The 69,243-nt window shown below is 51.0% G+C and overlaps 2 protein-coding genes across 6 annotated transcripts in view; both read left to right on the forward strand.

Moving 5' to 3' along the window:
• The first annotated feature begins 7,894 nt into the window (after window positions 1-7,894).
• On the forward strand, window positions 7,895-44,124 carry Myt1 (myelin transcription factor 1). Of its 3 annotated transcripts, none has more exons than XM_058575312.1 (21): window positions 7,895-7,996; window positions 8,841-8,871; window positions 12,876-12,938; window positions 13,732-13,979; window positions 15,345-16,229; window positions 18,031-18,165; window positions 18,686-18,776; window positions 19,967-20,080; window positions 22,710-22,924; window positions 24,260-24,384; window positions 24,625-24,894; window positions 27,353-27,507; window positions 28,343-28,405; window positions 28,518-28,586; window positions 31,809-31,871; window positions 32,286-32,369; window positions 35,674-35,895; window positions 38,568-38,659; window positions 39,198-39,301; window positions 41,902-42,045; window positions 42,366-44,124. In XM_058575312.1, exons 1-21 carry the CDS (start codon window positions 7,942-7,944, stop codon window positions 42,504-42,506), a joined length of 3,369 nt encoding a protein of 1,122 aa, XP_058431295.1. In that variant the 5' UTR covers window positions 7,895-7,941; the 3' UTR covers window positions 42,507-44,124. The 3 variants fall into 3 exon arrangements, with proteins under 3 accessions (XP_058431295.1, XP_058431294.1, XP_058431293.1); XM_058575310.1 differs by having other exon boundaries at window positions 7,896-7,996; window positions 24,179-24,384; XM_058575311.1 differs by lacking the exon at window positions 28,518-28,586 and having other exon boundaries at window positions 24,179-24,384.
• Window positions 44,125-52,684: 8,560 nt separating this feature from the next.
• Window positions 52,685-69,243, forward strand: part of Pcmtd2 (protein-L-isoaspartate (D-aspartate) O-methyltransferase domain containing 2) — a 19,378-nt gene continuing 2,819 nt past the window's right edge. The window contains exons 1-5 of one of the 3 annotated variants that reach the window (XM_046432845.1): window positions 52,685-52,793; window positions 56,473-56,803; window positions 60,966-61,068; window positions 61,706-61,877; window positions 67,025-67,148. In XM_046432845.1, the coding sequence (XP_046288801.1) occupies window positions 56,497-56,803; window positions 60,966-61,068; window positions 61,706-61,877; window positions 67,025-67,148 (706 nt within the window). In that variant the 5' untranslated portion in view covers window positions 52,685-52,793; window positions 56,473-56,496. Of the gene's footprint in view, window positions 52,794-52,928; window positions 54,370-55,797; window positions 55,817-56,472; window positions 56,804-60,965; window positions 61,069-61,705; window positions 61,878-67,024; window positions 67,149-69,243 lie in introns of those variants that run through there. The other 2 variants (XM_046432844.2, XM_046432846.2) reach the window with 2 other exon arrangements.

Genomic DNA, 69,243 nt, shown 5'->3' on the forward strand with positions numbered 1-69,243 from the left:
CCACACCTAGGGTGACTTGGCCTGGTGGGGAGGCACACAGTAGGTGCACACAGTGAGTGCCAAGCATTAATCTTTTTGACAACCAAACCTGTTTTCACCTGTGTCCAGGGTCCTCAAGGAAACCCAAGCCCTTTAGTGGAACAGGGGTGTAATAGTGAAATTCTAGAGAAGAACGACATTTGGGAATACAGGTTGAAAATGTGGGGGAAGAAAGATACTGTCTATGACAAGAGTGTGCCTGATCTGTCTGCAGCAGAATCCAAACTCCCTTCCAAGAGGAAGGAGAGAGCAGAAAGCAGGAACATTCGTTTCCTGTTGTTATTGGTGATTGCTGATGACCTTCCTTTGAAGCTCCACGGTTGTGGAAAGCAGGTTGTCATGGAAACGGGGAGTGACGTGCAGGGAATGGTACCCGACACATCTCTTTGTCATGTCCAGCTGATGCACTCAGCTCTGCCTGAACATGTGGATTTATGTGAAGAATTAAATATTAACTGGAGTCATTGCCCTGGAGAGAGGCAGAACACAGGGAGAGAAAAGATGCTGAAAACAGGCCCAGTGGGCCAGGGCCCCTCATGGAGGCAGAGTGTTGTCGGAGCTGGTGGACTGTGGGGCAGCCCTCACCTTCTTTGACAGGTGAAGTCACGTGTTAATCTTTGTTTGCAGGTGGGTCTGGGAGCCACATTCTCTGGGGCAGCGAAGACTCTTGTACTGGAGTAATTGTTAGTTGATTTCCCAAGGCCAGGTCTTGCCGGGTGACTTGCCCCAATGCCTGTGTTTCTGTGGTTGGGAGACTGTGTTTGTGGATTTCCCTGAAGCTGACAGAGCTGGGGTGAGGGCAGAGCCTCTGGGAAGCTCCCAAAGCAGAGGTCAGTTTTCTCCTGTTCCTGGAATAGCTGTGGGGCCATGACATTGTCTGTCTTTCTGGTGGATTCCAGAAATGAGGGATTGTATAAATGCTGTGTGAAAAAGAAAGTGTCCAAAGTTTCTCTTTCTCCTCAGAGCCAGCCTGGCTGGCACTCATCAGGTTTTCCTTTTCTGACCCCATATCTTTTTAAACCCTCAGAAAATGAGTTCCAGGATGAACTGCTGACCCAGAGGTGGACACACAGGGACAAGGCCCACATCTGCAGGACCTCAAGACATCTCCTGGGCAGACACAGCAAGGTGAGGGCTTGGCCTCACGGGCTGCCCATGCCAACCTCCTCTCAGCTCCTAAGCATGATGCTTGGAGGGGATGGTCATCAACAGGATCCTGACTAGGCAGAGGGTAAATGCGGACTAGGACTATCTAGTCACTTTAAAATGAACTGAAGAAAAAATACTCAGTAGAGTAACAGACTCCCACCTTCCGGGCAGCTCTCTTGAGGTGTGTTTGCACCTGGGCTTCATGAGATGCCTCAGTAATCTGCTCTCCATTTCTCCTGCTTTGACCTTGTGTTATTTTCATCTTCCTAAGTGTGGCAGATGGTGCATGACCCTCCCATGCCTGCTAAGAAGGCTGGATGGTGGTGACCCAGACCCCGACCTCCCAGGGACACTATGGAGGACTGTGAGGTCATGAATTCTGTAACCCACTCGTCCCATCACCCTCTAGCTCCAGAACTTCCTGCTGTCCTGCTCTGTATAAGACCGGCTCCCCAGGGCCAGGTAACCCCAGAGCTGGGTGTTGAGGTGGGTAGCAAGTACACAGGAAGCCCTTCCCAGAGATCAGATGCTGACCTCTCACCTTGATGTGGTGATGATCTTCCAGCTGCTGAGATGTGGATGGTCTGGGTGTAGATGAGGGAGCTTTACTGCTTGGAGTGGGAACTTTATCTGAGGGCACTTGCATTTTACTGTCAAAGAGCAACATTTTTTTCTTCTTTGTAGTACTGGGGATTGAGCCCAGAGGTGCTGAATGAACCACTGAGCTAAATTCCAGCCCTGTTTATTTTTGATTTTGAGACAGGGTTTCACTATGTTGCCCAGGCTGGTCTCAGACCTGCAATCCTCCTGCCTCAAACTCCTGAGTTGCTGGGATGACAGGTGTGGCCACTGTGTCTGGATAACATTTTTCTTTTGAATCTGTGGTTGAGAATGTGCATTTTACTAGGTCTATTATGGCTACTTGCCAAGCACCCCCCTCATTTTGGTTCTTTTGGGATGTCAGTATTCTGCAGATCCATACTGGAGCCTCAGGCACAAGGAATACTGATTCTGTTTGGAATTGTGATATTGTGTTTATCCTGGATTTTTTTGCATTGTTGTTAATGTTTTAAAATATCACATTAAAATATTACTTTGCTGGGCTGGGGTGGTGGCTCAGTGGTTGAGCGCTGGCCTCGCATGTATGAAATCCTGGGTTTAATCCTCAGCACCGCATAAAAATAAATAAATAAAATAAACGTATTGTGTCCAACTACAACTAAAAAATAAATATTTTAAAAAAAATTACTTTGCTTTATCACTGAGGTTTTGGCCTCACTCCCCTTACCTCGTCCCACCTCTGAGGGTCCCCAAGCTGCACTGGCACAAGATCATGTGACTACAAAAGTGGCCTGACTTGTGATCAGGGTGCTAAGTAGTGTTTTGTGCAATTGTCCAACACCCTATTAGTTTTGGGTAGGAGATTTCATGGCCTAGGCTCAGAGGGACCATAGGGGACTGTCCAAACTGCAGCCTCCATGAACAGCCCGTGGCCCACACTCAGGTCCTCTGGCAGCAATGTTGGTCTCATGACTGCTCCGAGAGCCATTTTCCTCCATTCAGGTGAAAGGACCTGACTGTTCTTTGTTGATAATTAAGTTAGGCAAGGGCCAGAGGAAGAGGAAGAATGTGAAGGCTGGTTACCAGGACTGAGGGGTGGCACAGGTGGTATCCTATGACTAAGGAGGCCAAGAAGGGGCAGCACAGAGGACAGTGGCCTGAGGCAGGAGGTGGGTGAGAAGAACTGGTGTGCAAAGTAGTGGGGCAGCCGGGGCCTTCACCTCTGAGTTCAGCACCAGGTGTGTGGACAGCTCAGGGCAGGGAAAGGGCGGTCAGAAAGGGGGGAGATGGGGTGTTAGGGGGTTGTGCAGGCAGGGTGGTGGCTCTGTGAAACCCTTCTGGACGTGGAAGAATGTAATACCTGGGCCCCTAATCACGTAATAGTGGGTGCCTGGAGTTGTGGAGTTGACTGCACAGCCCCTTGGGATCCCGTGTCCTTGCTTGCAGGGGAGGGAAGTGCCACTGGTGTGTCCTTTCTGGCTACCTCACTGGATGCTGCTGTGTGCTGATATTTCTCTATGCCAGCGTTTTTAACAGGTGGATGCCGACATGGCCGCTTCATCAGGGTGTCTGTTCTGTAGCTACAATTTTTAACTGGGGATTGGAGTAAGCCAAGATCCTCTGCTTAGAACTTGTAGGAGACCCTCAGACACCTTGGATGATGCAGCAGGGTGTCGTTGCTCTACCAGAGAAGGAGGCTGTCTATTCAGCTGCAAGCAGTTGCACAATGGGTGGAAAGCCAGGAGGTTTCGGATGCACAGCTGGATGTCTCCCTAAGGGAAGCAGAGTGGCCACTGCGATTGCCAGGGTGGGTGGGTGGCTGCGATGTCTCCTGGTGGGGCACAGGGATGTGAGCACATAATTCTCCACTCTCTACTCTGCACCTGCGTCTCTCCTTCGCACGGCTCTTCTCAATCTGAAACGAGCTCACTCCTCTCAGACGTGAGTGAGGTCGATCACTATATGTCCTGCAGAGCTGTCCAGCACAGCTCATCTACAAAGGACAGATGGAGGGGTGGGGGAAAGGGATGGTCAGAACTGCCTCTGAGTCCTGGCACAGGAGGGTGAAGCGGCACCTTCAGAAGGACCTGGGCAGAGACAGCTGTGGCGGCCTCAACTGAGGGAGCTGGGCTCTTGAGATCCAGAGAATAGGAAGTAGGATACCTACGGCAGAGCCTGCACTACACAGATCCCTGTCACCTGCTGCCAGGGCTTCTTGGCAGTGGCCCCTGCTCAGCATTGGCTCCCCCTGGAGAGGAGGAAGCCATTGTACTTCCTTCTCTCCTTGGACCAGGGGGCTGCTGCTGAGGCGAACAGGGTGGGGGGTCACCTTTGCCACCTCTTCTGTACATGTCTCCCTCGTCCTGTTTCTTCTGGGCAGGAGCTGCCTGCATTCCCTGGGGGTCAGCAGGAACCTGCCCCCAATCTAGGTCTCTGGAGGACAGTGTTGCACAAAAGCCTGGAGGCCTCCTGCTGGTCACTGTGATCTACTCATCTATGGACTTAAAAAGTCCCCCTAGACCCACCCTGATTCTCCAGCTTTGCTGGCCTTGACAGCATGTTTAAAATAACACCAGTGTGCCTTCCTTCCACCCAGGGTGGTGAGTGGCCAGCCCCTTGGTGTCAAGAGCCCAGCTCCCTCAGTTGAGGCCGCCACAGCTGTCTCTGCCCAGGTCCTTCTGAAGGTGCCGCTTCACCCTCCTGTGCCAGGACTCAGAGGCAGTTCTGACCATCCCCACCCTTTCCCCCACCCCTCCATCTGTCCTTTGTAGATGAGCTGTGCTGGACAGCTCTGCAGGACATATAGTGATCGACCTCACTCACGTCTGAGAGGAGTGAGCTCGTTTCAGATTGAGAAGAGCCGTGCGAAGGAGAGACGCAGGTGCAGAGTAGAGAGTGGAGAAGTGGGTGGGAGGGCCAAGGCCTGGCCTTGAGACCCAAGGCAGCCGAGCCCCTGGGGTGCAGTACACTCCACCAGAGGTATTGCCCCTGGTGTCCTCAGGTCTCCCTGCTCAGCTCACCCTCTCACCCCTGCCAGTCTCTCCAGCCTTGTTAGCCCCTCATCTTGGTGCTTGCTCATGAGACCTGCTCCCACCTCCCTAGGGTGAAGCATGGACCAAGGGAAGGCCTAGGCTTGTGCCATCTGGGGCCAGGACACCTCCTGCTGGGGCCAAGTGAGGGATTCTTCAGAGAAAGGAAGGAGGGATGGGGAGGAGAGGCAGGGCGGTAGGGCAGTGGAGCTTGGGCTAGAAGGGGCAGGTGAAGGTGAAGGTCAGTGCCAGTATGCCAGGTGCAGGGAAGCGTGAGTCCCTTACAGTCTTGGCATGGATCACTTACGTCGGCTGTGTCCTTGTGGCCACACCTGCAGGCTTCACGTGCTGGTGCATTTGCTTTTTGGTACCTGAGTTGGTAAACATTCAGCTCAGGGGACTTGTTTTTGGCCAGGATACTGTGCAGAGTCTGAAAAGAGCTGGTCATTGTGAGAGCTGTGCCTGTCTGGAAAGAAGTTACACAATCGGTCCTGACTTTACTAAAAAGAAATATAAACCAGAACAAAGCAAAAACACTCTCTTAGGGAGACTGGTCTTGTGCAGAACCAAGAAAGCAGACTGAGTAGATGAACAAAGAGACATCTCTCTCTGGTTAAAGTGGCAGAATAAAATATGTTTGCATTTGTGGAGTGTTCTCTTCCCACAGTTTTCCACAGAAGGCGGGAGTGTTGGAATATTGGTCACAATTGCAAGGCCTGCTGAGTGGGGGCATAATGAAGTTGGTGTTAGAGAAGCAGAGTGGACGTTACCCTTGAGCAAGGTCACTGGCCCGGCAGTGGGAGTGGGGAGCTGGCCCTTTCCTTTCGCCCTCCAGGCGAAAGGGTTGTGCAAAAATAGACCCTGTTGGTTTGTGCTTGAAACAAGTTTTTTTAAAATCAATATTTATTTTTTAATTTTTGGTGGACACAACATCTTTATTTTATTTTTATGTGGTGTTGAGGATCGAACCCAGCGCCCCGTGCATACCAGGCGAGCGCGCTACCGCTTGAGCCACATCCCCAGCCCTGAAACAAGTTTTTAAAAACCAAATCTGTGAGAAATTAAGCACCTGTATCTTTGGCATCAGTGAACTGCCCTGGAGGGCAGGGTCTGTCCTTGTGTGGAAGTGGGGGAATGTGGTCAGGGGGTTGCCACCAAATCCAGAAATGGTGAGCTGGGGTGGTGCTGGGCACAGGGGTGCCCTGGGCATGGCCACCTTGTGGGGCAGGACCTCAAGGCAAGAGGACAGCAGACCCACCTCATAGCACTTTGAGTTCTGACAAGGAAGGCCATGTGGACCCAGTGGCTGGCTTCACCAGAGCTTTGCCAGTAGCCTCCAACCTGTCCACCATGGGTTCTCATTAGAAAGCAGGTCCTCGTTCCTGCTTGTGTCAAGGTCACAAATCACCCGGCTCCTACAGATCAATTCTCATATCAGAGAGCCTGGCTTTCCTCCTGTAGTCCAGCTTTCCCCCTTAGATTCAAAGCTTCACGCGCTGAAGAGAACTTCTCACTTTTTGACCATTTGATGCAGATAAATTGCAAATGGAAAGGTGCTCAGCAGAATGAATGCCACAGCTGTTAGCTTCATCAATGGCGCTCACAGTGTGCTAGTAGCGCCCATTACACATCCCTGCAGCCCTCTCTATTCTCTGCTCTTTGAATAATTTATCTGCAGGAAATCCAAATTGCCAAGGCACGCTTTAACCTAACAGAATGCTTGCCAATTTCCTTGGGAAAATGAACGGGGGAAAAAAAAGCTATAGATTGCATTTCAGCTGAATGCAGCGCCTGGCCATCAGATGCACGGCTCCATTGTGAGGCCTGTGTTGGGAGGCTGTGGGCCTGGGCTCTGAGCGGTCCACCTTTGAAGGCTCATAAATGTCATGAAGTCTCTTTGACACCTGCTCCTCTCCTCACTTTAAATGTGAGCCACTGGTCCATGGGGAGCCTTGGCTTCAAAAGTAGAAATCACAGTAATTGTCCTCTGTTTTATGGAGGGCTGTAATGAACATGTGGCTTGTAGCTCTGTGCTCCCCAGCCCAGAGCTGAGAGGTTTTATAAATTACCCAGGTTTGATTTTTCTTCCTTAACAAATCACATAGATCATTGTATGTTATGCTGCTGTGTGGGGAGATTCACTTTGCAAATTCCCTTTCACTAATTGGGAAATTTCCTTTTTCTTTCTTCCCAGGTGATAACTGTAGACATTTCTCTCTTGTTGGCTTTTAGGACCTAAAGCCCCACCTAAGACAGGGGCTCCTGCTTCTCCCCAGTCCTTTCTTCTATAACTTCTTCCCCACTCTCCTGCTTCCTCCTGGACAGCCTCATGCCTGTCGCCCTGGCCATCCTGGAGTGCCTGGTCTGGGATAGGTGTAGGTTTACTCCCTCTCTGACCAAGGGGACAGGTGGTGAAGGCCAAGCCTACCCTCTCCTTCTGGGGTGTGTACATGCCCCACCAGCCTGGCTCTGGTTGTTTTGCTCACTACAGAGTGTGCCAGGGTTTTATTTTCAGATTCATCATGGTGATGCAGGACAGCCTGTAGTACCCAGGGACCTCATCCCCAGGCATGTCCTATCTGTGACTGTCACCCTCCTGGGGCTCTTCTCTGATTTCCTAGCAAGACCATGTCGCAGGCAATATCCCCACAGGGGCTGGTCACAGGTACAGAGTACAGATAGGTATCTGGGTCACTGATGGGTTCAGGCAGGGCAGCCAGACCCTGAAGCTATAGCATGTGTGGGCAGGGGATGCCTTAGGCTGCTGGGATCCAATAGCCTGAAGCCAGTGTGTTAGAGGCATTGATGCCTCTGCTGGGTGGGAAGGAAGCATCTCTGTCTTTGGGAAGCCAAGCCTTGGGGCATTTGGGCTGCCCCACTTCATGGATGGTGGGCAGCTTGCCCTGGTGCCTCAGCACCTGCCTGGCCAGGTGAGCAGTGCTGCTTCTTGCCATGCCAGGATCCCCTGGTGTTCGGAAACACTGTGCTCATGAGGATTAAGGAGGGCAGGGCCCGCACTTGGGCTTTTGTGGGCAGGTACAGGGCCAGGACAGCAGGGGCCAGAGTTTGATCCAGAAAATGAACTGATGGCCCCACGATGATGATTCTGGAATGGGAGGAGCTGGCTGGAGCTTCTTAACGTGGCAGCTGTCTTTTCTTACAGATGAGCTTAGAGAATGAAGACAAGCGGGCCAGGACGCGATCCAAGGCCCTCCGAGGTGAGTGCCGTCTGGTCAGCTGGAGCCCCGGTCATGGCTGGCTCTCACTGCCACCTCCCCAGTGGTGTCCCTAGGAGAAGAAGCCCATAACATGGGCTCGAGTGAATGGTATGCCCCTTGCCAACACCAGGCCCTGGGGCTCAGGGACCCATCTGGAGGTATTGAGGCCTTTGGCCCAGGGTGGAGAGGTGGAGATATATGTGGCTCCACTGGCTTTCCATTGCCAGCCCTCTTCCTCCCTCAGAGGCTGGTTCTAGTGCTGTGGAGAGTGGGAGGTCAGGGGGTACAACTGTGGGTGGGAGGAGGGGGCTGAGGCTCTGCGCATCTTGCGAGGACTGAGCCCCGCCCCTTGGCCAGTCTCCCCTCCTGGGTCCTCTGAAGCTCCCTGTCATGGCCCACAGAGCGTCTCAGAGCTCTGAGCTTTCAGGAGTGCTGTCATGTTGGACCTCTGCATCTCTTTGTAGCCAGTGCACATCACTGCAGGGGTCAGCCACTTGTCCATCTGTCTTCTTCTCTGTCCAGCAGGATGGCTTATGCCTCCTGCTGGAAGCCAACATTTTTCTGCAATTAGAGAGAAATATCATCCTGGACCCTGAAGGCCCAGAGAGGATCAGATCCACTGTGCAAAACCTCCAGGGGAGGGTCTGAAGGCTGAGGCTCCACTGGCCTTGGAGCACGTTCTCAGAGGTCAGGAAAGGTGGCTGCCAGAAAAGCAGCTCCGTGCTGCCCTGGCTTCCCTTTCTGTAGACCCGTGGCCGCTTTACTTACAGGGCGCTCTTAGGACAAAGTGCCTTCCAAACTCCAAGTCTTACATGTGTTTCCCTATTTTCCCTTCTCTTTCCAGGACCCCCAGAGACTGCAGGCCCTGACCTCAGGTGAGGAAGTTTTTCTATTGGCCCCACACTTCCTGTGTGCCTCTGACCTGGAGATGTCCTGGGTGTTCCCCGAGAGACCCTGCTTTCCTTGTGTCCTGTCTGCTATGTATATCCCTACTTGGCTGGAACTTCCTTCCTCGGCTCTGTCCTGGCCCACCATGTGGGGCTCAGCTTCATGGCAGGGACCCAGTGCCAGTCACCCCCAAGACATGGAATGTTACCATGTCCCCAAACTAGTAATAAGGTGTTTCCTGGAGAATCCCGCAAATGCTTCAGTTTGGCCATAAATGAGAAAGGGACTTCCACATTCTGAGTCTCTGTGGACCTGAGATATACATGGGAGTCTAGTGCACTGAGACCTAGCAGTGGCTGGGTACAGCTGGCAGTTCTGGGATGCCTTCTTCAACGGCTTAAGGTAAAGATTCTTACTAAACTGTGAAAAATTGGGGCAGGTAGTGTCTTATTCTTCCGCACACACTGCTTGAGTGAATGGCTTCTGCCAATCAGGAGAATGCAAGGCCCCAAAGGTCACTCTGTAAGCTTTGGGCAGAGGTGAGCAGGGTGCCAGTATCCCCCCAGTGTTTGGGACTGTAAGCTGGTGATGGAGGAGAAGGGGTGGGAGGGCCGCTCTGGGCCCCAGGCTCTGGGGTGCTGTGGTTGCGGCATCAGGCTCAGGGCTTCTCCTGGAAGTGCTGCCTGGTGGTTTGTGAGGCACGTGAGCTCATCCTCCTCAGGATTAAACTGCATCCAGCCAGAACTAGACCAGTGTTCTACTGCTGGATGGCAGCCCTGGGTCCAGGACGGGAGGTGTGAGGGAGTTGCAGTCATACCAGGCACTGCTGATCTTCTGGCACCCCAGGGCTCAGGGGTGCCCACAACAGGCATTCACTGGAGCACTTGGCCAGCTCCTAGGAGGGGAGCCACCTCTAAGGGGCCAAGTCCAGGAGGAGGTGGTGTTCACCTGGGGACTCCTTCTGGACACAGGTGGGAGGAGAGGCCCAGGCAAGGAGGCTGAGGGAGGACACTCAGGCTTTGGTTGAACTTCCAAAGAACAGAAGGAAAAGTGGCTTGAAGTGGCTGTGCTTGTTGCTAGCCTTCCTGAATGGTCCGGCAGTGCACATGAGGCTGGTGAGCATCTGGACTTTGTCACTGCATTTGTCCTGTGCTCTCCACCTGGTTACGTGCTACTAATGATGCCCTTAAACTTTTCTGGGGAGACACCAGGGGTAAATGCCTTGCATCTAGAGTTCTAGCAAAAATTTCTTCTGCAATTCTTCATTTTTGAGAGGCGATGCTTACAGTAAAATGAAACTGAGTCTGTGCCAAGGAATCAGCACACTGTGCAGGGGCCTCCCCTTCCTGTGCATGCATGTGTTCACTGGTCACAAGTTGCAGGTGGTGACCATCTGCTATGTGTGTCAGACATGGTGGGAGCATCTGGGAGTTGGCCGGTGCTGCTCACCCCAGAACCTGTCCACCACGGGTTCCCATCAGAAAGCAGATGAGACTCTGTCCTGGTGGGGCTCATGTTGTTGTGCCAAAACAGAGAACTGAGCTGTGTCTGGGAGGAGAACATTATGGTCTGGGTGCAAATGGTGATGCAGGTGAGCTTACACAGAATCACCTGGGGGAGCTCTTGTGTGCAGAACTCAGGATCAGAGACTTAAGCCCTGTTACCTCAGGACTCCAAGCATGGACTCCCCAGAGCTCAGGCAGAGCTCTCAGGAAGATGCTGGCTCCTAGGTGGCAGCAGGGGCTTGCTATGGGGTGAGCAAGGGGTTTGGCTCCAAGCCAGCAGGACCCTGTAGTGCTCCTCTGGCTTCTGGAACTCCTGAATTTTCCTTGAGCCCTGAAATAAACAGTCTAGTTCTTGGGAGAAGAAAGGATGTTGATGGTTTTCTCTACACACTCGAGGGAGACCAGACAGTTTATATTCGGTTGGGCCTGGCAAAGTCACTCGCCACTGGAAAGACTCTCTTGTTATGGAGCATTAGGGTTAGTATCTTTGAGACATGCTATTGAGCCAGTCAGGGCTGTCTTCAAGGGCAAAGATCTGGTACCCAGGATCCCCTGCAGTTGACCCTTCCTCTTCTGAGGGACTTCCTCCTTAAACTACCAGTGGACCAGCTCCCCGCTGGAGCACAGGTGGTGTGGGGGCCTTCTGCTGCCACAGAGTGGGAGGGAAGACAGATCCTTTGAAGGGCAATAGCCAAGCGTGAGCTCCTAGCTGGGATTTGGCCTCTCTCCCAGCTTGGGTTTCTAATGCCTATAGTTCATTTTTGGGCCCTTCAAGGGTGTGGTCTGGGATGCCTGCTGAGAGGTGGCCACCAGCCAGGCTCTCTGCCACCACGCCAGAGTTACTTGCTTGACTCTGATGACTGATGCCAGCATCATGGCAAGGGCGCTGTGCTGGGGCCTTCAGGAGGCCTGTTGTTGGGTGCTGTGAGCACCCCTGGGCACCTCAAGTGGCTGGGGAGGGCCTGACGTGGCCTATCCCTTCCCACAGTGGGTGGAGGAGGCTCCGGGGGCCTTTGTAGCTGCTCACCGGCCCTGGCCCTGTGGCTGAGCACGCGGAGGCACCATGTAGCCCTGCTGGTGCTCACCCGTGTGCTCTCAGGGGTGAACCTGTGAGGCTGTGAGGCCCAAGGCTGATGTCTGCTCCCACTTCAGCCTCTGGAGGCATTGGCAGGTCCCGAGGGGGCTCTGCCCACTTCTTCCTCTACTTCTGTCCCGAAGTAACTTTGCCAGTTCCATGCATTTGGGCCCACAGCTGGGGCCCTCACCCTGGGTGGCAGGATGGGAAGATGCCAGTCCACCTGGCTGGGGACCAGGACTCTTCTGTACAGGGTGGCGGGTGGCTTGGAGCAGGTGACGTGTGTGGGGCAGTGCAGTGCCCCCCAGGCCTCCGCAGCAGCTGTCGCCTAATTGCCTGATTAACTCAGTGATTAATCGACTAATTGGGACCTCAGCTTCAAATCCTCAATAACAAGGAGCTTTTTGTGAAAAGTCTCAAAGCTATTTCTTGAGAGAGTGAGAGCAAGTGTGGGCCTCCAGGGGTAGCGGCCTCCCCTCTGTCTGGGAAGGAAACTAGCTGGGGTCCCTCCCCGCCCTCCCTCCCTCCCTCCCTTCCGCCAGCCTCTTCCTGGCTTCTCAGCACACCAAGCATCAGCCCTGGAGTGTGTGGTGGCCTATGGGGGAGGGGTGTGTTGCAGGCTTCGCTGGGAGACTGTGACTCTGTTACAGACAGTTCTGGCGACCCCTGACGTGGTTGGTGAATGTGGTCTGCAGGGCCATTTGGGCTCCAAGCTGCAGTTAGGCCATGGTCAGTCACACTAAAACCATTGGGGGTATCTGGACATAGGTGGGGTTGTGACCCCACCTGCCCCCCCTTTGCAGGCTTTGGGAAGAAGTGCCATGTTTTTGGAAAGCTGACCCCAGGCAGGACTCAGACTGCTTCAGCAATCTTGTGAACAATGGGGCCTCCAGGGTCTCCTGTGGGGGCTCAGGCTTGCCTCACCCCTCCCTCAGGGGATCTCTCTTGGGTTCCCTGGCTTGCTGGTCTGCAGTGCTTTGGGGTATGGGCAGCTCCTTGCAGCCCCCAGGAGTACCAGGTGTGGCAGACCCTGACCTCATGCTCCAAAATGCCCCTCTGTACTGCCCTTCCAGGAGGGCACCTCGAAGAATCACATCCCGGCTGCCAGTGCTCATGGGTTCCTATTGATCTGGTCATGCTGACAGACGGTCTGCAATGGGGAAAGATGTCCGTTCAGCAGATGCCTTGCTCTCATTCATACAGAACTTTAATTAACCACACTCATAACACTATAACAAGCCATTCATTTATTTAAATGGGGTGAGTTATTTCACTAATTTTTAGCAAACTGCCAGGGCCCATGCTGTGATGAGCTGTTGGGAGGCCATCCCCTCTCCCCAGAGTCAGGAGTGGGATACCCCTGAGCCCAGATCTTGTTGCCCGAGGTGACCTCTCCTGCTTGTCTCCTCAGCTGTCCCACCCCAGGATGCACAGGATCTGGACATGTCCGGGGCAAGTACTCCAGGCACCGCAGGTAACCAGTCTTCGTCTCACCAGGGGTGGCCCTTCCCCTGCCCTGGGACCGTCTATGAGCCAGAACCTTCCATTTCTATCTGCAGCCTGCTGAGACCAGGCTGACCCCCGCCCTTCTGAGCCATAGAGTCCCAAGTGGACCGTGTTCCCGGGGCCTTGAGGAGGCCAACTGGGCAGAGCTTGCCAGAGCAGTAGCTAGATGAACTATGCTCTCCACCTGGTTTTCCCACCGGGGGCTGCTGCAAGCACTGGATGTGCCTGTGCAGCAGAGTTTGGAACTGGCCTGGTGCACAGTGGGGATGGTGTAGGCTGCTGCTGGGTTGTCAGTGTGGTTGCCTCATGTGGTCAGCTTGGCCTGCAGTGCAAGTTCGCAGGGTGGGTGTGCATGCAGCAGTCTCAGGTGAGGGGAAGACTGGGGTGGAGTAGACGTCCAGGATCTGCTCGAGAGCATGAGGGATGTGGGTCAGGTCTCATGGGTCCCTAGGAGAGGAGGAGCCTGGGTCATCAGCCCTTGAGGGTCCAGGAGTCCTGCTCTAGGTGTGGATGTGGCTGCCAGTTGTAATGCAATTAGGGATTGGACCATGGCCCAGCTCATGCTGGGCAAGTGCTCTACGACTGAGCTACACCCCCAACCCCTAGGAACTTTTAAACATACATAATTAGATACAAAATTTCAAATACATCTGAGCTTGGGGCTTCCAGTCAGAGTGGCTGCAGAGGGGGCTGCTCACCAGGCCTCCGAAGCCTCCCCTGGCCCTGACCTGGCTCTACCCTCACCCTCCTCTCCCTTCCAGTTTACAGAGTTGCCCACTGGCCAAGAAGAGGAAGCTGGAGGGCACGGAGGCCGAGCACCTGGTGTCTAAGAGGAAGTCTCACCCCCTGAAGCTGGCTCTGGACGAGGGCTACAGTGTGGACAGTGATGGCAGCGAGGAGGCCGAGGTGAAGGAAGCCTCTGTTTCGGATGAATCAGAAGGAACTCTGGAGGAGGCTGAGGCCGAGATGCTGGGACAGGAGGAGATTCATCGTCCTGAGCCAGCTGAAGGTGCTTTGTTGCTCTTTCTCCTGCGAATAAAGGGCGCTTAGTGTGGCCTGGAGAATGCAGCCTATGAGCGGGAGGGAGCTCACGCCGAGCGAGGGAGTCTTCCTGAGAACAAGGACTGTCTTGTCCTGACCTGTGCTCATTCCCTGGGCGGGGGAGGGGGCGGGGGGGGGGCTGCACAGGGCACGTGGTCTGTGGTGTGTGCGAACACCGAACAGGGAGAGACTGGAGGGCCTGTGTGCACATGGGGCTAGTGCGCTTCCACGGTCATGGTGTGTCTCTGTGGGTGGCTCTTGGAGTGTGTCCTGCCTGGCCCTCTGGGAAATCTGCCTGGGTGGGTCTGCTTGTCCTCAAACACTGAGGGGCAGGTGCTGAGGAGGTGCCTCAGATTAAGCCTTAGGTGGTGGGGAATCAAGTGGGGCCTCTGAAGGTGGGGTGCCTGGGGAAGCCGAGAGGGGGCGAGTGGAGGCTGAGGGGCCTGCTTCCCTGTGGAGCCCACCATGGCTGGCCATAATGGGGGCACAGCCCTTGGCAAATGTGGGTAAAGGTGGCCCCTGAGCCACAAGGGAAGGGTCTGTCTCATTCTCAAGAGCCCTGGCAGACCCGTGGAGTCCAGGGTCAGGGTGAGGCTCTAGGCCAAACCCTACTGCCCCCACAGTGTCTGGTGTCATCTGACTTTCAGGGCTGGGATGGAGTCTGTTTTTCTTTAGGAGAAATCCAGGATGGGGCTCTTGCCTTTCCCTGGGGCTCTGGAGTGAGTAAGGGGCTCATGGAAGCAAGCCAGCCTGTGTTCCAGGTGGAGAAATTCTGACTTGCCTGCTCCTGGAAGAAGAGCTCCTGTGTCCAATGCCCTGGGCTGGGCACTGTGGCTAGAGCATCTACCCTGGTGCATGTGGATGGTAGAGTGGCTCCCACTGTTGCCAGGAGTGCTGGCCCAAGTCCCACAGGGTCTGCGTGCAGTGACCACGCCTTAGTTATTGTGGCTGAAGACTTAAATTTTAATCCTTTAAAAATAAAAATGCTTCTCAATCATGAAATAATTTTTAAAAATCTGATTTGCTTTTTAAGCTCCTTTGTATAAAATGTAATGGAGAAGAAACATGAATCCAAAAATATCAAAGTAATCCTCAATTTTAGAAATGCAGCAGTGGCTTATGACCTCCTAACAAGTTCTCCATGATCTCTGGATTCAGGCAGAGGGCTGGCAGGAACAACCACACCTGGCCCCCACGTCCGGACTTCCCAGTCTCCCGGGCTGTGCTGAGGGAGGGTGGGTGGGGCAGGGTGGGGCTGCTGCTGGGAGCCAGAGACCTGGATGCTCCCCACACACTCTCCTCCAGCCCCCATGGCGTTTCTGATTTTGTGCAGGAAGGAGCCCTGTCAAGTCCCATTTTGGACCTAACCCCATCGGCAGTCCCACTGGCTCCTGCAAGGGCAGCTACAGCAGCTGCCAGGGAATCATCGCCACTTCTCTCCTCAACCTGGGCCAAATTGCTGGAGAGACCCTGGTGGGAGAGGACTCGGGCCAGGTGGCCAAGACGGGCCCCAGTGTTTTGCACCTGCTTCAGGAGGAGGTTGTGGAGGGGGCCACCAGTGACGAGGGGGAGAAAGATCTCTTTATCCAGCCAGAGGATGCAGAGGAAGTCATTGAAGTCACCAGTGAGCGTTCCCAGGAGCCGTGTCCCCAGTCCCTGGAGGATGAGGCCATCGAGGATTCCAGCAAGCAGAAAGGTGTCCTGGGCCATGAGGAGGAGGAAGAGGAGGATGAAGAGGAAGAGGAGGAAGAAGAAGAGGAAGAGGAGGAGGAGGAGGAGGTGGAGGAGGAGGAAGAGGAGGAGGAGGAGGAGGAGGAGGAGGAGGAGGAGGAAGGGGAGGAGGAGGCCACTCCGGAGGTGATCTTTGAGGAGGATGCCTCCCATAACTCTGCCCAGAAGTCCCCCGAGCCCCGGCGCCTAGAGCTGCCCAGTCCCAAGCCTGAGTACTCCGTCATTGTGGAGGTCCGCTCTGATGATGACAAGGAGGAGGATGCAGGGTCCCAGAAGTCAGCGGTCACGGATGAGTCGGAGATGTACGATATGATGACCCGAGGGAACCTGGGCCTTCTGGAGCAGGCCATCGCCCTGAAGGCTGAACAGGTGCGCACTGTCTGTGAGCCAGGCTGCCCGCCTGCTGAGCAGGGCCAGTTGGGCCCAGGTGAGCCCGGGAAGTCGGCCAAGCCCCTGGATGCTGTGCGGAAGAGCTGCTACAGTAAAGGTAGGCTAGCAGTGATCTGCCCTGCACTCCCACCTCCCTCCTGGCTTCCAGGTGTGGAGTACAGGCTGAGGGAGAGACACAGCTAGACGCCCTTACTGACAGAGATGGGGTGTGGGGAGGACAGAAGATCAGACAGGGGCAAGTACTCACAGGACCACGGGCCAAGCTGGAGGGAGCAGGGGAGCAGGCTTGTGCCACTTTATGCAGGGAGTCTGGGAAGACATCTGAGACTGAGATGTGTGTGGGGGGGCAGGCGGGGAGCAAGGGATGTCTGTCTGACCCTTGCTTTTCTAAGGGACTGGCCTGTGGTTGGCTCTGTATTTGGGCCTGAATTTGGCCTCTAAGATCAGGGAGCTGCCCTGACCCCTGACTCCTCTTTTTAATCCCAGGCCAGGCTCTCTTCTCTGGATGGATTGGGCAGTAGTACTCCCTGTGCCCTTCCTCTGCCCACCCTGGGGAGGGTTGACTTACACCAGAGACTGGCCAGATAAGGAGGGAGTTGAGGGCTGGGGTTGATTCAGATGCTGGAGTCAGGAACCAAAAAGACAAGAGACGTGTACATGGGGTGACCCCTGGAAGACACATCTAGGTCACCCGGAGAGAGCCTGGAGTGAGAGGTAGCTCAGAGCACCATAGCCAGGTGGGCAGAGACAGGGAACACAATTTCTGGAAAGACCCACACATAGGGGACAGATAATGAGGGGCACAGGCAGGGATATGATTTCAGCATGAGGAGGGCCTGGACAGTGACTCTTGAGGGGATACCTTTCTGGTGACACAGATCGGGGTTACTGTCTGGGGGCCCAGATGGAAGCCAGGCTCAGAACTTGGGGCCTGGGAACCTGGACACACAGGCTGAGGGTGGGGCAGACTCAGGGACAGGTGCAGGGCCTGGGCTTGTCAGCTGCAGGTCTGCAGGTCAGGGCACACACACTTTGGTGGCTCACCGAGGGCAGCCTGGGTTCAGGTGTAGAGGGACTTTCAGGTGCAGAGTACCTGTTCCTGAAGTAAGGACGTGGTGGCTGAGCTGAGGGCATGGGGCAGCATTGTCAGCCCGTGTGGACAGAAGTACACCCTCCTGCATTGAAACAGTGGTGGACTGGGGAGTGGATTCATTGAGAGCTCTGGACCAAGACAGGGGTTGGGCACAGGCACCCTGGTGCTTGATGGGTGAAACTCTAAATTCCTGCCCTGCCTTATGGGTTGGGACTCTGAGCTTGGGGACATCCTTCCCTCCTGAAAGGTGGCCCATCCAGAAAGAGCATCTCTGAGATGTGGCTTTGCTTTGAGGTTCTTCCATGTCCTTCTGATCCCCACATTCAATAGTGACCTACCTGGGCCTGCAGAGGCCAGAGGAAGCCAAGGATTGAGATCTGGTATGGAATTCTGCATAGGCATTTCTTAGTTACGAAGCTGTAGATAATCTCCTTAAACTCTGTCCTCCTCTTTTTGTCAAATCCCAAGGACACCCTGGCAGTGGGAGGCAAACTGACTTCCCCTGCCTTACAGAGGGTTGCCCACATGCCTCCATACCCAGAAGGAGGGGCAGAGACTCCATCCCACACGGATGGTTCTCTTCACAATGCTGCTTGCCCTGTTTTAGGGGTAGATGCCTCTGGGTTTTGGACCAGCTTCTCCAGGGGCACCTGCTGTTCAGTTCCTGTGCCTTTGGGGTCCTGGGTGGTCTTGCCTCCCTTCTCTCTGGACAGCCAGAGTGAGGGGTGTGAGTGGTACCTGCATCTCCCTGCCCATTCCCCTGCCCAGCCTCCTAGCTCTATGTGGCATGTCTTGTGTGTTTCAGATGCTTCAAGAGCTGAGAAGCGTGAGATCAAGTGTCCAACACCAGGTTGTGATGGCACTGGCCATGTTACTGGGTTGTATCCTCACCACCGCAGCCTGTCTGGCTGTCCCCATAAGGACAGGATCCCCCCAGAGAGTGAGTAGCTCCATGCAGGGTATTTGGAGGAGTCCATGGGAGGGGCAGCCTGTCCAGGGCCTTGTCTCTTAGGTTTCCCTCAAACTGCCTAAGCCTGAAATTTAGCCCTGTGACATGGCTGGGGGCAGCAGCCTGCCCATTTCTGCCTGGAGATGCCAGTCTTGGTCAGAACCCTAGGAAGTTGCATAGACCCTGGCTGTCAGCTGAGAGGGAAGGTGGAGTCTGTACTTTCAGGTTGGAAGCTGAGAACTGCAAAACAGAAAAATAAGAGGTTTCAAAGTAAACTCTAGATTCTGACCCAGGAGGAGTCCATGGTGAAGGGACACGCCTCACCTGGCTGAGGGTGGGCTTATGTTTACAGACTCTACAGAGGCAGTCACCCTGAGCTGCTGCCTCAAGCTACTATGGCTCTTCTCTGCCTACAAAGCTGCAGGCTTCAGTCAGGGCTCCTGTAGCCTCCTTGGGCGGTTCTCCCCCCATACCAGGTCATCGCTGTCTGCCTTCTCTGGTTTTCTTACAGTCTTGGCCATGCATGAGAATGTGCTGAAGTGTCCCACTCCTGGCTGCACGGGCCAGGGCCATGTGAACAGCAACCGCAACACACATAGAAGGTACCTGGGTTGATCTAGGCTGTGGTGGGGAACCTGGGCTGGGCGTATGGTGTATGTGCTCGCCCTGGCCTCGAGCCCTCACCTGGGATGGGCTCTGGCCTGACATGTGGCCCCTGAGTGATAGCAGCTTCCCTGCAGCTGCTTGATGCAGCAGTTACAAGGTGAGGGCCTGTGCGTATCCGAGGGGCCTTTGTATGGACGGAGTGGCACCTGGAGCTCTGACCACCTGCTGTGTGGCTGCCCACACCCCTTTGACTGGGGGTGAACATGTGCCTGTTCTGAAAGGTCTGACCCTTGTGCAGAGGGCCAGGTGACGACTTTGTGTCTTGACCATTTGGAAGACCTCTGTTCGTGGGTGAGCGACAAATGTAGACATAAGCAGGGAGCTCAGGGGACAGGGCTACACTCTGGGCTTTTCTGAGCAAGTGCAGAGCAGGTGGACATGAAGCTTCCAGGCCATTGACTATATTTAGTTGTTGGTCATCTCCCTCCATGAGAGGGGTCCATGGTTCTAGCTCATCTGAGAGCAATGGTCAGCCATACCCTACAGGATGTGCCTGGGCCCCCGTGGGCACACACTCAGATGGAGAAAGTGCCAGAGCTCTCAGGCTCAGTTCATTGGACAAGAGACCGAGTTCCCAAACAATGTGATTGTGTCACCCCCATGTCCTAGAGCTGGCTCCTGAGCTCACTGTCAACCCAGTTTTGACAGGTGGAACTGCTCTGCCCTTATCCTGGTCACTTTCCTAGGAAGGTACAGAATCTTCCAGGGATAGTGCCCAAGTTGTGGTCTGAGTGGGGCCCTTGGTTCCCCCAAGTCAACTTACAGACGTCATCCAGAGAGGTTCCAGAGCCTGGCCCTGGGAGCTGGCGAATGACCAGAAAGTCAGAGGGAAGCCTGGTGCCAGGCCTAGCCGAAGAAGGTATTTCTGTCTGGGCTTCACTACCCTTTAGTAGGCATTTCATTTTTGTGTGTCACTGGCATAAATTTTCCAAAACAGAAATGAGCAACTTGTACTTTGAGGACTCAGGACAGAGCCAGAGAGAAAACTTTGTCCTGTGGGAATGAGTCAGGAATACACCTGGGATTCTCACTGAATGATGCTACTCTCAAACCCACACACCTGGCCACCCAGGACAGCCTGGCCTGGAAGAAAAGACTCAGGTTTCTCTCCTTTTCTTTCCTCTAGTTTGTCTGGATGTCCCATTGCTGCTGCTGAAAAATTAGCCAAATCTCATGAGAAGCAGCCACCACAGACAGGAGATCCTTCCAAGAATAGCTCCAATTCAGATCGGATCCTCAGGTCGGTGATATGAGCTACAGAACCACTCATGTGCACCACTCATCCCACAGGAGAATCCCCTGCTGTGGCACTCACGAGACCCTCATCCAAGGCACAAACCTGCATGAGCACTCTGGTCTTAGGCACAGGCTGCTTTGCCGTGCTGTTCTCAAGGCACTTGCTCCATCTGTAGAGAAGACCCTGTTCCTATCTGGAGACAGCAGACCATACCATCCCAGGACAGTAGACATCCAGGGAGCACCATGGCACTAATTCCTGTCTGTCCTGTCTGTCTTTCCATCCTAGGATAGACCCTAAGGCAAGGGAGAAGGAAGGGTGTAGGCCTTGCTCCCAGCACTGCCTCCTGTGTGGTCTGTGAGCATCGGAGGCAACACTGGGCTCGTGTATGTATTGGCTTGTAGGTTTGCACACCTGTGTGGGTGTGTGCATCCATGATACATTCACATGTGTGTGCAACTGCGTGTGTGCATGCATTTGTAGAATACTCTCAGCAATGCAGGGACTTTCTGAAAAACCTCCCAGAATGCATCTGCTTAGCTCCCTCCATACAGGTGACCCTGGGATCTGGGTTTCACAGATAAACTCAGAGGTTTGGGCACTTTCTCAAGGCTGCACCTCCTGACTGGTCTGTTGTCAGAGCCTTATTCTCAACTGCAGTCTTCCACCTGGTGGGGCCAAGAGGCTCCGTGACTCATTTCCCCTGCTCGTCCCCGTTTCTCTAACAAGCTTGCTCATTTCCCTCTTTCCCTGCTTCTCCTATCCTTGTTCCAAGTTCTGTCTCCCCACACAGGAGCACAGGAGACAGGCCATCGTGCCCAGCGGAGGCCAAGCCCTGGCTGACACAGTGCTGCCACCTCTTTGTGGGCCTCCATGGCTACTGCCCTCTGCCTTTCCTGACATGGGCCTGCAGAACCTCAGTCAGAAGATTTTGGCTGCCAACCATGGCTGTGCCACACTCTGGCCCTTGACTGGCTTTTCTAGAGAGTCCCTCAGAAGGAGTATTCCCATTCATTGCATCTCTGGCTGGGACAGGGCTCAACTTCCTGCTCATGGGTGGGCGTGCTCATGTTCCATCCATGGGCTCTTGTGGGCCTGCAGGTTCCCGCTGGTATGTTCCTGATGGCTGGTTCCCAGATGGTTTGAAGCAGCTTCTTTCCTCCATACTCTTTGCTTTTCTTTCCAGCTTTCTGTCAGTTGCTAATTTGATCCTTTCCCTGACATGATCTAAGTAACTGATAAAATATTAAAACATCCTGGGTATAATGCCTGCTGAGGTTAGGGAGAGAAACAGGCCCTGGACTTGGAGGGGACTGGGACCTGTTTGTCCACCTCTGGAACTCCAAAGTTCTTATCAGGCTTCATCGACATGCTGCATTCCCCAGTCCCTGCTGAGCACCTGACCTGCAGCGGTGCCAAGTGCAGGAGCCATCTTCTGGGCTGCTGATTCCATCTGGGCCACATTTCTGGGGTCCTAGCCTGGGGTGTGAGGAAAGGCTTTGCAAAGCTTCTTTGGTATCTATGACCCCAAGTCTAAAGATCCTGGCAAAACACTGGCCAAGGAAAAAGTGGCACAGATGCTAAGGTCAGAGTCAGTGTGTCCCTGCTGAAGCCCAGTGGCCTTGTGCTGCAGCCTCCCCAGGTACTGCTGGCCAGTCTAGCCTGGGCCCCTTCCTTCCTGATGCTAGGTGCATCCCATACTCGGGTGCTGTCTGGTCTTTCCAGGCCCTTCAGAGCTGGCCTGAAGCTGTAGGTTACCTGGTGCTTCTCTTCTGAGGCCACATTCAAGTTCTTAGAGTGCCTCGTGCTTGGGGGCCTCACCCATTCTCATACCTCACAAATCACTGAAGTCACTGCTTGGTCCAGATAAGGACAAGGACTGCTGGGTGCCCACTGGGGCTGTCTCCCCGCTTCTCTGAGCGGACTGGTTCAGAAAGCCCTCTGTGCTCGTTGGTCTCACTCTCCCCGCCCCCGCAGCCTGCCTCCCTTTCTGTTCCCTTGCTGTACAAACCCTTTCCCAAGGACTCTTCAGTGGACCTCCGTGGACCAAAAGCTTTCTGTGGCCTTTTCATGCCTGCTGCTGACCCTGTTAGCAAACCCTCATGTGGCTGTCTTCACCCAGATTTGAGAAGAGGTCCACTAAGTCCTTGCCTGAGGAAAAACTGGGTCAGGGGGCCAAAGGCCATGATATTACTTTCAAGCCAGTGTCCCCCCCAGACATCCTGATGTCCTCCTTGCTGGAGTGCTAGGCTGTTCTGCTAGGTAGTGGTCCACCATTGCGCTGGGCTGTGCTACAGCTGGGCTCCCTGCTGAGGGCTTGCCAACTGTAGTTGAGCTGGAGGGCAGTTTCAGGCCGTTTCCTCTGGCCACTGCCGTCTGCATGAGGAGGTAGTGCTCTTCCTTGCGTGTTCTTATTGCTGCCTCCTGGTGAGTAGTCCTTCCTTGTACTGATCACAAGCCTGCCACAGGAGCTGGCATTCTGATGGTCTTCAGGGGTAGGCTATGGGGCTGTCTCCCTGGGTCTCCGTTCTCAATGGGCTACAAGGGCTTCCTGCCTGGGCTGTAGGATAGGACAGGGAGGGTGGCATTGTTTCCCTGTCCCTCACAGGCTCTCATCTCTGTCCCATTCCAGGCCCATGTGCTTTGTGAAGCAGCTTGAGGTCCCTCCTTATGGGAGCTACCGGCCCAACGTGGCTCCTGCCACACCGAGGGCCAACTTGGCCAAGGAGCTAGAGAAGTTCTCCAAGGTCACCTTTGATTACGCAAGTTTTGACGCTCAGGTTTTTGGCAAACGTATGCTTGCCCCAAAGATTCAGACCAGCGAAACCTCACCCAAAGCCTTCCAATGTAAGTTGGGGAGAATCATTCTTGTCTTTCTTCTTGCATTGCTTTTGGGAGGGTGGGCCCAGTGTCCTGAGCAGCTAGAAGGGACTAAGGTGGAAGTCCGAGGTGTTGGATGCCCTGGGGTAACTGCTAGGGCTTCCTTGAGGCCCACGTCTCTCCATGTGCTTCTGGGGACCCTACATGTTTCCTAAGTATCTGTGAAGCAAAACCAGGTCCTTTATGGGTGTATGTCCAGAGACTTAAGAATAACTTCACTGACGTGGCTCACCCTGAGAGGGCCCCCTTTCCCAATGCAGTGGGGAGTTTACTCCTAGCAATGCCACTGGGGAGGGTCAGACTGTGGGGTGGGACAGGACTTTTACCCTGGCAGGAAGCCACTTGCTTTCTTGCACAGGGACCATCTCATTGGAAATGCTGTTTATGGCATCAGCAACGTTTGTATTGATAAAAATTGTTCCTGCATAACTTTTAGAACAACCTCCCATCTTTTCTTTTTCTTCATTGCACTGATTTGCCAGTGTTGGAAATGATGCAAGGTGGAAAAGCACACAGTACACCGTGACTAGGGTTCGTGCCTCCCAGTGGATGTGGGGCAGCCCAAGAGGAGTTCTCTGCTGCTCCTGAGTTGCCCCTGGAAGAACCTCCTGGGTGGGAGGCTCTTCCTCCCTGTAGCAGAGAGAGCCTGTGCACCAGGACTGGGCCTGTGTGCCTGCAGGCTATTCAGGACCCTCCAGGAGCATTTCACTAGCTAGAGCTGGAAACACTGGTGTTTTTGGTTGCTCGGTGTCACGCAGAAGAGCATTTCTGGGAGAAGACATTTCACTCCCTCATTTGTGTTGTCTGGTCCCTAATGCTGCTTTGTTAAGGCAGGAGCTACTAACTAGGTGTGCAAAGTCAGCTGAGATGTGGTAATATCTTCTGATACCATGTGACAAAATGTTCCCCAGGAGTGACATTCCAAACACCCTTTCCACAGAACTCTCCAGTCTCTCACCAGGCATTTGCTAATGGACACATTATTTTTGCTTGGAACACCAGGGCTGCTGGGATGTCTTTGGACAGTTTTGTTCTTTCTGCTTAGATCTTGGTCAGGCCAGAAATGAGAGGTCTCTTCAGGGCTGAGGGGGGGGAGCATTGGAGGGGTGAACAGCTGTGCCCAAGCCCACATTGCAGTGGCTGTGCTTTGACCCCGGCACACCCCATGCGTTTGCCATCTCTGTCCCTGTCTAAGTCAGCGGTGTTGTTCCCTTTTTGCAGCCAAACCTTCCCCAAAGGCCTCCTCCCCTGAGGCACAGCCCCCCAGTAGTTATGTGAGGAGCACCCCACCCTCTTCTGCAGGCTTCGACTACTCACACGACGCTGAGGCTGCGCACATGGCCGCCACTGCCATCCTGAACCTCTCCACCCGCTGCTGGGAGATGCCAGAGAACCTCAGCACCAAGCCACAGGACCTACCCAGCAAGGTGGGCATGCTCTCTGCAGTTTCCCAGGAGGCGTGAGTGGGTGGGACTGCAGCCAGGCCCACCCACTCCCTGCAGGAGATGCTTCCAGGAATAGCTAGGGTCGAGTTGGCAATTCTCATACTTAACTTTGCTCCTGGCCTTGGAGGGGCCTACTCTTGCAGGACCTCTCTTGTAGTGAGGATGCAGCAGCTGGTGTGAGGAGGGTTGACTCTCACATGTATTTTTCACCTTCCAACCTAGTCTGTGGACATTGAGGTGGATGAAAATGGAACACTGGACTTGAGCATGCACAAGCGCCGCCAGCGGGAGGGAGCTTTCCCTAGCAGCAGCAGCTGCAGCAGCAGCCCTGGTGTCAAGTCTCCCGACACCTCCCAGCGCCAGAGCAGCACCAGTGCTCCCAGCAGCTCCATGACCTCGCCCCAGTCCAGCCAGGCCTCCCGTCAGGATGAGTGGGACCGGCCCCTAGACTACACTAAGCCCAGCCGTCTACGAGAAGAGGAGCCTGATGAGGTAGGTGTGGGGCGGGCCGGCACAAGAGGGTGATCAGGTGGAGCAGCTGCTCACTTCCTAGAGGCTACATACACCTCTTGGCTCTGGTAGGACTTTGGGGTCCCTTCCTTTGCACACAGGAGCCTTCGCCCTCTGGGCAGCTGGGACTCAGGGATTGCCCTCCAGGAAGGGTTTCTCCTGCTTAGCCATTTCAGCATTGTCCATCGACAGAAGTGGTCTTCTCACCTTGCAGAATGCATGGTCAGCACCAATGGGAATGGTCCTGGAGTGTGGGGAGGAGAGGGCATTATTTCAGATTCCATGGGGCTGATTTGGAGAAAGCTCAGGTTTCTTTGGTTTTGTGAGCCTCCCACCCACCTGAAAAACACATCTGCTATCCAGACAGGGTCTCAGCTACTGGGTTCCTTGGGCCAAGATAGTGAGTGACTTCCGCCCCAGATCCCCCTTGTATGTGAGGCCTCCATGGTGGGCAGTGGCCTGAGTCCCCCAGACCAGTACTAACCTGGTAAAGAGGAGGTAGCTCAAGCATTGGTGTTGGAGCTGTGGGGACTTCCCTTTCCCATCGCCTATCTATCTGACATGTAAGATGAAGAGCCCTGGGCATGGGCTCACTGGGGCTTTTCCCCTAGGAGAGGGCCTCCCAAGGAACTGGACAGCTCCAAGGACACATAGGGTCCAGGCAGCATGAGGCCTGTAGGCTCCCCATACTTCTCCCTTTTCCAGACTCCTCTGGAGGGGATCCCAGAGGGATCTGCAGGGGATGGAGCCAAGTGCCCAAGGAGGCATGGGGAGGTGTGGTAAGGCCCCCTCCTGGCCCAACCCAATGTGAGCCAGGCTCCTCATTTGACCCGGGGGTGGGACTCAGGATCACCCATTTTATAGAGGGATAGACTGGGCTCCCTGACTAGGTCACATTGCCCCCATCAGATGTCAGGTCCTGGAGGAGGTGGCACAGGCTGAGTCCCCATTGGAGGGGACTGCACCTGGGACTGCCTCTGCCTGGTCACCTAAGGCCGATTTCCTCCCCAGGGTGGGCAGGAGCCCTGCCTGGTGGCATGTAGTATTCCCACTACCAGCTCTTATCTGGAGGTCTAGAAGCTTCTGCACTCACACCCTACTCCCAGGACTCAACCTCCCACAAGCCCATGGCCTGACTTAGCCGCCAGCTGCCTTCTGGGCCCAGTGAGTTGGTGTTCTGGGCCCTCCTCTGCCCCTTTCTTGGCCTCTGCTCAGTGCTGGTCTCTCCAGGCTGCTTTGGTCCCCCTCTTCTCTTAACACATATTTTTGGGTCACATCTTTACCTCCAGGAATAAGTGACCATCTATAGGGTGACTCTGTTTCAGAGGTCCTAAATTCCCCCCACTGAAGCCTGTCTCACCAGTGGTGGCCGATCATCTACTCTGCATCAAGTAGCCTTGGCTCATCCCCAAACTCTGCCTCTTCCCCCACCCACCTCCTAGGCACAGGTCACCCCCAGAAGCGCCTCCTGAGTCCAGCCCTTCTGTCCCTCCATCTCTGTCCTGGATTCCTGACTCAGACCCTCCTGCCAGCCCTGCCTGAGGTCCCACACTGCCATAGCAGCCCATCCTTTCTGTCCCCAGGTACTCTAGTCCACTTGTGTCCATGGGGCTCTGGGAAAATCTCTTCCCCTCTATTTCTGGGAGCCCTCACATATCCTGAGGCTGGGCATGTTTGCCAAGGAGCTTCCTCCAACTGCTAGGGCAAAGAAGTTTCTTTCCCTGAGCCTGTTCAGTGGAGCAAAGGCAGCACCAGTCTCTTGACCAGGTCTACTGCCAGTTCCTGAGTTGTCTGGCCCCATGGGCACTTCCTTATTACTGTCTCTCAGGTCTGCAGAAGCAGTGCCTGAACAATGTACTGGGACCCATGGCAAGTGGGTGCCAGCCCTGGAATGGTGTAGCCGTCCTGCAGGACTTTGGCTGTCCCGACCCTGCTGGAGCCCTGTCCTTACTGGGAGGAGCTGTTTCTTGCCCATCTATGTGTTGGTGAACTGTCTTCCAGAGCCTGTATTTAGCTGGTGACTTGTGAAGAACCACACTTGGTGGTGGTGGTGGTGGTGGTGGGGTTACCAGGTCATAACAGATTGTCACCAGTGCAGCCTCCTAACTGGGGTCTGCGACATCTGGGCACCATCCTTGCCTGAGGATTCTTTTCCCAGGTGTTCATACTGTGGGGTGACCTGGTGGAGGTGGCCTGAGGACAGGCAGCACAGAATCCTGAATCTTGTTGTCCAGGAGCTCTGGTGTGGGATGGGTCCAGGCCACCAGATGCCCTCTGTGTTTCCTGGGGGAACTGGGCCTTTTCCCTCCTCCAAAAGGCAAGAATCCCAGGAAATGCCTCGTGGACACTGTCTTGAAAGGTCCCTCTCTCTCACTCACCGGGTTAGGTGCCCGGGCCTCCCCGCCAGCCGTTAAAACATCTCCCTGCTGGTTTTTTGCAGTCAGAGCCAGCAGCACATTCTTTTGCTTCTTCTGAAGCAGATGACCAGGAGGTGTCAGAAGAGAACTTTGAAGAGCGGAAGTACCCAGGAGAAGTCACCCTGACCAACTTCAAGCTGAAGTTTCTCTCTAAGGACATAAAGAAGGAGCTGCTCACGTAAGCTGTCACACCTGCCGTCTGGGAGGAGCAGGCCTGGTCATCACCTACAGCAGCTGGGTTGTCTCAGTTCAGGGCCTCTCCTGCCTGGCTCCACCACCTTCAGCCAGGCAGCCCTCATGGTGACAGACATTGCCTGTTACTGCTGTGCTGGGCATTAATGTGATCCTCTAAAGCAATTAAGAACAAGGAAGAGTCTTTGGCCAGCCTGCAGAGCAGGACAGAGCAGAGCAGGACGGGGACCAAGGAGTCACGAACAGAAACTCCACAGGAACCCTCGGTGCCACAGAGGCCCAGCCCTCTCTCCACAGCTAGACCCCTGCCTGGGCCCAGAGCACACTGCCTGGTCTCCACCCTCAGCTCTAGCAGCCACTGTTTCAGCCCAGACTGCCAACCACCTTCTTTCCCTAGAGGATTGTGGGGGGCTGTGCCTGGCACCTGTGCCAGAGTGACCCGGTCCTCCTCTCCCCACCCAGAGCCCCACTCATGCATGCCCTTCTGCCTTGGGGCTGACCTTCCCTGGGTGCTGGTCCCAGGTTCTTATCCTGAGGGGAGGACATGCTGCTTCAGGAGCTGAAGTGGGAAGGGCCCTGCCTACGTGTCCAGACATGAGCACACACAGCACCTGTGCTAAGGCTCAGCACCTGTGCTTCGGAGGCATCTTAACTTCGAGTCCAGCTTTTCCTTCTTGAGTTCAGCTGTGTGGGGCAAGCTTCCAGTCTGGGGCGAGGGCTCTCCCCCGGGGGCTGGGGGGCCAGGAGGAGGCCTGGCCGCCCACTGCAGCTCCTGCAGTGCACGCCGTGCTGGGTTCTGATGCTCTTTTTCCTTTGTCCAGTTGTCCCACCCCTGGCTGTGACGGCAGTGGCCACATCACTGGGAACTATGCCTCCCACCGCAGGTTCGTCCCCTGCTCCTCTGGCCGGGCCATGGTGCTTCCTGGGGGGTCTTCCTCTTCTCCTTCTCTGCTCCCCCTCTGTGGCTTACCCCGTATCCCATCTCTTCTCTTTCAGCCTCTCTGGTTGCCCTCTTGCTGACAAGAGCCTCAGAAACCTCATGGCTGCCCACTCTGCTGACCTCAAGTATGTTTGCGCTCCCTGACCCCCTGTCTCTTGGGCAGCTCCCTTGCTTTGCTCTTTCCTTCATGAGGCTCCTGCCAAAGTCAGCTCTCCCCAAGATGCCACCTGGGCTGGTCACTGCTCTCCTGGAGTGGGCAGGGGCCGTGCCTGAGGAAGGGCTGCTTCTGCCTGGCTGGGGCTGCGCTGCCACCTGTGGCCCTGCTCTGGTACTGCCATTGCTTCTCCCCTGGGCTGGAGCCAGGGCTGACGCAGGTTCCTGCACAGTCCTGGCCCCTCCCCAGCCTCTCTGGAGGATCCCACAGGGCTGCCTGGGTCTGCTTTGTCCATAGCCCTAGAGATCTAAAGAAAGGCCAGAACTGGCTGTGGCTTACAAGTCCTGCCATGACTAGTGGCTGCAGGTTGTGCTGCTCTTGCTGAGTGAAATGGAATCAGTGGTGCAAGAGAGCTCCTTGCTTCCTTCTCCTGCAACCCTCGGCTGCTCTGTTCTGTCCCAGCACCTCCCAATGCTTCCCCTCCCTGCTCTTGCCTTCCTGCTGGCCCCTTTTCTGCTCCTGCACCTCCCTGCCCCTAACACGTGGCCGGCAGGCCCTGTGGGCACCAGCCAGCTGCTTGAGGTGTCCTGCACACGTGACGCAGGCACCCAGAGGTTTCAAGGCATCTGTCCTCTTGGGATTGGAGTTGGAAACAGTTGTTTCCTTTGGCTCTCAGGCTTTTGGCTGAGCTGTGACATTATAGACCCCATGACCCTGATCTGCAGGGACCTCATCCTGGGCCCCAGGGCTGAGTGGAGGCCTTGGCGGAAGGAGGTGTCACTCTCATTTCTGTAGTTTATGTCCCTGGGACTGGCCCACCCTCCTGTGGGCTTTATATCAGGAGACCCTGAATCCAGGTCAAGACTCCCTTGCTTGGTCTTGGGGCCAGAGAGAAGCTGGACATAGCCTTTGGGATGAGGAGCAGAGTGTGAAGGCTTCAGGAGAGCAGGGCTGCTTTAGGGTAGGACTGGACTCCTGGGTCTCCAGCTCCCACCCTGCAGCCTTGTCTCTAGCCCCTGTGGAGGAGAGTGTCCCATTGGGTTTCCTTCTGAGAGTGAACAGCAGGTGTGCACCTAGGTGGGCTTACACATTTACTCATTAACTCTCTGCCCCACCATTTCTGGGCCTGGAAACCCAAAGTGGGAGCACTAAGTTCTGCAGCCCTGGGGCTCCCACACCACCCATCTCTTGCCGTCTTTCTTATACTCTGTTTTCCTTTCCAATTCTGCTTTCTTTCTCATGATGATGGTTTTCATGGTTTTCACAGCCTAAGCTAGTCAATGCTCCCGGCTGATGAAGGAAACTTGCATGATCCTGTCAGGAGACAGTTGCTGGGAAGTCAGGGTCCTCCTGAGACTGAGAATCTGTGAACTTTAACACAAAACTTCAGTAGAAATAGCAGCAAAAATTCTCCCTTGTGTGTAATGAGCTGCTCAGCCTCAGCAAGGCATGGGAGGAGGGGGGCTGATGTGCCCCACTCCCCAGAGCTTCTCTTTGCTCTGGAGGTCTTTCTGGGGTGCCATCACCTGTTTCTCTCTGACCACAGTGTAGCCTGGTGATTGTGGGTGGTGGTGGCGGGGTCCTCCATGCCTCTGGTCCCTGGTGCACTCTTTATCCTCCTGAGTGGGTGTTGCTCTGGCAAGGTTAGGGAAGATGAGTCTTTTGGTGGCTTCCCTCTCAACACATGCAAAGACTCTTAAGAGGATTTTTCCCCATAAGAGAAGCCCACAGACACTTGTTCCCCTTTCTGTGTGACTGTGTGCCCAGGAGTTGTGTTTGAGGAGTCCAGGGGGAGCCACACATCTGCAGGAACTGGGAGGCTCTGCACAGGGCAAGGTCACTCCTAAAGCCCTCAGATGGGGTCACAGTATGTGCTACCCACACAGAACATGTCCATCAGGAATGGATTCTTTTGCCCAGACAAGGCAACTGGAGGCAAGTGGTGGGAGGGGTGGTGGGGGCTCCAGTTCCTGTGACTGACCCTGTACAGCTCATAGGAGCATACTTAGGACAACTGCCCTTCTGATGCTGTGAACACTGTCTTCTCCTGGACACAACTCTTGGGAAAAGCCATTGTATCAGGCCTCAGCAAGAAGTGCAGGATAGCCCTGCCATGGGTCAAGTACCTGCTTCCCTGTGGGAGTCATGGGCCCAGTTGAGACTCACCAGGACCAATGGGTGTGTCTACACCTCACCACTGGTGCCACTCATCTCTGCCTATAAGCCTGGGTCTGCCACCCTGGCCACCAAGTGACCACCACCATTAGTGTACACCTGAGGTCTGCCAGATGCTTCTCTGGTGCAGAGTGCCAGAAATAGCACTCACCTGGCCTGCAGGCCAGCACCCTCACAAGGGGGTGAAGTGCAGAGCGGATCCAAAGGGGAGATAGGCCCACCTGCTGAGTCAGCCCTCCTCCCCATCCTAACACCTGCCCGGGCTAACATTTTATTTTGGTTGTCATTTGGGAGAAAATAAGAACATCCACGCTTATAATACTAGGGTGTTATTTTACCATCTTATATGATGTGTTCATCAAACATTTTGGGGTGTATAAAGTTGGACTTCTGTGTTTTGTGTCTTCCCTTCTTACCCTGTGGTAGTAACCAACACAAAGTCACTGGTTACGTGAGTTCTGCACACACTGCACCGGGATCAGTCCTGCAGCAGCCACATGGCAGGTGCTCAGTGAGCACCCATTGGTTTCCCTCAGCCCCAGTGCATTCTCCCTGAGAGCAAGGCCACAGCGCAGCTGGGAGGACAGAGCTGTCTCAGGAGCAAGGTGTGCCCTTTGAGCCCTTGTGTTTAAAGTTAGGGCTCAGGTGCACTCTGGATGCTTCTAGTCTAGATTAGAGCCAGATAAATGGCCAAGATGGAGTCCATCTTTGCTTTTGGATACAGTGGCCCCCACACCTCACCTTGGTGCCTAGTGTACAGCTGGGCCCCTTGGGCTTCTCTCCTCAGCCTTCCAGATCACCCCCACCCCTGCTCCTGGGCAAATGGGAAAAATGCTAAGGCCTCGAGATGACTCTGTTGATGCCCATTGTTGGCAGAAGCAGGCTGGGTGTGTGGCTGTTAAAGGAGGGCAGCTCCTCGGGGGCCCTGGGCTGGGAAGACGATCTGCTTCCTCAAGGGCCAGGCCTAGAGAGGTGAACACCATCTCAGGCTCCATGCTCATCTCACTTTCCCCTTCAGGTGCCCCACACCGGGCTGTGACGGCTCTGGCCATATCACAGGGAACTACGCTTCACATCGGAGGTAAGTTAGGGACCGGCAGCAGGGTGGGGTATGTGTGGGGCCTCTGTCCTAGACAAATTTCTAAAGTTTAGAACAAGGCACTCTTAATGTCGCTACTGATCAGAGCTCTTTTCCATCTATCTGAATTATTGGTACATCTGGAACCTGGTCAAGTGGCCCCTTGCAGTGTGAGATAAAGACAAAGGGTCAAGGCTAGAGGCTCGTGAAGATGCTTCCCGGAATTCCTGACTCTATTGCCCTATGCAAAGGGTCTGTGTCCGTGGACTGTGCTCCAAATGACTGATTGACTGATTGATCTGCCCTGGCTTCTTTCTGCCCTGCAGGGGTCCCAGAGCTCGAGGGGATGGGATGGGATGGATGGCAAGGGAGCTGCTGTTCTGGGACTGAGGTGGCATTTCTCTCTTTTAAAACCAGCTTGTCAGGCTGCCCACGTGCCAAGAAGAGTGGACTTAAGGTGGCACCCACCAAGGATGACAAGGAGGACCCTGAGCTGATGAAGTATGTTTGGTCATCCTGGCTTCTTCATTGCTGCGCAGAATGGAGATTTTCCTATGTATTATAATTTTAAAAAACCAAACTCATTCTAGATTTCCCTTTCATTGTAACTGGCATTCAAACTGATCAATGGCAATCTTCTTTTTATGAAGTGCTCAAACCCAGTGCGTCAATGCCTGGGTATTGTAGTGAGGGCACGTGTGACAGTCCCTCTCTGGGCTCAGCTCAGGTTGGAGGTGTTTAATGGGGCAGGCTGAGTGTCCTGTCGCCTCAGGCTGGCCACAGGTGCCCATGGGCCTTGCAATCTGCACAGCTTTTCTCTGGCAGGAAAAGTCAGGTGCTGATTCAGGAGAGGAGGATGGTTAGGGGGCCATCAAGTCTTTGAATCCTGTGTGTTCACCAACCTGCTCACCTGTGCAAAGCCAGGAGTGGGAAAGTCTGGGAGTGTTGAAAGTAGGAATCAGACCCTACTGTGGGGAGGAAAGAAGACATCCTTAACCTTAGATGACCCAGGTCCCTGAGGTAGAAAGGCTGCCTGCTCACTGGGCAGAGCGGGGCTCACCTGTTTTTGGGGGGTCTGGCATCATTGCAGGCTTGTTCTCTCTGTAGGGAACTAGTCCCCTGCACTGTCTACTTGCAGGCGGAGGCCATGCTGTGCTGCAGGCTCCAACAGGGGGACTCACTGGCCAACCTGCCAAAGTGGGCAATGGGTCCCCTCCAGGATAACAGTGGAATGGCTCTGGCTACCTGGTTGATACGAGTCTTGGGGTTGGTTGGTTGGGGCAGGTCCTGAGGGCTCACAGGAAGCAAGCCTGCCCAGGTTGTGTCACTTGCTGGGCCACACACAACCAGGCATCTCACAGAGGGGCACCTGGACCCGAGGTTCCAGTGCTCCTCTTCAGAGCTTGCCCCAGCTATTCCTGAACATTTACTTCGCCACAGAGAAGGGGCCTAAAGCAGTGTCACATCCTTCAGAAGGGGATGCCCCCACCAGCTGCTTGGTCTAGTAAGATGTAGTTACTCAATTATTACAGTAAACAGCCATATTGACAGTGTAAAATGCGTGGTTGTTAGTATCATAAGTCTGGCATGATAAATGCTTGGGTGGAGAAAAGTACTTTTCCTCCTGAGAGTCCAAGAGCTGCCCGTGACCCTACAAACACATTGCTTTTATATATTCAGCAAAGACCCTGCTGGCAGGGGTATCACAAATGAATTGTGCTGCATTTTCAAATGATTAAAATCAAGATCAGCATTTTTCAAATTAACTGGAAAAAATGATCTTCCTCCTTCTAATGTGCTATCAACTTTGTTTTTTAAAAAGCAAGAGTTCTGCAGACAAGTGGAGCTTGTGACCTTTAGAAACTGTCCAGCATTTGCAGGATGGACAGAGTTCCTAATGGTTCCACAGCACGTCCATTTCATAGGGCCTCCCCTCAGCCATAAACCTTAACCATATTTATAATTAACCACCACCTTTTAGTAAATGCAGACCAAAGCAGAAACTTTAATGGATGCACCATGTCCTGCTGAGAGAAGGGATTTTGTTAGCAGGCATGAGCCGTGGTTTTGCAAGGCTGTGGAGGAAGAGCTCCAATTTATGTTTGCCTGTTGGAAGATAAGTCTTGTCAGCACTTTGTGGTGAACCCCGGTTGCCACCACTTTATAACTGGTCAAGAAGTTGACAGCTGTTCCGGTGTGGGGGTCAGGACCTGCTCTCTCTGCCCACCTGGAGGAGGTCTGTGCCACCAGCCACACTGCATCTGACTTGTGAAATGTTCCTCTGGTCCCTGCTGTCTTGGCTCCATTTCTCATGTCAAACCACATGCAGTTTCTGGGTCCCACCATCTACTCCAAGAAACCAACTCACCTGAGAAGCATGGAAACCCTCTGGCTCAGTGCCCCACGTATTTCTCTACACAAAGTCACGTGACGTCTCTGAAGATTTGATACCAGGTTTTAAGAGAAAGAAATCATGCCTGAAATAACCCTCATGAATGCCATTCTAGGGAGAGTTAGAGTTTTGCAACAAAGTGGTTAGAAAGAATCCAGACTGAACTGCATGGAGCAACTGAAACACACCTTCATTTGGTCCCTGGATCTTGTGAGGCTAGGTACTTGTCAGTTGCCTCCTCTTGGCCCAAGCCCTCAACCTCAGTCTTGGCCATGCCAGGCCAGGCATCCTCAGGCCCTATGGCTGGGAGGCATCCAGGTTCGAGGGGCTGAACATTAAATGTGAACCCCCACCAAAGCCCTCCTGGGAGCCCTGGGCGGAGTCCCTGCTCTAGACTAGAAGCTGAGATGTCCTTTCACCGGCCCAGTGGACATCCTACATTGTCTTACGCTGGGCGGCCAGATGAGTGAGAAGGGGAGGAGAGGCAAGAGATGGGCAATGTGGACAGAAGAGGAAGAAGAACCCTAGAAAAGATGGCTGGGAAGTTGTCTGCATGGGTGGCCTTTGAGATGAGGCCACAAGTGTGGGACAAGGCCCTGGAACTGCCCTCCCTACTAGCACTGGGAGGCAGTGAGCTCCTACTGGGCAATGTTGCCCTGTGCAGTGCCCTCCCCGCTCCCACAACAGGAGCCTCTGCTGATAGCCCTCTGTCCTCCTGAGGGTGTCCTGCCTCCTGACTTCTCTGTGCCCCAAGACCACTATAAAACAGGGCAGTGATGCCTCTTGGGTCCTGTACCCCTTTTCAGGCATTCTCACACACTGTGAGTGTGTGACAGACCATCAGGATGAACTTTGTTGGTGGGAGAAAACAGAGAACTGTCAGGTTGAGAATCTGGTCTGGGTCGGGTGTTGGTTTCTGGGTGACTGGGCCCCTAAATCTCCCTGGTCCACATCCCTCCCTGAGGTGTGAGGACAGACACTCAGACAGGGTCCCACATGTTGTGCCTGGGGCATTTTTCATTCTGTACTTATGTAATTTACGTAAAGGGTTCTGCTCCTCTCCTTGAACATCTGGAGCAAAGGAAAAGCCACTCTTGGGCAGCCACAGGCAAGACGATTATGGGATATCTGAGCTTGTGTTTCCGGGACAACCATGGATGCCATGCCTGGCCTCAGTGATGGCAGGCCCCTGCTACCCCTGGCTGTCCTCCTGATTTGCAGCCAAGCAGGGGCTCTGAGGCCGAGAGAGAGAGGGAAGGCAGGCCATGTGGCCTTCGATTCTTACCTGGAAGGCCAGGCTCTTCTCTAGGCTCCAGGACTCTGCTGTCCTCCTGCCTCACTTAGGAGCTGGTGGGTCTCCAAGTTCCCCCGACACCAGTGCCTCTGTGGTCACCTCAGCCTTTTTATGTCCAGGTGCCCGGTTCCAGGCTGTGTGGGGCTTGGCCACATCAGTGGCAAATATGCCTCTCACAGAAGTGCATCTGGCTGCCCTCTGGCCGCCCGGAGGCAGAAAGAGGGCTCCCTCAACGGCTCGTCCTTCTCCTGGAAGGCGCTGAAGAACGAGGGGCCAACTTGCCCCACCCCAGGCTGTGATGGCTCTGGCCATGCCAACGGGAGCTTCCTCACCCACCGGAGGTAACTGTCCCACACACTCTGCCTCTATGTCAGCAATCAGGAACTCTGGTGTTGGGCCGGGACAAGGCTCCTGGGGGGAGGGAGAAAGGCTCAGTGTGGCCAGTAGCTCCCTGAGGAAGAAGCGAGGCCATATGGGCAGCTGCCCAGGGGAAACCCACAAGGGCTCTGTTGGTGCCGATGGCGTTTATGTTGCTTTCCACTTGTGTCTGCTCTGGTGGCTGCTCTCCAGGCCCCGAGGGAGGCTCTCTAGGCTGGAGTCACACTTAGACAGTCCATGTCTGAGAAAATTTTCTTTTAGGCTGTCAACTTTCAAGAAAAAATGTCTTCTATCCTGCCCCTTTCACTGGGGCCCCTTATCTGAACTTTGGGCAGAGACGCTGCTTTTCCGGGATCGGGTGACTAGACCCCTTCTTGCCTGGCCGTGGGCCTGGGTAGTGCTCTTGTTCTCACCTACCTGAGGGACGGGGCCTTGCTCCATCGTCTTTCCTTCCTGTTTGTGCTGGTGTCACAGTGGTGGTTGGGGAGCGTAGGGTCAGTGACTAGTCCTGTTACAAGTCCCTTTCCCTGCCCTTCCACTTCCTTCTTCTCCCCTCCACTTCCCTTCCTTCTCTCCTTCCTTCCTTCCTCCTTCTGCAAGGTTGATTAATGTATTCATCCAACAAAAGCATTTACTAAGAGCCCGTCTTGCTCCAAGGCCTGGTGATAGAGCAGAGGCTGAAGGACAGCCAGCTCTTTCCCTTTCAGAGTTTTGGGCAGGGTGAGTGGGGAAACAGACGGAGTAGACAGAGGAGTAAGTTACCTCGGATGAAGCGTGGTAGTCAGGGCTCTGGGGAAAACATCAGAGAAGGTGGGAAAGAGGTCTCTGAGAGGGGTCCAGGAACTCACTCCAGCTGACTAAAGGACACACCCTTGGCATGGCTGGAGCTGGGGAGGACCCGTCTGTTGGACCAGGTCGGAGTCGGGTGAAGAAGAGACAGAAAGTCCTAAGCTAGGATCTCTGCAGACTGCCTCTGTGAGTGAGGTGACCTGGTTAGGGGCAGAGCAGAGATCAGGTCTCACTCGGGCCACAGGCCACAAGGGAGAGTCCAAGAAGGCCCCAGAAGAGGCTGCTGGGCTGGTGTACAGAGGGGTTCCTGAGCACTTCCTCAGCCTTCACTCTTGATGTGGATGGTTATTGGACTCCTAGGCCAGAGAGCCAACTCTGGAGTCCTAACAGAGTAGGTCTAGCTACTCATCTGGAAGAAAACAAACAAAAGTCATGGTGAGAAGTAGGAAACGAGTCGAGTCAGTGTAGTCGTGTTGCAAAGAATGAGACCTGCCTTCAGGGACACTGACATGAACTTCAGGGTGAACAGGAAGAACTGGGCCAGGAGTTAAAGATGTGAATGATTAAGCAGTCTCCATCAAGCTGTGATCTGGTTCTGGACAGCTTCAGCTCTGGGGAAGCCTCATTCTTGAGGGGCAATTTGACTCCTATTGTGAGATGACTGACCCTGCTTAGGGGGGGCAGTCGCATCATAGGGCAATCTGACTGCAAACTTCTGCTTGGTAAAAAGCAGAATGTTAAAAAAAAAAAAAAAAAAAGCTGAGCCAAACAACATGGCACAGGCCTGTAATCTCAGGGGCTCTGGAGGCTGAGGCAGGAGGATCACAAGTTCAAAGCCAGCCTTAGCAACCTAGTGAGGCCCTAAGCAACTTAGTGAGACCCCATCTCTAAATAAAGTATAAAAAGGGCAAAGGCCTGGGGATGTGGCTCAGTGGTTAAAGTGCCCCTGAGTTCAATCCTTTGTACCAAAAAAAAAAAAAAAGCTGGTCATTGACAATCTATTTTAGATACCTTAGTTATTCTTATTATCTTGGGGTCCTCAGTCTTGAAGGGGGATGAGAGTAATGGGTTAAATAAATTAGGGCTAATCAACCTTAAGTTACCAGTTTTTCGACGAGCACTCAGATTAACATGCTAGGTGTAGAACTGAGCAGGAATCCAGACCAAAGTTTAAGGTAATAAAGGAGATAGATGAAAAATTAAGACAGCTGCCAAGCTCCATCCTGCTTTGCACTGCTCACTGGGCATTTGCAGGCATAAGTAAAGGATCTGTTTTCCAACACAAACAGCCTACGTCCCTGTTGTAGATGGGTCACTGCGTGAACCTGAAATCAGGCCTGATGACCCACCATTCTTATGTATCTCTGTGTGAACATCTCTGTCCAAGAAGTCGTCAGTGTCATGGAACCACACCTTGGAGGCTGTTTTGGGTAGAGTCAGCTGCAAGGGTTCCTCTGGGAAGTCAGACCTGAAAGGTGCCAGCAAGTAGGTCTTGAGGCCCTCAGGCCCCAGAGGAAGCAGTGCCTGGGAGCAGTTATGCCCCGAGTCACACTACTCATGGGGTCAGCTGTTACTGTGCCAGATAGGCTGTACTCAGAGAAGGTACATCCTGGCCCCCGCCTTGCCTGGACTGTTACCTCTTACTCCCCAGGAGGGCAGGAAGCTGATGCGGGGCAGTTCTGCCAAAGAGAGGACCTCAGGGTCATCTGAGTGAGATGGAGCTTGTCTTAGACCATTCACAGTGTATGTATGACTCTGGATTGACTCAAGAATTGTGTCCCGGGGCTGGTCTATTTCTTGGTGTGTGACCCTGGGATGGTCAGTAATGAATGACATCTGCTTCTAGTTTGTCTGGCTGTCCCAGAGCAACCTTTGCTGGAAAGAAGGGAAAACTCTCAGGGGACGAGGTTCTCAGCCCCAAATTCAAGACCAGTGATGGTAAGGATGCCCTTTGGAGCTATCCCTGGGGAGGGAGTAGGGAGGCCAACCTCTCCAGGAATGAGTCATGGTAGACACAGCCCTGTCCTGAGCTGCCACGCCTGCCAATGCTTCTCAAGTTCTCAATGCCCATGTCTGGATTCCCTTGGCCTTCATTTGAGTGGTCATGCCTGCTCTGACCTGGGGCTTTGGTGATCACTGGCATCAGAGAGCCCTCTTCAGCACCAGAAGCTATGTCCATGGGGTTGTGGATGTGGAAAGAGACTCATTTCTGAATACACCTCCCCTTTTGTCTCAGTGGTTAGAACCTGCAAATAGACTCAGGCCTTCCCACCAGGGCCCAGGCCAGTAGGCAAAACAACTGTCATCTCATTGCCAAGACAGGTTTCCAAGAGGGAAATGTGGGATCCCAGCCCAAGAGAGATGAGCTTAAGGGCCAAGTGGGGACCTCTGCTCCACCAAGAAAGCAGGCCCCTTGCACCCTACTTGTCGTCTGGGCCTGAGGTCAGGCTACATTTGAGGTTTCTTTTTGGGATAGTGCTGGAGAATGACGAGGAGATCAAGCAGCTGAACCAGGAGATCCGAGACCTGAACGAGTCCAACTCGGAGATGGAAGCTGCCATGGTACAGCTACAGTCCCAGGTGGGTGCTGTTGCTCCTGCCTGTCTCTGCCCTTCCACAGTTCATCCTGGAGATGACATAGTGTCCATCAATGCTGTCTGAGCTGAGCTGGTTGAGAGCCCGGTGCCTGGCATGCAGAGACACTTAGTGTGGGCTGGCTGGCTGCCCACCCACTACCTGGCAGTGCTGGTACTGTTTCACTCCTGGGGCCTTGGGTCCCATTGGTGCTAGTCATCCTACCGGATCAGTCTCAGGGTGTGAGTGGTCCTTCAGCATTAGTACATTATGAGGAATATTTGCCCTGTTGGAGTTTCTGGTCTCATTAGTACTGGCAGCCCTTGAGCATGGTGCTTGGCCTGAACTGAAGCCAGACTCCCTAGCACAGCCACCCGTTGATAGACTGGCCTCTACACCTCCACCTTTTTGTTCCTGTTTCTTTCTCAGTGGGATGGGGTTCAGAGTGGGTCCTGCTCTGTTGGGTTGTTGTTCAAGGATTCACTGCTCTGAGGAGGGCTTTGCCTGAGCAGAGCACACATGCCTCTGAGCCCAGCGGTTGCTGAGTGCTATTGGCTGAGTCATGCATCGCTTACAGGGTTTCCCCTAGTGAGCACTTGTACTTGGAAGAAAGCAGTGAAGGCCTTATTTTGAAAACAAGAACATACCTCACCCTTGGGCTGCTGATTGGGTCACAGCAGAGCTGGTGGCATGGGAGGAGTGTCCCATAGTAGCTGGGGGTACAAAGGGACAAGAAGGTGACCATTCCCCTACAGGGAATGTAGGAGGAACTCCTTCAAGGCAGAAGGAATAATGAGAAGATGGGAAGATGGCAAGGCCCCTTCTCGCAGGCAGCCCCTGTCTGACATGGCCCAGCCCCAGGTGTCTTGTTGTTCAGCTCATTTCTCTGCTGGCTCTGCAGCCCGAATGAAAACAGCATCAGCCATGGAGCTCAGAAAGGGTTTTCACTGTGTCCTGCCCCTGTCAATGCTGAGCCCTCCAGTTCATAGGCAGTGACAATGGGGTGACAGGGCCCCTGGCTGGGCCTTTCCTGTCCCCTAGTGGCAGTGTCCTTGGGGCAGTAACTCTTATTTCTCATTATTTGTCAAGCCCATCTTTTCTTTTCTTTTTAGAGTTATACTTAGTAGTTGGGTTCATTTTGAGAAACTCAAACATTCATGAAAGTTGATTTCTGCCTCTTTTTCCCTGCTGCCCCCCTCCTCTCTCCCATTCTCCTTCCTCTACTAGATTTCCTTTTGCTTGTCTGTTAATTTGTAATTGATTGCTTCTTTATGTTATCCTATCCTTTCCTCCCCTTTATTTTGCTCTAGCTTCCACATATGAGAGAAAATGTTCTACCTTTGAGTTTCTGAGTTGGGCTAATTTCACTTAGCATGCTATTCTCCATTTCCATCCCTTTACTGGAAAATGCTATGATCACATCCTTTTTTTAATGGCAAGTAGAACTCCACCGTATACATATTCCACAATTCCTTAATCCATCCATCTGTCGATATGCATCTGGCTTGATTCTATGATTTAGCTATTGTGAATTGTGCTATTACAAACATTGATGTGGCTGTATTGCTGTAGTATGCAAATTTTAGATCTTTTGGGAAAACACCAAGGAGTGGGATAGCTGGGTCTTGTGGTAGTTCCATCCACAGTATTTCTAGGACTCTCCATACTTCTTTCTAGAGGGCAAAACCTGCCTTTTAGAGCCAGACCTATAGTAGTTCCTGCCTGTTGTCCCAGCTACTCAGGAGGCTGAGGTGGGAGGATCTCATGAGTCTACCAGTTTGAGACCAGCTTGGGCAACACAGTGAGACCCCATATAAAAACAAAACAAACCTGTTTGTTTCAAAGACAAGTTGTTACATTTTACTAGCCTTATTTTGGAAGGTGTTTGCCATCCCTTTGAAGGAATTTGGTGGATTGTGCTCACGGTAGAATGCAAAGGAAAGGCACCTTCCCCCTTCCCGAGTCCTTTAAAGCCACACTTGTCACCAGGTGATAGGACTCGCTGGGTCCCACCTGCAGTCTCCCACAGGGACCTTCCTATCCCTGCTTAAGATGATCCTCACGTGAGCTAAGCCTCTGCTCTGGGGCTCCATGGAGATATCCAGACAGGCTTGGGCTGTCCCTTGATATCAGAGACCTGGGGGCCCTGTGCAGGCTCATGGCTGAGGTATAGCAAGCAAGGAAGGGGGCCACCCTGTGCTTGACCTGCAGAAGACTTGCTTGGGAGACCTGTGGAGGCAGTTGGTTGGTCTTTTGGTGAGGGGAATGCCCAGAGGCATCCTGATACCCATGGGGTGGGTGCAGGCATTCACAACTTAGAGACAGGACTGGGAGCTTGGTGAAGTGAGACACCTGGCTGGGGTGGCTGAGATGAGCACAGGGTGCTTGTGTCCTGTGCCCTTGCCCATCCTTAGCACAGAGCCATGGCCACACACAGCTCCTGGCCACACACAGCCCCACATCAATGCCTGACCTCCCTGAGCACAGGCTGTTTACGGAGGGCTCTGCCTCTTGTGCCCAGGGGCAGGGGCCAGCGATTCCCTAGAGGTGGGGCCCCATGGGGAAGCAGGTGCCTACTTCTCCCCCACCCCTGGGCTCGTCCTCAGATCTCCTCCATGGAGAAGAACTTGAAGAGCATTGAGGAGGAGAACAAGCTCATCGAGGAGCAGAATGAAGCCCTGTTTCTGGAGCTGTCCGGCCTGAGCCAGGCTCTCATCCAAAGTCTCGCCAACATTCGCCTTCCCCACCTGGTATGCAACTCTGCTTCACTGCCTGGGCCTTCAGGGGAGGGCGGCTGGCCCCTCACCCCTCTGCTTCTGGGCCCTGCTCTTGGGGCCCACCGGGACCAGTTGTCAGCTGCAGAGTTCTTACTTTCCTGAGCAGCCTGTGAATCTGGGGCAGGAGGGTCTGTGGCAGAGGGTCTTGTCACTGGGGTCGCTGCAAACAGAAACCCTGGTGGGCTTTCTAGGATGGGGTAGCCACCAGCGTTGCCTCTGGTCATTTGGGACTGGTTGCTGCTACATGGGGCCCACTGTGTAGATGGACTTGCTAACCTAGTTCTGTTCTCTAGGAGCCAATATGTGAACAGAATTTTGACGCCTATGTGAGCACCCTCACCGACATGTACTCCAATCAGGACTGCTACCAGAATCCTGAGAACAAGGGCCTCCTGGAGAGCATCAAGCAGGCCGTGAGGGGCATCCAGGTCTAGGCCGTGATGCTTGGAGGAGCACCCCGCCCTGGCTCCTGTGTTTACCTCCCTTACCCTGCCCCTCGCAGTGGGGTCCCCAACTCGCAGTGACTTCTCGTTGGCAGCCTGGGTGCAGCCTTGGGCGGGTTCATCCAAAGGGGTGCCTGGAAATCCTGTCTCTGGGGCCGAGGCCTCCCCATGCAAGTGCCTGGGGAAGCTGGAGAGTTACAAAGTGATTTATTTTTGTTTTCTGAAAGAAATCTGAAGAGCAGCTCAAAGACTCCAGTGGAAGCTCATGGACAAGGTTCTCAGGGAAGTTTTGGAGTTTGCAACCACAGTATTCTTTGTCTGTAGAGACTGGGAGGGTAGTGTGGGCTCCGTGGGCCAGTGTCTCAGCCCAGAGGACATGGCTGGAGCTGTGTGTCTGTTCTCTGTGAGGGCCCTTGTGGCAAGTGTGTTTTCTGTTTTCATTTAGTTCAGCTTTGTGTTAAGGGTGGAGCAGAACTCTGTGCCAGAGGTAAAGTTAGGAGTAGGCCTTCCAGATGAAAATCCAGACAGTAGACAGCATAGCAGCCCAGTCAGCTCATGGGGTTCAAGCTGGGAGGCCCCTGGAAAGCAGTCCCCGGCTTCTGCACCTCCACCCAGGCCCCTGGCTTATCACTGCCACATCATCTGGTCATGGCTGGCTGGCCTTGATCTCTATGTGAGGTGGCCAAGGTGGGGACAGTGTCTGTGAGGTCAGGGGTGAATTCCTAGTGGGAGACCACCAAGGTCTCACTTCTTTTTAGATCCATTCAAGATGTGAAAAAAGGTGAATTTTAATTTAATGTGTTAAGAACACAATGTTCCGACTGTGTAAATAGAGCCAAGTCCCTTGTGACGGCAATTCTGAATTAGTATTTAAAGTAGAGAAGCTGCAGCTCCTGGAAGACGTTGGAGGTAGTTAGCTTATTCTGTAAATCATTTAATTTTGTCCAGATGTAAGTATTTATATTCACATCTTCTTATGTTAATGTTTGCTATTTATTTAACATTTTATTTATTAATTTTGTAATATTTTCAACTAGACCCTGCACTAAGGCACCCGAAGAGTGGAATAAGCGAAATCAAAGCAAAAGTGGCTACTTGACTATAAGATAGGCCACGAAAACCAGGATACAACTCCTAGTCATAATTTTGATGCAACCAAGTTATTTTTTATATATTTTGTTATTTATTCTTTTAATATGGAATTTTTAAGAAGTATTTTGTAACTGAGGAATTTTGATAGTTTGGGGATTTCCTCCTTTTGGCCCAGTGGAGAGAGACATGCTTTGGTTTCCGTTTTCCTTTTGGGTCCCTTCGTTCAGGCACGACGGCGGCAAGTGGGATTCTGTATTTATCATTATTTAAGTAGCGCAGACGTGTGTGCCCTGGCGTATGTCTCGTGTTGCGTTTGTGGCAGTTCTTACGGCTGAGTCATGTTGCTGTGGAGGAGTACTGGTTGCAGTCAGGCCCCATGGTGGCTGGGACTCTCGGGCCAGCTGCCGGGCCCCTGACTGCTCTGGTACTGTGACCCTCCTTCCTCAGGAAACATGTTAGACCCACAGTACTCCATGGTGCGCCTGGAGGGTGATTTCCTAATAAAAGTCTGACTGTGCGTGGTGCCATGGTCTGTGGGGTGCCCTGGCTTTACCTCCTGGGGTGCTGTGGGTGGTCAGGATGGGCGGGTGCTTCCATCTCTGGTCTCCTGGACAAAGCAACCTGGGCCCCGCCCCCACCAGCTCAGCCAGTGTCTGCTAGAGCTGCCTTTTCCCAGGTGTGGTCACAGAAGGTCTAAGTCACTGTGCCTTGTCCCTCCTTATGTGACCATGCAAATACAAATCTGAGTTCTTCCCAGGGGTTTCCTCTTAGGGTGTGTGTGGGGGAAACATGTCCCTGTGGGGTTTTAGACTGAGGTTATGGAATTGGTGTTGCCATTCCTTCCTTGCAGCCACAAGCAGGAGTGAATTCAGATGTTCTGGCAGAAGGCAGAGCTGGGAGATGAGGTGGGAGAAGAAGAGACGCTCTCTGATGAATTCCTCAGAGTGCCTGCGTCTAGCCATAACTGAAGAGAGCCACCTTGCCAGCTATATGAGGCAACGGATTCCTTCACACTTTTCCCCTTAAGCTAACGTGCTTTGGCTTTTTGGCCTTGTAGTGGAAGCTCTTCATTGTTACACTGTGTCAGGTGGAGCTCTGGCCTCCCCTGATGAGATTTAGATTTGAGGCTTCTAGTCACTTTCAGCCTGGATTGAAATGTCAGACTGTCAATGTGCTTTTGATTTCCTGGGAATCTGGCCCTGGATGCAGGCCCAGAGCTCTTCTACGCAAAGGACCCTCCTTCACTGACAATTCTCAGAAACTCCAGGCTGCTTTCTTGCTGCATTTATTTGTACAGGAACCAAGACACCTGGAGGGCAACTGCTGTGTCCAGAGGGTCCAGAGTAGGTGCCAGTACACTAATGGGACATGTAGAACCTGCACGGCCATAAGGAAGACCTCCTGGGTATCCCTTTGCTGCTGTCCCTCTGGGGGCAGGGACAGTGGCTGGGGTTCTATCACTTCGTGGCAGTGCAGCAGATGTTGGGTATGGGCCAGGAGTGGGCAAGGCCAATTCAGAAGTGTCCTGCTTCAGTCTAAGGTGGTCATTCTAAAGCCAATCAGAGTTGGCCAGAGGTGGGGGCCATGCTGCCCCTTGCTAGGGTAGGGAGTGGTGGGGGTATTCGGGACCCCTTGTTGTACCTGGTGGAGGCGAGGAGCAGAGCCAGTGGGGCTGGCGGCCCCCTCCCCACCCAGCATGTGGTCTCCACTCCTTTCACTTTTGAAGGTCTGCAGGCCTTGCCTTGGTCCTTGCTCTTCAACACTGCGGGTCAGGGGAAATGCCCCTCAGACCAGAGCCTCTTCCAAACGACACTCAGCACAGACGTAAAACGTGTTGTAAAGCCTTCCAGACAATTCCAAAGAGCAGCAAGGTTGAGACCCTCTGATGGATGTGAGAACAGTTGGCCAGCTCATCATCAGTGAGCTCAGCGTCTGACAACAGGCTCATCTGCCCCTGATCTCTGTGGAATTCCTGGAGACCGTGCACAACATGGGTGGGAAAGAGGTCCTGGAGGTTGGCATCACTGCCTCAGGTGGGTGCATGGGTAGTGGCCATGGAGAGCTTTGGAAGTGGGGACAGAGTGCAGGGGCCACATCCCAGCGGATATCTCTGTTCATAAGAGGGGACTGACCAGTCATGGATGGGTTACAAACTGGGTCCTGGCCTGACCCTAGCAAGGGCTCCTGTTGGGAAGAATATAGGTCTGCCCACAGTAGCTGGCCAGGCCCAAAGTTGGTCATGATGGGATCCCCTCAGCAGGTGGGTGCCATAGACTGCAGTAGGCATGCAGGGTTTCCTACAGCCTTCCCCGAGGGGGGTCTCTGAAGATCTCTGAGGGAAATGATGTTTTGGATGTGGCTATTGATGTGGAATAGAGGAAATTCCTGGAGAGGGAATGCAGTGTACAAGGAACACTGAGTATAGGACCCTTGATCCTTAAAGAAACTCAAGGAGGCCACTTTGACCCTATATGAACTTTAGGTTTTCTAAACTCTGCTCTCCCAACTCCAGGATTAGGGAGGTACTGGAGTCTAGGTTTGGGGTCCCAAATCCTTAACATCTTTCAGATAAAGGTGCTCTCCTTCTTGGCAGCTCTTGTGTGGCCATATGGCCTTCAGCTGGGTGAGGACTGGGAGCTGATGGAGTTGGTGCCTTGCTTGGCCCAGGGGGGGCCATGCTGAGAATACCCAGTGGCTGTTGTGGTCACTGGAGCACAGAGTTGGGAAAGGTAGGCTTGGGGATGGCGTGGAGTTCTCGGCACAGCAGGTATCAGTCCCAGGGAGGGTTAAAGAAGGTCAGACTGAGGGTTGGGGCAGGCCCTGAGGAACACTCAGGGATGGCTGTATGGTGCAGAAATCAGGTAAGAGAAGAGATGTTATGGTATTTAGAATGTCCCCCAAAGGCTCATGTGCTGAAAGCTTGGTATCCCAGTACAGCAGTGTTCAGATTGAGGGGGTGCTTAGGGAGGTGGTTGGATCATGAGGACTCCAATCTCATTAGTGGATTATTAGTCAACTGATAAGTTTATAGTTGAATGAATTATTAGCAGGAGGGGCTAGTTGGAGGAAGTAGGTTGCTGGGGGCATGTCCTGTAATTGATGTGTCTTGTCCCCTCATCTCTGCTTCAGGGGAACTCTCTGCTAAATTAAGCATACTTTTATCTGTTTCTTTCACAACCTGTCAAAGTATTTTCCTTGTCTTTAATTCTGTCATAGCTCTCTCTGTAGAGGTTGTCAAAATAGCAGAAGACAAATCTGGTGGTGCCTAGTACTAAAAACACATGGAGCCCATCTGAGACTTGCCTGCAGAGCTGTGAAGACTAAGGGTGCTCACCAGTTCCACCCATGATCCCCAGGACCACTGCTGGGGACCCTTGACCATAGGATGATAATCTGAGACTCAAACCTAGAGGGACTCAGTAATAGCTGCTCCAGCTCCCCTGCCACACACAGAAGCCCTAACCTGCTCCACTTTTGATCAGGTACAGGATAGAAACAAGGCCAGACTGATTCTGAGCCTTTTAAAAATGTACAGCCTCCTTCTACCCCTCAGCCACACACGATGCAGGCAGTATGACTGTTCCCATTATACAGATAGGAAAACGGAGGCCCAGAGACCCAATAAGCTGCTCCAGGTCACACAGAGTGTTGGCTATGCAACCAGGATTTGCCTGCTGGCCCCAGGTGCTGCATGATGATGCCCCCAGGGCCTGTCTCTGCAGGAGGAAGAGTTCTAGGCCAGTTGCATCCCCATGGGCATTAATGGGGGGGATGTCTGATGGGCCAGAGAAGAAGGAGCTGCCATAGTCCCCATGCCAGCGGGAGAGCCCAGGTGCAGTGGAGAGCTCCAGAGCTCATGCCTGGCTTGCCCCTGCCTGAGGAGAACCGGTAAGTATCTGGGCACCATTCGGGTGCCTGGAGGAAAGAGCAATTGATGTCACTGCCTGCTGGGTTGCCCTGAATATTCCTCAGGGCAAGTGGAGCTGGCTGGAGACATGGAAGATGCCTTGAAGTGGAGGCAGATTCTCTGGCTCATCTGGAGAATGTTGTATTTGGTGAGAAGAGCTACCAGAGAGCAGGGAGGGGAAATGGGCACGAGGGTTGTCAGGGAATTCTCTGGACCTGAGGGAAGCAAGGGCCAGCCCTCCTGGTGTCAAGGCAGGGGCAAGGAAGCTGATGTGAAGGAGGAGGCTGCAGAACCTGTGGGGCTGACCAGGGACCAGGGCAGAGTGGAGGAGTGAGGGGTGAGTGGGGCTTGGTTGCTACCTGACATTCTGTGAGATGTGAAATACTGGAGAGTGGGCAGCAGGTGGTTTTGTTGACTTGCTTCTGGCTTTTTGTTAGCCCAAGATTCCTGAGACCAGAGTCTCATCACACTAATCCTGGGCCCCAGCATCCAGAGCCGGATCTGCCCTGGCAGTGGACACACATGGTGTAGAGTGAATGGACGAGGGAGGGGGAGGGGTGGTCCAGGGCCAGCCTTGAGTCTGGGGATGTCTGGGTGGACAGGACAAGGAGTGGGCCTCCATAATGTGTCTCTCCACTCAGCTCCTGGCCCTGGGCTGCCTGGGAGGAGTCAACTTGGAGCTGGCAGCTGGGTGCCTCTCCCAATCACATAAGACCAGTGGCCCAGGTCACTCACCACCTCTGACCCTCAGAGGATGCCCTCAGATCTGTTTCCTCTTTTCTGTACCTCTCATCAGCTAATCAGCAGCTCTCATCTGAGGTCCACTCTGACCACAGCTGCCACCCTCAGCCTTCCTGCACACACAAGTCTGGTGCCACCTGCCTGGAGCCCAGGGAGTGGATCTGTCTGTTGTGGCTGTCCTCTCCCACTGAGGTCAGGTCCACCTCCAGCTGTAGGCAGTGGTTTCTGGCATGGCTCTACATCTCCAAGGTTACCTCCTCTTGAACTTCCCTCTTAGAATTCACAAGAGACAGTGCAGAGTGGGCAGTGGAAGAAGGGCTGGTGCAGGGGGAGGGGGAGGGACCCCACTGGGGCAGCAGTGCCACTGAGGCCCTGGTTCCTACCTCTCAAGACACACCCCTCCTCAAGGCATCTCCACTACAGAGTCCTGTGGACAGCCTTGAGCCTGGTCTGACACCATTGCTTTCTTTTCTTTCTTTTTTATTTTGCAGTGTTGGGGATGGAACCCAAGGCCTCACACACTCTAGGCACGCACTCTACCACTGAACTATGACCCAGCCTGATACTACTTCTTTGTAAGGACTGTGTACCAACAGGGTCATCAGAGATAGACATGTGGCTTAAAATTGGTCTTTGTAAGCCAGGTGTGGTGGCACATGCCTGTAATCCGAGCAATTTGGGAGGCTGAGACAAGAGGCCTGCAAGTTCAAAGCCAGCCTCAGCAAAAAGCGAGGCACTAAGCAACTCAGTGAGACCTTGTCTCTAAATAAAATACAAAAAAATAGAGCTGAGGATGTGGCTTAGCTGTTGAGTGTCCCTGAATTCAATCCCCAGTATCCCCCCATTCAAAAAAAAAAAAAAATTGGTCCTCGCAGAGCTCTTTCCAGGGTCTGTGTATTGCTTTCTATTAAAGTGGTTCAAGATGAGAAAATATTAAGAGCTCCTTCCCAACCATTCTGCATGTGAACATGCTGAGTCCACTGGTATTTTTCCCATCAGCACTGCTTGTTGTAACTGTGGCATGTGTAGCAGAGAAGCCTTGACGCCTGTCTGAAGACTGTTAATTTCATTCTCTGGCCACAAAAGGATTAAAATGGGGGAAGAACTACTTTCTTCCTTTTAAAATGACCTCATTTGTCTCCTCCTCCCAACACAGTAACTAGGCCGTGGTGACACCTTGTGGCAAATTCTGCATCTTGTCATTCCTGTGGCCTCAGCCTTGCCCAGTTCTAAGCCCTTCCTTAGGATTCTACTGCCCCCATACTCTGAGGCACTGGCAAAACAGCACTGTTTGATGTCTGTGGGCAAGTATTTCAGAGGACAAGAACACTTGAGACCTCAAGCAAAAAGCACCAAGAGGAGATGTCAGAAGAGTGGGGCAGGGAAGAGGCTGAGGCTACGGAGTGGCTGGCCCAGGGACACCTGTCCTTGGGTGGCACTACTTCCCTGCAGAAGGGAGTAAGGAGGACTTTGGGGGAAAGCTGCTGGCACATCATTTGTGGGGCTTTTTATTCTCCCTTCCTGCAGTCAGTCCTGACGTGGCCTCCCTTGACCATCAGGTCCTAAGCAGACAAGAGCATGGCAGCTGCTGCTTTTTGTCTGGATTGGGAGCTCCTCCTTAAGAACAGGTGCAGTCTATGACTCTCAGAGGATAACAAACATTTTGGCATTATTGTAGCTGCAGAAGTAACGCTTGCCCATCATAAAACCACCAGCACACAGAGGTGAATAAAGAAGTGGAGTCCTCAGGACTGAGGTGCACTAAGAAAGCAATCTTACATATTTACCCATACTTCATTCTTTTGCGCAATGGAATGATCTATATTTCCTCCAGGTTCCATTGGCTTTCTGCCAAAAAAAAAAAACTCTTTAACATTTCATGTTGTACCTTTCTGTTGCTAAATTCTCTCAGTATTTTGGGTGTCTGGAAAAAAAAAAAACTTTAGCTTTTAAAAAATAATAAACTTTATTTTACTTATTTATTTTTGGTACTAGGAATTGAACCCAGGACCACTTAACCACTGAGCCTCATCTCCAGTCCTTTTTTATGTTTATTTTTTAAGATTTTGAGACAAAGCCTGACTAAGTTGCTAAGGCTGGCTTTTTGAACTTGCAATCCTCCTGTTTCAGCCTCCCGAGCTGCTGGGATCATAGGCATGTACCATCACATTTTACAATAAACTTTATTTTTGAGAACAGTTTTAGATTTACAAAAACAAGCAGGTAGTAGAGATTCTCTCTCTCTTCTGCCCATAGCTTCTCTTGTTAACATCTTGCATTGGTGTTACACATTGTTACAACTGAAATACCAATACATTACTATTAACTAAAGTCTGCAGTTTATATTAGGGGTGCCTCCTGGTGTTGAGCTTGCTGTGAATTTTGACAGGTGTATAATGACAGGCATCTATTATTACATGGATAATACAGAATTCTTTCACTGTCCTAAAAATCTTCCATGCTCCACCTGTTCATTCTCTCTGCCCTGGTTCCTGGTAATCACTGACCATTCTACTTATTCAGAATGTCACATCATTGGAATTCCACAGAATGCCTGTTGTCTTTTCATGCTGTTTTCTTTCACTTAGCAATGACCATTTAAACTTTATCCATGTGTTTTCAAGGTTCTATAGTTCATTCTTTTTATCACTGGTTAATACTCTAGTTTATGGATATACCACAGTTGTTTATCATTGACCCTTTGAAGACTGTGTTAACTACTTCCAAGTTATGAAGCTGTCATAGATATATCTACGTGTGGGTTGTTGTGTATGCATAACAGTCATTTTATTTGTGGGCACAAATACTGGACCTTATGGTAAGACTGCCATATTGTCTATTTAAGTGGCTTTATTGAAAATCTGGCATTACCTCCAGCAATGGAAACTGCTGTTGCTCCTTGTCCTCCTTAGCATTTGGTGGTGTCAGTGTATCAGATTTTGGCCATTGTAATAGATGTGTGTTGGTACCTCATTGTTTTATAAATTTGCAATTCCCTAACTTATGATATTGAGCATCCATCTATATATTTACTCTTTTGAAGCATCTGTTTAGAGCTTTTGCAAATTTAAAAATTATATTGTTTTCTTATTGTTTTTAATTTAGAGTTCTTTAAAAGTCATTTATCAAATAAGTGATGAATATTTTCTTTCCGTACACTGTGGCTTTTATTCTCTTAACAGTTTCTTCCACAAAGCAGAATTTTTAAAGACATTCAACTTGCCAATTTTTTTCTCATGGACTCACACATCTAAAGAGTCATCACTCGGCCCGAGATCACTTAGATCCTCTCCTATATGATCTTCTAGAAGTTTCATGTGGAAAGTGACATCTGTATCTAGATTGTCCCCCTGGCCCTTTTTGGTTTGTTAATGTTTAGCTGTTCCAGCATCTTTTATTGAAAAGATTGCCCTTTCTCCAGTGAATTTTTTGTTCCTTTATCAAAGAAGTACTGACAACATTTGTGTGGGCCTATCTCAGGGCTTTCTATTCTGTGCTACTTATCTAGGCATTTCTTCCCCCGTCCCCCCAATAGTACAGTCTTGATTATTGTAACTTTCTAATAAGTCTTGAAATCAAGTAGCAGCAGTTGTCCAATTTTGTTCTTTTCCATCATTAATGTGTTAACTATTCTGGGTCTTTTGTCTTCCCACATAAACTTTTTCTTTGTTAAACTGTATCACCATTTTTTCCCCCTAATTCATATCACAATTCATTGCAGACTGAATGACTCTCTTACACGTCTTGACTCGGGAATCTAGGCTCCTTCATCACATGATGCTACATCTTCAATCTACAGTCTCCAAGGGTTTGGCGCGAAGGAGAGGTCATGGAACAGGCCTGTTTGTCACTTGAACTGGAAGGACAAAATCGAAAGCAATCTGGACAGGTGGCTCTGAACGAGGCTCAGGCAGCGTGTTCCTCCGCAGAGGCCCACACAAAAGCTGGTTCAGGTGTGGAGGCGGCCACCCCAGCGGCCAAGCGCGGCCCCAGCCCAGCTCAGCTCTGCCCTGCTGCAGCGACTAGTCCTTCCTGTTCTGCACCACACGTGGCGCACCCCGACGCCCTGTTTCCTCATTTCTGCCTCGGTCCCTGCGAGTCACTTGCACAGGGGCGATGTCCTGGAGCCAACCTCGGTCCCCTCTCGGCCCCACCGCCCCTGCCGCCGGGCTCCGGCTCCGGCTCTACAGCTTCTCCCTCGTGCCCCGGGACAGAGGCCCCTTCTCCCGCCGACACCCCTCCCAGTGTCGTCTGCCCTCGTGGTCACTAGGACGAGAGGGCAAAGACCCAAGGTGAGGCTCAGCCAGCTACACTGCAAAACAAACCCCTCCACGGACGCGTAGCCACTTTAAGCGCCCTCGCCGTCGCCCCTTTAACCCGCGGCGCAGGCGCAGTGTGGCCGCGGCGCGCGCAGGCGCAGAGGCGGCGGCGGATGTTTACGGCGGCCGAGGTCGGAGCGGCGTCCGGGCCGCGGACGCCAGGGACGCGCCCGAGCAGCTGCCGTCGCGGCCCAGACCCGCGGGCCGCCGAGCGCGGAGGTAGAGCCTCCGCCGCCGCCGCCGCCGCCGCCGCCGCCGCCCCGGTCCCGCCTCCTGCAGCCCCGCTGCTCTCCTCGATCTCCTGAGCGCCGGCCGTCTTCCTGGTCTCCCCGCGCCCCTCCCCTTCTCCGGGGAACGTTTGCGCCCTGGCCGCTCCCGGGAGTCTCCCCCCGCCAGCGCCTCCTCTCCCCGACGCTCCCTCCCCAGCATCCCTCCCCAGGAGCCTATGACTTCCCTCCCCAGCATCTTCCCTCTCAGCGCCCCCTCCCCAGCATCTTGCCTCCCAGCGCCCCCTCCCCAGGATCCCATAAGCTTCCCTCCCCATGATCTTCCCTCCCAGCCCCCCCTCCCCATGATCTTCCCTCCCAGCGCTCCCTCCCCAGCATCTCCTCCCCAGGATCCCGTGATCTTCCCTCCCCAGCATCTTCCCTCTCAGCGCCCCCTCCCCAGCATCTTGTCTCCCCAGCATCTTGCCTCCCCAGCATCCCTCCCCAGGATCCCATAAGCTTCCCTCCCCATGATCTTCCCTCCCAGCGCCCCCTCCCCATAATCTTCCCTCCCTAGCATCCCCTCCCTAGGATCCCATAATCTTCCCTCCTTAGTGTCCCCTCCCCATGATCTTCCCTCCCCAGCGTCTTCCCTCCCAGAGTCTTCCTTTCTCCAGCATCTTCTCCTCAGTGCCTCCTCCCCAGCGCCCCCTCCCCAGAGGCTCTCCCCAGCATCTTTCCTCCCCATGATGTTCCCTCCCCAGCCTCTTCCCTGCCCCACATTATGTCCTGTGGGTCCTGTCCTCCCCTGCCTTGTGCTAGTTGGGATCAGCTTACTCGAGGCCCACCACCTGTCCTTGCATAAGTAGTTCTGAAGCGAGTTTTCTGAATCTTTTCAGAAAATAGAATTGGCCCGAGCAGTAGGAAAAGGTCTTAAGTAGTGACAAGGAGAACTTGTCTGGGCTGGGTTCCTTTGTTCTTCTCTTCAAATTTGTCAGCTGAATATCAGCCCCTTGCCACTCTTGTGCCTACAGAGGTTGTCTTTGTTCTTGTCAGCAAGAAATGGGTAAAGCAAATGCACTTGGTAGCCTGTCATTCAAGAGTGAGGGATGCTGGATGCCTATGAAGGCTCAGGAATTGTGGCTGCCTATCCCTTTAAGGTGGTGGGGTTTTCCCTGGCCCCACTGGTTCCTCAACTGTGATGTGGCTGGGAGAGTGTTTTGAGAAGCCAGTTTTTCTCGCTCTCTCTTTCTCTGAGAAACCAGTTTCTCTCTCTCTCTCTCATAAACCACTCTCTCTCTCTCTCCCCCCCCCCCTCTCTTTCTTCTTAAAATTCCAGTTTTTAGAAAGCTTTCCTGTGTGTTTAGTAGTAACTGTTTCCAACATGGACCACTGGTTAGGCTTTTCTCCATGAATAGGAACTTTTAAGGATTCTGGTTCTTAAGAGGAGAAGCCTGTTTTCCATCATTCTGCCCTCAGGATGTGTGCTTTTGAGTCCCTATCCCCAGCTCATCCTCTTCATAGTTCCTTTAAGAAATGACCTCCAGATTGGACCATGGGACCTCCTTGTGAAGATTGCCAAGACCAATGTAATTAGGAATGCCCACTTCCATAACCACAGCTCTACTCGTGTTGATATAGCCACAGTCACAGACCTTCCCTTGTGGCTGTAGCTCAGTGCATCTTCTTCTTGCTGGTCACTACTGGGCAGGAACTGTATTAAGGATTTCAGCAAACAGTAAAGTACAATAAGGGCAGCATCCGAAAAGTGCTTTTCCATTAGTTTGAGAAATTGGATTTAACTGGTGCAGTGGTAGGATTTGGTTTGGTGAGGACATCTTCAAGTATGTTGTGGGTATTTTTGGTGTGTTGCGTGATGACTGATTACATCCATGTCTGCAGTTAGCAGTGATCTATCCTTAGGAAGGAGTGTTGGATTATAGGATAAAGCCAGTAAGAGTACCACACCCACTGTACCTGTGGGTAGGGTTGCCCTGATGGTCAGAGGGTTAGCAAGACATTTCGGGTAAAGAGTGTTGCTACTCTGTCAGTTGCATTGGTGTAAAAAAACACAGGGCTAAGGCCACATGGTCCTGTTTTGACTGCATGCCCTGGCTGTATGATTGTGAGCCAGGTAACTGCTCTTCTCCAGCTCATTTATGTGAGGTCACATCTGGCAGGTGGCACCACTAGAAAGGTGGTAGCTGTTTTTCTAAATAGCTGCCCTTTGATATGGAATAAACTTTCAAAGTGAGGAAAAGTTCAAAATAAATGATGCTTAGTGAAAATGAAGCATGTCTAATGTACAGTTTGTGCTATCTCATAAAAAGAAAAGAGCAGTGTTGAGATACAGTGACAGAGCATTACATACAGGCTTTGGGGTAAAGAGGTGGCTTTCCTGACCCGACACATAGTAGGGTATATGGCTTTCTAAATAGGCCATTAAGAATCTAAATGCAGGACTCCACTGTTAATCAGTGAACAGAATTGTCAATGATTGTGACAATTGACTATGCCAGGCTAGATAGTGGTGTTTCTTCAGAATGAAGCTGCTCATCCAGGATTAAACCCAAATATTAGCACATAATCCCCGTGTAAGTTGTCTAGCGTGGCTGTCATGGAACTGTGGCTCTGAAGCAGCTTCAAATGGGGCTGACGTGTAGTATTTGAATTGTGGTTTGAAGTCTCATGTTCGGCCCTCAGATATTGATCATGGAGATAGGTAAATAGAAGAGACACATTTTGTTCACCTGCTCTAAGAGGCTGGAGATTCACACAGGTGGTGTTTGTATTCAGTCTGCCTAACTGCTCTTCTACAGCTGTCTGCCCAGTGTTTCCTTGCTACCCTCATTCTGTAGTTGGAGACCCACAGGACTGAGAGGGAGCACTGCAGAGTGTTTGAGTTAGTCTTCCTGGGGTGGTCTTTTCCCCAGAAGTTGCACCTGAGTCACCATCTTGTATGAAGAAAAGCTGAGGCTTTGGAAAAGGTGCCTGGGGCCAGGATGAACTGTTTCAGGAGGAGTGGGAGCACTCCAGGTGAAAGAGCATTTCCCTGTGCAGTAGATGAGGACTCAGTGTTGCAGAAGTTGGGCTGAAAGGTGACAGGCAGGTGCTGCACATTTTCCTCCCTGAAAGTAATTTGGGAGAAAGTAAGAAATGCACTTTTGGGAGAGTTGGAGAACTGCATGGTGCCTTCAGAAGTGGGCATGGGGAGTTCTGGTAGCTGCTGATCCTGCTCCCTAGCTTCTAGCTTTGAAGTTCATTTTGTGCTTGTTACAATAGGTGTTTGCCACAATGTGTTCTCTTTGGGAAGAAAGTTTTGTTGATATTTTGTCCAAAAATTGAACATCAAAATACCCAAATGAACACATTGGATGTGTTTGACTTAAGTGGGTCTTTTTGTGTGTAGAGGTGTAGAATTACCAGACAAAATTTAAGACACCACTTAAATTTGAATTTCAGATAAACATCCAATTTTTTTTTTTTTTTGTATTATTGGCTTGACTTTCTAATTGAACTGGGCTTTTCTTCTAAATCTGGTATCTTTCATCTAAATCTGGAGGGTTGGGTAGTTAGACAAAACATTTCATCTGTATTATTTCCAGAGTTGAGAATTTGAATTTGGTATATTTAGATCTTTTATTGTTTTGATCTTATTCTTAATGTAAATAATTCTTTGATTTTGGTTCTAGTCTTGCCTGAGTGTAATTCTGAACATGGGCGGTGCGGTGAGTGCTGGAGAGGACAACGATGAGCTGATTGATAATCTGAAGGAAGCCCAGTATATCCGGACGGAACTGGTAGAGCAGGCTTTCCGTGCTATTGATCGTGCAGATTATTATCTTGAAGAGTTTAAAGAAAATGCCTACAAGGACTTGGCATGGAAGCATGGAAACATTCACCTCTCCGCCCCATGTATCTACTCGGAGGTGATGGAGGCCCTGGATCTGCAGCCTGGGCTCTCGTTTCTGAACCTGGGCAGTGGCACTGGCTACCTCAGCTCCATGGTGGGCCTTATTCTAGGTGAGTGTAGAAGGAGAGTGTGCAGCTCCCTGGATCATTGCCTGAGGTTGCTCTCTTTGGGCATAAAGTACAGTCTGCTAACTGCATGTCCTGTGAGAGACTTGGCCTCCCCGAAGTTGCCAGAAGTGTCGTCACGGTATGGTGGGTGGCCAGATGACATGCATCCATGAGTCCCAAGTTCTTAGGGCCTCTCTCCTGTCTCTTCTCACTTTCAGCCTGCAGTCTGTCATGGCCGATGCACCACCAGGAGAGGAGGGTAGATCTTGAACTTGTGATTTCTTGACTTAACCACTGTGTTCCCTTTACTCCTTTCCACTGAGAGTCATTATGGTCCTTGGTAGTTTAAGTTTTTCTAAGTAGTTTCTATTTGTTTTATGTTTGATACCGAAAGAGTAATACCTGTAAGTTTATATACTTTTAAATAAACTTTAGGAATGGAAGCAGTTTCATAGGTTATCTTACTTGAAGCCATTTAGCTCATTTTCCTGAACAATTTGTGGCAATCATGTGGGAATAAGGCCATTTCTAATATTTATAGCGGGGGGATCAGATATCCAAGGGTTTACTGAATGTTTGCCCTGTGTAAAATGCTACACTGGGGGAAAGACATGTGCTCTTACTCTGAGTGAGGTGGGATGTGTTTGCTAGGGAAATGGAAGGAGTGGCTCTGTGCTATGAGAGATGCTCTGAAGAGGAATTGGGCTGGGTCGCTCGCTACAGCAAGCTGAGTGGGAGACCCTGGATGAGGCCGGTGTGGTGTGGCTACAGTTGGCGTTTTTTGATATTGGATCTGATGGCATTTGCTGTTGGACTGTTTGTGGCTATGAAAGAAACATCAGGAACATCCATAGTGTGCTGGGTGTGGGCACACTCCTGTGGTCGCAGCTACTTGAGAAGCCAAGGAAGTGGAGTCCCGTGAGCCCAGGAGTTTGAGACCAGCCTGGGCAATGCAGCCAGATTGTGTTTCAAAACAAAACAAGGATGTTCACAGTGGCCTAAGTATTTGGAGTATGAAATTCTGAATATTAAGGACGGCTTACAAGTCAAGGAGAACTCATCACCATGTATGTCAGAGTCCCTGCTTTTTGTAATTGTTGTCACTCTGGAGAACCCTAAGTCACAATTGATTTTTTGTGGATATGGAATAAAAAGTTTAGATTCTTTTTTAAGTTTGTGAACTTTGGAATTTGGTGAAATTTGAGACTGGGCACTTGGCTCTAGGTTATAGATTGTTGTCTTCAACTTTTAAAGTGTGTACGTTTTTGTTTTTAACTTAATCTTCTTACTCAATTTGTTTTGGTTGAGACTGTTGTGGTTGTCATGCTTTGAGAGCACAATGCCCAGATGATTTATCATTTTTAAACTTGCCAGTTATAGTCTCCCTCCTCATATCAGAACAATTGGAGGAACCTTGGCTAAATTGGTGTTTTTTGGGAAGTAGACTTTAAAACTGGTTAGATTAGAAATGCTATTGACAGGAGAAAGATGCTTGGAAAGCCTGACTCTAGCAAGCTTGGGCTAGCCTGCTGCTCTGGATGCCCTAGAGGTAAAGAAGAGAGTGCCTGCAGCTTGATGCTGTAACCTAGACACCCTAGATACTGTTGCTTCTCCTTTCTGGGTCCCCTGGGTACTGGGAATTACACTTGAGGTCTGCAGGAAAGCGTGTGTCTTCTGCTGTGGTGGGTGTGGGCAAAGCAGCTCTGGGGTATGCTCTCAGTTCAGAATCTTGGCTATTTGCATCCAGATGCCCCGGTGTATTTGGCCTTTTTGCCACCTCACACACCTTACTCCAGAGATCAGACCTTGTTGGCCTTCCAGCACCTGTGCACACTAGGTCTGGGTCTCCTTTGGTGCAGTGGCCCTCCTGACCCCACTGCCTTCCCCTGGTTCATTCTATCTCACCTGCCTCCCTGTGCTGTTCTGCAAGCTCCTCTCCCCTTATCCACAGTTCCCCTTTACTTCTTTCTTACCAGTGAGGGGTGGATGGTGGTTCATGAGATAACATGCCTGAAGGAGGGACTTGTATGTGGGAGCTGCTCTGCTTGGAGGGGTCTTGCAGTCTGACCACAGCATGTGTGGTACCATGTCCTGAGGCACTACCCTGCCCACCATATCATGCTTCTCTGCTAGTGGAGGATCTGTTACTGCTGTTTGGTGGGTGAGCTGCTTGGGAATAGGGACCATGTCCTGTATCTACTACTAAATAGAAGTAACTACTTAGCATTTTCTAATTTTTTTTTCTTTTTGGAGATGTGGTATTGCTAGGTTGCTCAGGTTGGTTTGGAACTTGTGGGCTTAAGGGATCCTCCTGCCTCTGCTTCTCAAGTGCTGGGAAATCAGGTCTAGTGAATGTTTGCCACTGAAGTTGGGGGATTAATGAGAAAATGATGGAAGGGGGTCAAGTGTACACAAGCTAGACTAATGCGGATTCAAGTCAGTGATTGGCAAGGGTCTTAAAATGTGAAACACTTTAAGGTTTGATGTTGTAACTAGCAAATATAGTACTTTTCAGGAAGAGTGTCTTGATGAGGGAATGTTTAGCAGCAGCTAAAGATGTGTGAGAGATACTAAGAGAAAAGAGTAGATGCTTGGCCTGGGGAGAGGGCTGTCCAGATGTATCCAGGAGCCAAAGTTCAGATATCAGGTGCATGGGCATTTGCTCATTCATCAGTATTTTCTGGTTTGAGTACCACTCAAACAATGCCACATACACTGTGAGTGCAGTGTGTATGTCTAGTAATAAAATCCTACATGCCCCATGGGTTTGCTCATGTTGAGTTTTAGTGATGGGTAAGGTGAAGCATGGAGTTTGGTGGACTTCTATATCCATGTCCACCTCCAGGTAAGCACCACCCAGAACAATGTGCAGAGAAGGTGCTCACACCCTGCCCTCGTGCTCTGTTTTCCTTTGCATTGTTGAAATGAGCCTGGGTTGAACTTGGTGTACAGAGGTGTAAGCTGCTTGTAAAGTGTTCTCTGCTTGCCCCAAACTAATCTAGAAGCATGATTACAGGAGGGAATGCTTTTCCTCATCATGTGGGCTTGTGAATAGTCTCACAGTTTTATTTCAAATTATGGATACATAGCCAGAATTGGTGGCACACTCCTGCAATTTCTGACAATCTCCTGAGACAGGAGGATTACAATTCAAGGTGAGCCTGGGCATCTTAGACACACTCTTGTCTCAAAAATAAAATAAAAAGGGCTGAGGATGTGGCTTAGTGCTTGCCTAGCATGCACAGGCCCTGTGTTCTCTCTCCAGTACATCCAGAAAGCAAACATACAAACGAACAAAAAACTTATGGATACATTCCCTATGATACAAAAAATGTCTCATTGTGGGGCTGGGGTTGTGGCTCAGCAGTAGAGTGCTTGCCTAGTATATGCGAGGCCCTAGGTTCGATCCTCAGCACCTCATATAAATAAATAAATAAATAAAATAAAGGTATTGTGTCCAAGTGCAACTAAAAAATAAATTTAAAAAATGTCTCATTGTGCCTTTTAATAATAATTTTATTCTAACGATAATTAAAGCCTGTTTTGTGAGAATTATTAAAATGCCTATGTCTGAGTGTTTTGGGGATCCTCTTAGTGGGAAACAGAATTGCCCTAAATGCTGCCTCTGGACAAGCACAGCTGAGGCCTCTATCTGTCCCATTTGCATGTTTACTTTTCCTCTGTAATTTAGTAGGAAGACCCTGAGCTCTTGGCTCCCCCACCCCATTTTCAAATGATTCTTGTTTGAGAGCAAAGAGACCCGAGCATCTGTGTTGTGAATGGGGCTGCTGTATACATCGAAAAAGTGGCTTGAGGGGTTTAGGCCTGCCATTGTGCTAAGACAGCAAAACCTTTTGGGATTTTGCTGGATGTGGTAACCACACCTGTCCTCCTAGCAACTTGGAAGGCTGAGGCAGGAGGAGTGCAAGTCCCAGGCTAGCTTAGGTAATTTAGCAAGACCCTGTCTCAAAATAAAAAATAAAAAGGGCTGTGGTGTGGCTCAGTGGTAGAGCATTCGTGGTTTAATCTCCTGTAAAAACAAAAAACCTTGTGAGTTTATATATAATACATGCTAAGTTAGATGTGTTGCAATTAATGAAGTAGAAAAAGCAAGCAAGTGTTCTTTCTCTAGTGCTAAAAACTTTTTTATTCTGAAACCTTTTAGGTCCTTTTGGTGTGAACCATGGGGTGGAGCTACATTCAGATGTTATAGAGTATGCAAAGCAGAAACTGGACTTCTTCATCAGAACAAGTGATAGCTTCGACAAGTACGTCAGACACTAGAGGGTGTGAAATAGAATTTAAACTTTGGTCAGATAGAAGTTGGCTTGAGTGTGCACCTGCCTGCAAGCATGCCTGAGCTGTGTTGGCATGATCCCAGGTCATCCGTATGCCTCTTCTGATTGTTTATATATTCTGTAAGGACTCTAGGTTTTCTGATTCCTGTTTAAAGACAGTTTTTCACTAACACGAGAAGAAAACAAAAATTTTTGTCTTGCTAAATTTCCGTGTTTCCAATATAAACAACTTTTTATCACAAAATTTTTTGTAAAATACAGTTGTTCCTTTTGTCTTTAAACAATTTATATAACTACTTTTTGCCACTTTAGGATAAGGCATCGAAGTTCTTATTTTAGGAATTAGACTTTTTAGGGAAACAATGTGCTTTTTCCTTCTCTCCCTCATCAAGCCGTCCAGCTGACCTTGACTATAGCCCACTTTAAACTTGGGGCATGCTCATGGTGTTTACTTGCACTGTGTGGGTTTTGGAATCGTGGCTTCAGCTCCCAGCTCACAGTTCTCTGGGTTTTACAGTGAACCATAACCTGTGATCAGTATGAATTTTTGTATGGTCTTATGGCAGTATGGTACAGTCACTTAAAGAAAACACATTTTTCTTTCCAGGTTTGACTTCTGCGAGCCCTCCTTTGTTACTGGCAATTGCCTGGAGATTTCCCCAGATTGTTCTCAGTATGATCGGGTGTACTGTGGGGCAGGTGTGCAGAAAGAACATGAAGAGTACATGAAGAGTCTTCTCAAGGTTGGAGGAATTCTGGTCATGCCCCTGGAGGAGAAGGTCAGGCTCCCTGCAGCTGACATTTTGTGCCCTGTCTGCCAAGGTCTCCTCTGCATTTTATGTAGATATACCCTAGTAACAGCTTCTACCATCTCGTGAGCTAGGAGACAGGCAGTCACAGGCATGGTGTTGGGCCAGCTCTGACTTAGATGTGTGGCCCTCCCTGTTCCTCTTTTCCTTCTCTCTCTCCTTCTTCTCACTCCTTTTCTCCCCTCCTCTTTCCTTCCCTCTTCTCCTCCTTCCTTCCTCACCCTAGTTATTCTAATTGTTATTACAATTGTTCTAATACCAGAATTGTAATTTATAAAATTATCAGAATTATTTCATTTTGTTAGTCTGCTTGTTAAGTACCTTGGTGGTGAGTACTTTATAAGAACCTCTGCTTCCTGGGAATCCTGTTCCAAGGTTCTGGTTTGGCCATGCATGTTTGTATGTGTTTAGGTACTGTGTTTCATTGGGAAAAGAGATTATAATACATGGGCATGTCAGGTGTGAATTGGTCCTCAGGAGAAATTTCTGTCAGTTACAAAGAACCAGGAAAAAATAGAAATGTTATAAATTAGGAGGTTGTGCACTTTTGTGCAATTTTTAAATATTAGCATTTATTTTGTTCCAGAAGTAATACCCATTTTAGAAAATCCAGAGAATATGAACTAAGAAGAACTGCTCATAGTCTTAATCTAATTACTGTCAACATATGATTCTTGGAACACTTTTATTTTACTTATTTATTTTTTTGGTACTGGGGATTGACCCGGGGATGGGGGGGATTTGCCACTGAGCTACATTCCCAGCCCTGTTTCATTTTTGAGACTGAGTCTCAGATCTCATTAGGTTGCTGAGGGTCTGGCTCAGTTGCTGAGTTTGGCCTTGGTCTTGTGATCCTCCTTTCTCAGCCTTCCAAGTTACTGGGATCACAGGCCTGTGCCATTGCACCTGACTTAATTCTTTTAATCTGTGCTGCTCCTTTTTCAAAAAGATTATTGAACATACTGGTTATAACTGACATTGTTTTACCTATCAGAGTCCAGGAATGTGATTTTAAGTCATCCACTATTCTCCATCATTTTGGTGTCTACACCAAAATGCTTGTTGAACTGTTTATTACTGGCTACTATTTTCAAGCATTAGATGGTGTGTACTATCTCACTATTACTCACTCTTTATTATAAAAACATTAGTGAATGCCCCTAGGTTTAAAAATTGTAAATATTTTAGTATGTCACTACAAAAGATAAAAGCTCTGTTTTTTAAAACATTGTTATAAGACCATTTGTAACATTAATAGCCAGTAGCCATTGTAACTTGTTAATATATTCAAATATCCAGTTCATTTTCAGATTTTCCTTATTGACTGAGAAATTTCTTCCCTGTAGCTTGTTTGAAACGGGATCGTGTTTAAGGCTGGTGTGATGCCTTTGGTTGGTACCACTCTGAAGTGCTTTTAGGTCTAGAGGTTCTCGCATCTTTCACTTTCATTTTTTCTTTGCAGCTTATTTGTTCAAGGACTCGCCTTGATGTGTCCTGTAGACTTTCCTGCAGTCTAGGTTTTGCTGTCCTCTGTCCTCTGTTTTTTCTGTGTTGCTGGTTGGATCTAGAGACTTGATTAGGGTGCTGTTCGATATATTTTGGGGCCGAGAGCACAGGAACATCTGCCAGGTATTGAAATATGCAGTCATTGTTTGGTACCCATCCTCTGTTCAGGATGCCCACATCTACGGATGCTTAGGCCTCTCATATAAAATCACGTATCGGGCTGGGGTTGTGACTCAGCTGTAGAGCACTCACCTAGCATGTGCAAGGCCCTGGGTTCGATCCTCAGCACCACATAAAAATGAATAAATAAAACAAAGGTATTGTGTCTATCTACAACTAAAAAATCAATATTAAAAAAATCATGTATCATGTCATTGGCATATAGCTGATGTGCATCCTCTGGTCCCTTACAACACTGATACAATGTAAATGCTTTGTAAATAGTTGTATACTGTATTGTTTAGGGAATAAATAACAAGGAAAAAATATGTACATGTTTGGTAACATTGTTTCCCTGAGTGTTTTTGATATGTGGTTGGTTGAATTTCCGGATGCAGAAGCCTTGGATACAGAGAGTCAGCCTGACTTTTGTGTGTAGGCACATCAGGCCTGTTGTCTATTTTTTCTGATGCTTGTGGCCATGATTTAGAACCTGATGGATTATTTCATTAGAAACTGTAGAATAATACCCTTTTGATTTTATCATTTCTTCTTTATTTAGTAGCTATTGTACTTTTATGAAGAGAAAACCTCTCATTACTAATTAGATTCCCCTAAGGTAACTTTATACAAGAGAGAGAGGATAAATTTTGATTCTTAACTTTTATTTATTAATTTCTCAATAATTGGATCCTCTAACATCTGCCAAAGGTAGTGATCACTGAGGTTTTGCTTGCATTTTACCATCTTTATGAATTCCTAGATTGAACAGGCCTCATGTTTTAGTACTGGTGTGATTCTCGCCTGTCTTGGGCCAGATACACCCTCTACCTCTGTGATGGCTATACTGCTTTCTGGTGAGAAAAGGCATTCCAGGGTCAGTCTGTATGGTTTTGACCTGAGGGTTGATATGTTGGTGGGAGTTGGTGTTGAGAGGCCACAGCTGGGGCCCAGCGTGCTCATTGACACTGGGTTTGTGTGTGCAGGGATTTGTGGAGCCAGACAGTTTTGCTTGGTGTGGAGATAGAGTGCACTGTGGGTTCGTACTGGCAGCTTCCAAGCAGATTTCAGAACCAGGGACTTTCTGAGGAGCCAGTCTTGGCCACAGTGCCACCCTTCTCTCTGCTGCTTGTCTACCTGCAGTGACAGTGCCACCCAAACCAGTTCAGACCTGTTCAGATCTTACTGCTACCCACCCCTCCGCCCCCCGTGCCAGGGCTCAAGCCCAGGGCCTCCACAAGCCAGGCAAGTGGTCCACCACTGAGCCACACCCCGGCTGAGATTTTACTTCTGACGCACAGCTTACTCCTTTCCTTTCAGTTTTTAGGGGTTGCCATTCTAGGTGTGTACTTCCTGAAGTGGTTACGAGGCTCCAAGTCTAAACAGGGACTTTTTTTCCTGGCTTGTCCCTTGTACCCTTGCCTGTGGTGACCACTGTGTGGTGTGCTTTTAGTATAAATCTCTTTGCTTAAAAAAGTACGCAGGCAAACTTCTTCCTAACCCTCCTTTAGTGCTTCCACTGTCTGCCCACCCGGCCATGTGTGAAAAGGGTTTGTAGTTTTATTTATTTATTTTTTGTAGATATTATATCTATTATTTCTAAGTATTTGGTGTTCACAGTATCTAGAAATTCTTTGCCACTTCCCGTTGTCTATTTCTAAAACCTTTTGTTGGTATAGAATGAATATGGTTTAGTGATGGCACTTTGGCTCACTCATCCTCTGCTGTCACTGACAGTGCTCCCAGGAAGGCCTGTGTGTACACCTCTTTGTGATGTGACTATCCTTGTATCTTCTCCAGGTACAATCTCACAAATATTTTAGTATGTAACTACAAAAGATAAAAGCTCTGTTCTCCTCACAAGTAGAAGTGCTTGCTCAAGGCTGTGTGCTGTAGGCTTTGCCGCTTCAGACAGTGCGGTCAGTGCAATGGGAGTGCTGTGTGCTGGCCAGCTGCTGCCTGAGTGGCTGCCGCTGCCTCTGAGGGCTTGGGCACCTGTCTCCTCTGCTCTTTCCACTCAGTGTTGTTGTAAACATTTCTCTGCTTACACAGGTGATGTTATCACTCTGCTTTGTGTGACAAAAATGCACTAAATTTTTCATTGGAATCATTTTATCTCCAGATAATTTTGAGGATTGTGGACATAGTTATAATATTTATAATATTTCTTCTGTTTGTCTAGAATATGAAATGGGGGTTTATAGTTTTATTTAAGGTCTCACACATCATTTATTGATTATATTTAAATATTTTATGTTCATTATAGCTAGAAGTTCTTTTTAAAAATATCAAAGGGGCTGTAGTTGTGGCCCAGTGGTAGAGCACTTGCCTAGCATGTGTGAGGCACTGGGTTTGATCCTCAGCACCACATAAAAATAAACAGAACAAAGGTGTTGTGTCCATTTACAACTAAAAAAAAAATTAAAAAATTTTTTGCTAGTACATGAGAAAGTAATTAACTTGTTGATATTTATAGTACATGGGCCAGGCATGGTGGCACATACCTGTAATTCCAGCCACTCAGGAGGCTGAGATGGGAGGATTGCTAGTTCAAAGCCAGCCTCAGCAACTTAGTGAGACCCTATCTCTAAGTAAAATACAGAATAGGGCTGGGAATGTTGGCTCAGTGGTTAAGTACTCCTGAGTTCAATTCCCAGTACAAAACACACACACACACACACACACACTACATGGCTACTTAACCTTTTATAGGATTTGCCAGCTTAGATATTTTCAAAAGACTAACATCTAATTTTAGCATGATCAAAAATAGTACAGTGACCTGTTTAGGCTGTTTGGAAACCAGCCTAGGTGGCAGCTTTGCTGTCTGATTAGGTTTTCTGGCCCTTATCCTCTATTTCAGAAGAAATGTCTTGACAGTCAACACTACAGTGTATCACCACAAATTCCTGTGCACTGTGAGGGGCCTCAGGACATTTCTCCAGAAGGAACAGAGTAGTCGCCCAGGTGTCCAGAATGACATGGAAAGTTGAAGAGTCCAAGTGCAGCCATGCCTGCCCTTGGTACTTTTCCTGCACCCTAGTTGTGGCCAGGATTCAGGATTGGGTGTGGCTGGGCTGGGGTGGGGTTGTGCATTTTCAGTTACTTTTCCTAAAGTTAGCCCCTCTTCAACCTAGAAGAACCCAAGAAAATGTCTTATGAGAATCCCCACTGTTCTGATCTCTGGTTATTTTCTCCCATTGTCCTTTCTCTAGTTTCTCTGTCACAGATACTTTCTGTAAACAGAGGTGTGTCTGGGGCCTTGGGTAAATTCCATCTTAAGAATTTTTCTAGGAATACTCGTGAGCTGTACTCATGCAGTATCATGTTAAGGTCCATGTTGTCAGGCAGTTTTATTTTAGTGTATCTGTTTTATTTATTAGAATGATTGCACTCACAAGCTATCTAGTAGACAAATTTTTTGGATATTCTCATTTTTGTCTTTGGGATAGTTGACCAAGATAACGCGTATAGGCCCTTCTGCTTGGGAAACCAAAAAGATTCTGGCTGTTTCCTTCGCTCCTCTGGTCCAGCCCTGCCACTCGGAGTCAGGAAAGTCCAGACTTGTCCAGCTACGTGAGTAAATGCACCGTATTTGACGTACAGATCTTTTAATCTCATTAGAAATTCAAAAGGAAACAAGATTTATAAGAAAATTGGATGTTCACTCCCCACTGAAACCTTAAGATTGTACAGGGGATTTTAGGCATTTAAAAATTATAACCTGTTTGTCACCCATCTTAGGTTATTTTAGGCTTCTTTTAAATCTGTTAAGGGCTGCTACTGGTCATGCCATTGATAGCAGTGGATTCTCAGAAAGGGAGCTAGCGGGTCCTGCCTTTGGACACTGAAACCGCTTGACTCATTTACTGGGAGAGAGTGATCACACTTGAACCTGCTGCCAGCTGGGCAGACCAAGGGCGGACAGTGTCCATGCTCCTCTGCCATTGTGGGTGAGCTTGCTGTGAGCCTTTGCATTTCCCTTCTTCTGGGAGCAGAGCGGAGAGGAGCTGGCGCCAGAGTAGCATTTCTCCTAGGATTTTATGATTTAAACAGTTCACACAGAAATGAGAGTTCCAGCTGATTTGATTTAAAAAAGAGAGAAAGAAAATATCACACATAGTTCCAATACCCAAAGAAGTATACTTTAGCAAGTTCCTTCCAGAAATATTTTTCAGAATGAGAGGAATCATTATCAAATAATTATACTTTTCTAGTCATATGACATAGATTGGTCCTTAAAATCTGATAACAAGCAACAGTGGAAGCAGCAATAGAAGGGGCTTAGAGGGACCAAGGAAGGTTGGATAGAAGGTGGTGGTTGTGCTTGGTCTTGAGGTAAAAAGGAATTCCCTAAAGAGAGGAGGAGGGGAGGAAAGGTCTTTGCAGAAGCAGGGCAAAGTTAAAAGTGCATATTCCCAATGTGGTCGAACTTGGGCATTTGGGAGAAGCTGGACTGGTGTGTAGGTAGATCTGAGTTCACCAGGAGGCTGTGGAGGGCCACCAGACATTTAGGTGTGCAGCATGTTGCCTGCAGGGGGAGTCTGTCAGATGCATGTTCTAGAGATCTGAGCAGCGTGGAAACTTCTCAGCAGATGCTGCTGTTGATAAGGGAGGTTGCTAGAGCAGAGTTTAGGAAGACAAGGGCTCTTTTGGAGTGTTTATGAGACTTTTTATTGGTCTTATTGAAAGTGTTTCTGTGGGAGGCTGAATCAGCCCTGGATAACGGTCCTGATGGCAGGTTGGCTGTCTGAGATGCTTGTTCTGAGGGAGGCCTTCAAAGCCAGTGCTGGTGGTGCATAGTCACCTAATGCTGCTTAGGGTTCCCAAAGTAAGAAAGATACTCTGAGCTTGTGTCTTCCTGGGCCAGAGTTTCCTAGATAAGTAAAGCCAATGGAGACAGTGGGGTAGGAAACTGGCAAAGATAAAGCCAGTGTACCATGAGGGTGTGTAGCTTAGACATGCCCCACTCGGGTCACCTCTCAGCTGGGTGGATAAGCAGGCAGGCTAAAGACCAGAACCAGTCAGGATGCTGTGGGCTCTGCAGTGAGAAAGGTTCAGGGGTGCAGACCTTTCTGAGGAAGGACATGGGAGCCTGAGGTGTCCCTTTTGTGTTGTGGCTGTTGTTTGGGCCTGGACTAGAACCTGGGGAGCTGGTCTCTTACATAAAGCCTCAGAATGGATGTGAAACCAGGGACACAGGCATGCCAGGAAAGGAGGATGGTGGACATTGGAGCCTTAGGGAACAACACTGGGGGTGGCAGGAGGAGGGGTTGTGACCTAGGGATAGCTGTCCCTGTGGTGTCTCAGGACCTGGGTGGCCATGAGAAGAGCCCTGTGTGCTGCTGTGCATGTTCACTGTGTGCCAGTGTCACTCTGCCCCAAGTGCCAGATGATCTTTTTCCTTATTGTGCTCTGGGGATTTTGTTTTTCTCCACTTTAATAAAAAAATTTGCTCTTATCTACTTTAACAAGAAATGGAACAAATACTCAGTTTATAAGTTGCTAGAACAGTGTTAAAATAGATGGAAGAATGTTAGCTCTGCTGTGTAACCCTGCATGGGTTAGTACATGAATGAACACAGTAAATGGTGACAGCTTGTCAGTTAATTCTGCCAATGACCCGAGCCAGGCAATATTGCTTTCTCTCCTTTTCATTGTTAAAAATTAG

The sequence above is a fragment of the Marmota monax genome, unplaced genomic scaffold, assembly GCF_021218885.2.
Source record: "Marmota monax isolate L192 unplaced genomic scaffold, Marmota_monax_Labrador192_F-V1.1 WCK01_AAM20220418_F8-fsc00014, whole genome shotgun sequence".
NCBI classification, from domain to species: Eukaryota; Metazoa; Chordata; class Mammalia; order Rodentia; family Sciuridae; genus Marmota; species Marmota monax.

Bases quoted from the DNA above. Each gene is read 5' to 3' on its own strand.
- Myt1 (XM_058575310.1), top strand. From the start codon at position 7,942: ATGAGCTTAGAGAATGAAGACAAGCGGGCCAGGACGCGATCCAAGGCC. The intron at 24,385-24,624 runs GTGGGCATGCTC...CTTCCAACCTAG, and splicing joins CACAGGACCTACCCAGCAAG to TCTGTGGACATTGAGGTGGA. The intron at 38,660-39,197 runs GTAAGGATGCCC...TTTTTGGGATAG, and splicing joins CAAATTCAAGACCAGTGATG to TGCTGGAGAATGACGAGGAG.